The sequence below is a fragment of the Rutidosis leptorrhynchoides genome, chromosome 9, assembly GCF_046630445.1.
Source record: "Rutidosis leptorrhynchoides isolate AG116_Rl617_1_P2 chromosome 9, CSIRO_AGI_Rlap_v1, whole genome shotgun sequence".
NCBI lineage: Eukaryota > Viridiplantae > Streptophyta > Magnoliopsida > Asterales > Asteraceae > Rutidosis > Rutidosis leptorrhynchoides.
This window is the reverse complement of record NC_092341.1, coordinates 296,478,969-296,551,057: the sequence shown is the minus strand read 5'-3', so window position 1 is coordinate 296,551,057 and position 72,089 is coordinate 296,478,969.

Below are 72,089 nucleotides of genomic sequence, written 5' to 3'. Positions count from 1 at the left end.
TAAACCATATCGTTACTACCATTGTTTATACTGCCGTATAGATATCACTGATGTGCAAAGTGTGAAGAATAAAGAAGTGATTCTAGTATTTCAAGACGATATTGCTTGAGGACAAGCAACGCTTAAGTGTGGGAATATTTGATAATGCTAAAAACGAACATATATTTCATAGCATTATTCCTCAAGAAAGACAAGCTTTTAGTTGCAATTATTCTATTTACAAGTGATATTCGTTTAAATAATAAAAGGTGAAGACAAAAGACAGATTCAACGAATTGAAGACGCAAACGACCAAAAAGCTCAAAAGTACAAAAGACAATCAAAGAAGTTCCAATTATTGATAAGAAACGTCTCGAAATTACAAGAGTACAAGATTCAAAACGCAAAGTACAAGATATTAAATTGTACGCAAGGACATTCGAAAATCCGGAACCGGGACCAGACTCAACTCTCAACGCTCGACGCAACGGACTAAAAATTACAAGTTAACTATATATATAAATATAATATAATATATAATTAATTATATAAATTATATATATATTATATTTATATAATAAACCGTCGGTAAACAAAGAGCCAAAATGGAGTGAACTGTATTTACAAACTCCGCGACTCGCGGAGTTTGAAGGCAAAAAGGGCCGCGAGTCGCGGAGGCCCAAATTCTGAAACTCCCTATAAAAGCAAACGAATTCTGATCGCAAAAACCAACATATATATCCATCCTCTCTATATCTATACGTAAATATTTATATTTATATTTTAATTTTAATTTTAATTTTAATCCTAATAATAAGGGTATGTTAGCGAATATTGTAAGGGTGTAAGTCGAAATTCTGTCCGTGTAACGCTACGCTATTTTTAATCATTGTAAGTTATGTTCAACCTTTTTAATTTAATGTCTCGTAGCTAAGTTATTATTATGCTTATTTAAAACGAAGTAATCATGATGTTGGGCTAATTACTAAAATTGGGTAATTGGGCTTTGTACCATAATTGGGGTTTGGACAAAGGAACGACACTTGTGGAAATTAGACTATGGGCTATTAATGGGCTTTATATTTGTTTAACTAAATGATAGTTTGTTAATGTTAATATAAAGATTTACAATTGGGCGTCCCTATAAATTACCATATACACTCGATCGGACACGATGGGCGGGGTATTTATATGTACGAATAATCGTTCATTTAACCGGACACGGGAATGGATTAATAGCCACTAGAATAATTAAAACAGGGGTGAAATTATGTACAAGGACACTTGGTATAATTGATAACAAAATATTAAAACCTTGGGTTACACTCAGTCGACATCCTGGTGTAATTATTAAACAAAGTATTAAAATCTTGTTACAGTTTAAGTCCCCAATTAGTTGGAATATTTAACTTCGGGTATAAGGATAATTTGACGAGGACACTCGCACTTTATATTTATGACTGATGGACTGTTATGGAGAAAAACCAGACGGACATATTAAATAATCCAGGACAAAGGACAATTAACCCATGGGGCATAAAACTAAAATCAACACGTCAAACATCATGATTACGGAAGTTTAAATAAGCATAATTCTTTTATTTCATATTTAATTTCCTTTATTTTATATTTAATTGCACTTCTAATTATCGCATTTTTATTGTTATTGTATTTAATTGCACTTTTAATTATCGTACTTTTTAATTATCGCAAGTTTATTTTATCGCACTTTTATTATTCGTAATTTCATTATTGTTATTTACGTTACGCTTTAATTTAAGTCTTGTATTTATTTTTAATATTTTACATTTGGTTTTAACTGCGACTAAAGTTTTAAAATCGACAAACCGGTCATTAAACGGTAAAAACCCCCCTTTATAATAATAATATTACTTATATATATATATATATATATATATTTGTATTTTTATAAAAGTAAACTAATATAGCGTTAAGCTTTGTTTAAAGATTTTCCCTGTGGAACGAACCGGACTTACTAAAAACTACACTAATGTACGATTAAGTACACTGCCTATAAGTGTTGTAGCAAGGTTTAAGTATATCCATTCTCTAAATAAATAAATATCTTGTGTAAAATTGTATCGTATTTAATAGTATTTTCTGCTAAAATATAATAGCTATTTTATATACACCTCGCATAACTATCAGTTATGAACATCATTACTACCTCAAGTTCCTTGGATAAACCTACTGGAAATGAGAAAAATAGATCTAGCTTCAAAGGATCCTTGGATGGCTTGAAAGTTCTTGAAGCAGAATCATGACACGAAAACAATTTCAAGTAAGATTTCCACTCGAAATAAGATTGTTATAGTTATAGAAATTGAATTAAAGTTTGAATATGATTATTACCTTGTATTAGAAAGATAACCTACTGTAAGTAACAAAGATTTCTTGATCTTGGATGATTACTTGTAATGGATTTAGAAAACTTGGAAGTAAACTTGCAATCTTGGAAGTATTCTTGATTTTATGAAACTAGAACTTTTGGAATTTATGAAGAACACTTAGAACTTGAAGATAGAACTTGAGAGAGATCAATTAGATGAAGAAAATTGAAGAATGAAAGTGTTTGTAGGTGTTTTTGGTCGTTGGTGTATGGATTAGATATAAAGGATATGTAATTTTGTTTTCATGTAAATAAGTCATGAATGATTACTCATATTTTTGTAATTTTATGAGATATTTCATGCTAGTTTCCAAATGATGGTTCCCACATGTGTTAGGTGACTCACATGGGCTGCTAAGAGCTGATCATTGGAGTGTATATACCAATAGTACATACATCTAAAAGCTGTGTATTGTACGAGTACGAATACGGGTGCATACGAGTAGAATTGTTGATGAAACTGAACGAGGATGTAATTGTAAGCATTTTTGTTAAGTAGAAGTATTTTGATAAGTGTCTTGAAGTCTTTCAAAAGTGTATGAATACATATTAAAACACTACATGTATATACATTTTAACTGAGTCGTTAAGTCATCGTTAGTCGTTACATGTAAATGTTGTTTTGAAACCTTTAGGTTAACGATCTTGTTGAATGTTGTTAACCCATTTTTTATTATAACAAATGAGATATTAAATTGTTATATTATCATGATATTATGATATATAATATATCTTAGTATGATGTATATACAGTTAAATGTCGTTACAACGATAATCGTTACATATATGTCTCGTTTCGAAATCATTAAGTTAGTAGTCTTATTTTTACGTATGTATTTCATTGTTAATACACTTAATAATATATTTAATTATCATTTAACATAATTAACCAAGTGTATCAATATATTAATATGATTCATATGTACCTAGTAAGACGTTGTTATAACGATAATCGTTATATATATCGTTTTCGAGTTTCTTAAATTAATAGTCTCATTTTTATGTATATAACTCATTGTTAAAATACCTAATGAGATACATACTTATAATAAAATCATGTTAACTATATATATAACCATATATATGTCATCGTATAGTTTTTACAAGTTTTAACATTCGTGAATCACCGGTCAACTTGGGTGGTCAATTGTCTATATGAAACCTATTTCAATTAATCAAGTCTTAACAATTTTGATTGCTTACCATGTTGGAAACACTTAATCATGTAAATAACAATTTCATTTAATATATATATAAACATGGAAAAGTTCGGGTCACTACACGTAGACGGCGCCGTCAAACATGATTTGGTCGGGTCGCTACATTTGGATGTAATTACTCGCGATAAGTAATTTTGGGTTAAAGTGATATTTTAACATAAGTCAAATGTAGTCAAAAGCAATATGGGTCGATATTGCACGTGTTATGTTTTTGGTGTAAATGACGTTTGAAATGATTACTACCTAAGTAGTAATTTAGTGTTAAGACCTAGGTTGGTCTAATTGGTGTCAAGTGTAATTTTGGGTTAAATTGTACTTTGTTGAGTGGGTTTAAATTACCACCCGAAGTGGTAGTTGGTTTGTGTCCATTAGGTGTTAAATGGGCGGGTTTTGGCGAGCAAGGTGTAATCCCTCGGTTAAGGGATGTTTGTGTAGAATTCTCTTCTAGAGAATGGCTATTTATGTGTATATTGTGCCTATGTGTGATATAGGTGGTTACTTGCTCGGATTTGAGGACGAAGATCATGTTATACATGACTTATGCGGGCATTCTAAGGTGAGTGGAATAATTATATATGTATGTATATGATTTATTTGATTGTGGGGTATGGGTTAAAGTTCGATGTTGACGATACCATATCCTAGAGTATATTGTTTGTTCGTATTGATGAGGGTTTAAGTTCGATGTTGATGATACCTCATGTATGGATTTAAAGTTCGATGTTGACGAAGCCATACCACTATTGTAGTGACATTTTTTTGATGAGGGTTTAAGTTCGATGTTGACGATACCTCATATGTGGGTTTAAGTTCGATGTTGACGATACCACATTTATTAGGACGAATGGGGATTAAGTTCGATGTTGACGATACCATTCGTTGGGCTAGCCTTGGGACTTGAATACAAATGGATGTTGTGAACATCAATGTTTTATGTGTTGTAGTGTAGCATATTGTATTTCTCGTGTAATATGCTATTGTTGTGATAGCTTGTATTATCGAAGATTTAATACTTTGCAATGGTATACTAATTAAAATGCTAGCGTGTTGAGGATATTGTGTAAGTGTGTGTAAGTAAGTAGATTATATATGTATATATATAATTATTGCACTCACTAAGCATTAGCTTACCCCTCTCATTGTTTACCTTGTGGTTTGAAGCTAGTTAGTTTGTAAAACTAGATGCATAGTAGCGCTTGGGCTCGATGGGGTAGCTTTTGGATATTGAACGTGGATTGGGGATTTGGTAGTCCCCGGGATTGTGCTCTTGGTATCGGGTTGGGTTGTAGAGTCCTAATCCGTCTAAAGAGATAAATGGGTCGAAATCGCTACATTATTTGTAAAACGGGTCATTGTGGGCCCGGTGTTGTAAAACTTATTTTCATTGTGGAAACCTCTTATTTTACTTAATATGATGTGTTGTGAAAGTTGTTTCGTTTAAAAGTGTCGGGAAGCGAGTTTTCCACTCGTGTGAATTTGAAAAACTGATCAGGAATTTTTAGTTCATTTGGACGCCGTCCCAAGGGCTTGGACGCTGTCCATTCCTTCAGAGCTAGACGCCGTCCAGATAACTGGACGTCGTCCAGATGTACTGTCCCAGAAAAAAAAAATTAGAGGCGTGTTTTTGGTAAAACGAAGTTGGGTCATTACAAGTGGTATCACAGCATAGTCTAAGGGAATTAGGTGACCTTGGAATAGGTGCCTAGTCTTAGACTTATTGACAGTTACGTATTATTTGCGGGACTTGTAGAATACGGGTCGGATTGAGATTTGTTAGTGCCTTAGAGTAGGTGACTAACTAGGACTTCTGTTTGTCCAAAGTGTGATTTTGTGGGGCCTTATTTCGCGAGTAAATTAGTGCCTTAGATAGCTAGTGCCTAATGTAAGTAGGCGAACTTGGACGTTGTTTCAGTGATAGTCACCTAGGTTGTAGGTTGACTTGTTGTTGTGGTGTACTTGTGTACGTATATTACTATATTATATATTGGTGTATATATAAAGGTATCTTTTGTGCGGTATCCTAGGGATGAATCTATTGGGGAGATTCGTATGTATGGCGGTTTTGAGTGATCAAGTTCATGGTAAGGACTTTGGTCATTCGGGTACTAGAAGTTATCGCGTATTATTTTGTGTGAATGTTGCGTCAGTCCGGGTTAAGTACTTTGCGTGACCATGTGGAAATGGTAAGGTACGCATTTGTAATAGTGACCGATCACCATTATTATGAAAGTGTATCTTGACACTAAGCATGACATGACAAGTACCGAACGGAGGAAACGTGGCATGTTGGGGTAGAACGGGACAAATTAGGAATCTTTTATTGATTCCTAGGATATAGTAGTCTCGAGTGATGTGCTTGTTATCACATCAGGTTCTTGTGAGTCAGGAAGTGTACGATGGATTCGGTTAGTTAAGTGAGCGAGCCAACCCACGAGTTTGGTGCGTGCTTAGTCACCCTAAGTAGTGGGTGCACTGTTGAGATTGTTATTGGCTTTAGTTACCCATCATAACTAGAATGATCGATTTACAGTTACGTGTGTACGACGAGGACTTGAATTCCGTAATGGAATGCGACAAGCCTAATGATTGTAGTTTTGAGTTACACTCGGTAGAGTGTGTGGTTAGAGAATCGTGTTAGGATTCTAGTTGTGAGTCGCCTTGGAATTGGCGAATCGAGGAGTCTTCGGGTTGTTAAACTCATGGGAGTAGGACCCGTATAACGATGATTGTGTTAGTGTGTTGTGGCTTATGAGGTAACATTCATAATGGAATATCCCTTATAGTAGTGGTTTTATTGAAATGTAGAAGGGTGTAAGACTTGGTGTTCCCGAGCATCTCCTTAGTGTTAGATGAAGGGCCTCATTAGGCCATATCATTTGGCCTTGCGGATATTGCGGGTAGCGTGTGATCGCTTGGGACTTTCGATAAGACAATAAACCGTAAGGTTGTCGGGTAAGTATGACTTCGGGCCATTATTATAGAGAGATGGGTGTATGGAACCTAAAGATCAATTTTCTAAAATTCGATTGATTGTGGTGGGAGTCTGCATGACACTTCGTCAGGTGCCTTTTTATACCTACTAGTGTAATGTTCAACTCCAGTAGTGGTGTTATCACTTTGTGCTTAGGGTTCCCGTGAAATACCCTTAGAAGCATCGGAGATTATAATAGTGATCGACGGGTGATAGTAATTCGACGGTTGCGAAAGTCAAAGTTTAAGAGCATTGTGATGAATACTTCTTACGAAGTGACGGATGAGTGAATCTTGTTGCTCTTAAGTGATGGATGGGTAAAGATGACCGGTGAGCCGGTGATGTACCTAATCTTCGGTTAGGCCGAAGATTTAGATGAATTGTTGATATTGCGGTCGACGCAATTATCGTGTCGGATTGGTCACTCTTCATCATGAGAGTGAGCCATTGTTGATAAGGGTTCGTTGAGTGGAAGGTCGGGTGATCTCGACTGCGATGCACGACTGATTAAGCATAGTGGCATATGCCTAGGCTTAGAGGCGTATGTGGGACTTTGGTGGAGTTCGCTTTGCGAACGGTTAAGGCAGTTGACTGTGAATTGTAGTATGAAGGTGTGATGTCATCGCGTGTACGACATTCCAAGTGAATGTGGATGTCGGCTCTGAGAGCCTGAAGTGAATTTGGAGTAATGTGGAGTATGTGACCAACGATGAGAATGGTCATGTGTTCCATGGGACGACAATTTCGCGGGATGTTATCATCTTGGCGGTGAGAATATGGAGCTGAATCCTTAGCGGGGGAGTTTTTACTGTCGCCCGAGGAAGCTTCGGTGGTATTTGTATAGTGAAATGTCGGGGTGTACCGTGCTAGGCCTCAGCAGGAATTTGGATTTCCTAACGAGGAAGAGTGACGGGTTGGTGATGTCGACTCGAGATCGTGCATTTACGATTGTGAGTTACGATTCCGGAATGATATGTGTAGAGATTGTGATGATAGAATCGAGAGTGGTGTAAGATTTCTTATGTAAGGTGGTCGTGTGGTACCAAAGGGTGGTATGAGACCAAGTATGCAGTTGGAGACCACGGAAGTGAGAAAAGGAAGATGTCATTGCGGGTGCTCTCGTAGTGAAAAATCTGGGTTGTCATGAAACCCGGATAGGATTATTGGATGGGAACGAGTTCGATATCGTGGCGAATGCTGTATTTTCCCTGTCGGGAAAAGTGATCTTAGAAATTGTCAGTAGATCATTCCACTTTATGGACGATTGTGAGGCGGAGAGTGTCGGTTCTGACTGCCTCCCGTAGAGACACGCGGATGTAGTTTGTTTGCGAGAGTGCGTACCCTAGTGATGTGACCCGTAGGCTGCATTAAAATGTCGAGACCATCCTTAATGGACGATCTAGGTAGGAAGGTTCACCCGGCATTGGTAAATATTCTGTGAGTCGTGTGGCGAATTGCGGAAATTTTGTGATGATAATTCGCCATGGACAGGATTCTAGTATACGATTAGTCCCATACTAGTACTAGGAAGCCGTCTTGTGTGGTTGTGTGGTAGGGTTTAGAGGAGGAACCCTGCGTCGAGTGTTGATGTTTTGCTGAGCACATGGTGTATTATTGTTGTCCTGGATTAATCCAGTGACGGATGATCGTGTGCGGATCGATTGATTGAGTGATATGGTTACGGATGTAGCTTGTGGCAAGTTGTAGCCGAGAGAACTTGAAGGGATATGTAGTGTTTTTCGTATTTTCATAAATGGAAATTCTGGATGTGAGCGTATGAGATATCGCTTTTTGCGGTAGTGCACGCTAGTGACTATTAGCGTGTGGTGAGATCTTAGAATTCACGGAAGATGTTATGGATGTTGGGCTTGGTTGTGTTTTGCAGGATTGAAAGGAACGACGACGATGGTTGTCGGTGAATTGCTCTACTTTTAAGACGATTGTGAAGTGTATGGTACGAGTTTGGATACTCGGTGTAGGAGCAAACGGTTGCAGTTGTTTTGACTCGAGGGTTGATTGCCCGATATCGTTGTAATATGATGCATTAGAGCACGAAGTGAGAATTCGGAGGTGTGATTAATACGTGTGTGACTCCGCGTTGGAAGCGGAAATGTTCGAGGGAGAGGTGCTTACTACTTGTGTTGGTGCGGATCACGAGGACGTGATCCAATGTAAGTGGGGGAGAGTTGTAACACCAGTTTTTCAGTTACGCGTTATTTCGAACGTCATTCGAAATACGAGGCATGTAAGCGTATATTTGGATCCCAAATAAATTTGGAGTTGATGTTCTAAAGCCTTACCATTGGAGAGTAAATCTCATTACGTTTCCAATGATATTTGATTCGTCGAAAACGGAGTTACGGTTTGAAAGTTATGACCAAAACAAGTTTCAGTTTCAGACGCAGTTCATTGGAACGCCGTCCAACCTTTTTGGACGCCGTCCAAGAGGCCTAACGGGCCAGCAGCTGTATTTTTCTCAAATTAAAAGGGGTACTTTGGTCTTTTCACTTGGAGTCAGTTTGGGATCATCAAAACTGATCTAGAACTCATTTGGAGCTCATTCTCACCCACACAAAACACTCCCATTCATTTTAGAGAGAGAGATAGAGTGTTAGTGAGAGAAAGCTCACTTTAGGGAAGTAGAAGAAGGAATCTTGACCGAGCCCGAGTTTTAAAGTTGTTCATCTCGTTAACGGCTACATTTTGGTAGTGTTGGTAAGTTTTAACTCCGATTTTCATTATTTGATTTTGATATTCAAACTAGGGTTTGAGCTTGATTTTGTTAGAAACCCTTTAATGGTTGTGAAATGGGTTTGTTGTGGTTAGTAGATGGGTTTTGACCCGTTATTGGTGGGTTAGGGTTTGTTGACGATTTTGATCATGGTTTTGGGTGTAACTCACTAGTTTATAAATGTGTGAGTGTATAGATGTTCATAAGAACATGTTAGTTGGTCAAAAATGGGTGTTGACTTTGATTTAGTGTCAAACTAAGATTCGAGTTAAGTTTTGGTGAATCAAGTATGTAAATACTTGATTTAAGTGTTAATTGGTGTTTTGGAAGTAGAATCACTAGTTGTTAGTGATTTTGGGCGTTTTGAGACTTATGTCAAATGGATTGACTTTGATTTGGGTCAAAATTGATGATGACACTAATTTTGGATTAAATGAATGTTAAACGATTTTGTTAAATGATGTTTTTGGATGTAATTACTCGCGAGAAGTAATTTTGGGTTAAAGTGATAATTTAACATAAGTCAAAGGTAGTCAAAAGCAATATGGGTCGATATTGCACGTGTTATGTTTTTGGTGTAAATGACATTTGAAATCATTACTACCTAAGTAGTAATTTAGTGTTAAGACCTAGGTTGGTCTAATTGGTGTCAAGTGTAATTTTGGGTTAAATTGTACTTTGTTGAGTGGGTTTAAATTACCACCCGAAGTGGTAGTTGGTTTGTGTCCATTAGGTGTTAAATGGGCGGGTTTTGGCGAGCAAGGTGTAATCCCTCGGTTAAGGGATGTTTGTGTCGAATTCTCTTTTAGAGAATGGCTATTTATGTGTATATTGTGCCTATGTGTGATATAGGTGGTTACTTGCTCGGATTTGAGGACGGAGATCATGTTATACATGACTTATGCGGGCATTCCAAGGTGAGTGGAATAATTATATATGTATGTATATGATTTATTTGATTGTGGGGTATGGGTTAAAGTTCGATGTTGACGATACCATATCCTAGAGTATATTGTTTGTTCGTATTGGTGAGGGTTTAAGTTCGATGTTGACGATACCTCATGTATGGATTTAAAGTTCGATGTTGACGAAGCCATACCACTATTTTGGTGACGTTTGTATGATGAGGGTTTAAGTTCGATGTTGACGATACCTCATATGTGGGTTTAAGTTCGATGTTGATGATACCACATTTATTAGGACGAATGGGGATTAAGTTCGATGTTGATGATACCATTCATTGGGCTAGCCTTGGGACTTGAATACAAATGGATGTTGTGAACATCAATGTTTTATGTGTTGTAGTGTAGCATATTGTATTTCTCGTGTTATATGCTATTGTTGTGATAGCTTGTATTATCGGAGATTTAGCGTTATACTTTGCAATGGTATGCTAATTAAAATGCTAGCGTGTATGAGGATATTGTGTAAGTGTGTGCAAGTAAGTAGATTATATATGTATATATATAATTATTGCACTCACTAAGCGTTAGCTTACCCCTCTCGTTGTTTACCTTTTTTCAGGTATTGTGGTTTGAAGCTAGTAAGTTTGTTAAACTAGATGCATAGTAGCGCTTGGGCTCGATGGGGTAGCTTTTGGATATTGAACGTGGATTGGGGATTTGGTAGTCCCCGGGATTGTGCTCTTGGTATCGGTTTGGGTTGTAGAGTCCTAATTCGTCTAAAGAGATAAATTGGTCGAAATCGCTACATTATTTGTAAAACGGGTCATTGTGGGCCCGGTGTTGTAAAACTTATTTTCATTGTGGAAACCTCTTAGTTTTACTTAATATGATGTGTTGTGAAAGTTGTTTCGTTTAAAAGTGCCGGCAAGCGGGTTTTCCGCTCGCGTGAATTTGAAAAACTGATCAGGAATTTTTAGTTCATTTGGACGCCGTCCCAAGGGCTTGGACGCCATCCAGTCCTTCAGAGCTGGACGCCGTCCAGATAACTGGACGTCATCCAGATGTACTGTCCCAGAAAAAAAAATTAGAGGGTTATTTTTGGTAAAACGAAGTTGGGTCATTACAAGTGGTATCAGAGCATAGTCTAAGGGAATTAGGTGACCTTGGAATAGGTGAATAGTCTTAGACTTATTGACAGTTACGTATTATTTGCGGGACTTGTAGAATACGGGTCGGATTGAGATTTGTTAGTGCCTTAGAGTAGGTGACTAACTAGGACTTCTGTTTGTTCAAAGTGTGACTTTGTGGGGCCTTATTTAGCGAGTAAATTAGTGCCTTAGATAGCTAGTGCCTAATGTAAGTAGGCGAACTTGGACGTTGTTTCAGTGATAGTCACCTAGGTTGTAGGTTGACTTGTTGTTGTGGTGTACTTGTGTACGTATATTACTATATTGTATATTGGTGTATATATACAGGTATCTTTTGTGCGGTATCCTAGGGATGAATCTATTGGGGAGATTCGTATGTATGGCGGTTTTGAGTGATCAAGTTCATGGTAAGGACTTTGGTCATTCGGGTACTAGGAGTTATCGCGTGTTATTTTGTGTGAATGTTGCGTCAGTCCGGGTAAAGTACTTTGCGTGACCATTTGGAAATGGTAAGGTACGCATTTGTAATAGTGACCGATCACCATTATTATGAAAGTGTATCTTGACACTAAGCATGACATGACAAGTATCGAACGGAGGAAACGTGGCATGTTGGGGTAGAACGGGACAAATTAGGAATCTTTTATTGATTCCTAGGATATAGTAGTCTCGAGTGATGTGCTTGTTATCACATCAGGTTCTTGTGAGTCGGGAAGTGTACGATGGATTCGGTTAGTTAAGTGAGCGAGCCAACCCACGAGTTTGGTGCGTGTATAGTCACCCTAAGTAGTGAGTGCACTGTTAAGATTGTTATTGGCTTTAGTTACCCATCGTAACTAGGATGACCGATTTACGCTTATGTGTGTGCGACGAGGACTTAAATTCCGTAATGGAATGCGACAAGCCTAATGATTGTAGTTTTGAGTTACACTCGGTAGAGTGTGTGGTTAGAGAATCGTGTTAGGATTCTAGTTGTGAGTCGCCTTGGAATTGGCTAATCGAGGAGTCTTCGGGTCGTTAAACTCATGGGAGTGGGACGCGTATAACGATGATTGTGTTAGTGTGTTGTGGCTTATGAGGTAACATTCATAATGGAATATCCCTTGTAGTAGTGGTTTTATCGAGATGTAGAAGAGTGTAAGACTTGGTGTTCCCGAGCATCTCCTTAGTGTTAGATGAAGGGCCTCATTAGGCCATATCGTTTAGCCTTGTGGATATTGCGGGTAGCGTGTGATTGCTTGGGACTTTCGATAAGACAATAAACCGTAAGGTTGTCGGGTAAGTATGATTCGGGCCATTATTATAGAGAGATGGTTGTATGGAACCTAAAGATCAATTTTCTAAAATTCGATTGATTGTGGTGGGAGTCTGCATGACACTTCGTCAGGTGCCTTTTTATACCTGCTAGTGTAATGTTCAACTCCGGTAGTGGTGTTATCACTTTGTGCTTAGGGTTTCCGTGAAATACCCTTAGAAGCATCGGAGATTATAATAGTGATCGACGGGTGATAGTAATTCGACGGTTGCGAAAGTCGAAGTTTAAGAGCATTGTGATGAATACTTCTTACGAAGTGACGGATGAGTGAATCTTGTTGCTCTTAAGTGATGGATGGGTAAAGATGACCGGTGAGCCGGTGATGTACCTAATCTTCGGTTAGACCGAAGATTTAGATGAATTGTTGATATTGCGGTCGACGCAATTATCGTGTCGGATTGGTTACTCTTCATCATGAGAGTGAGCCATTGTTGATAAGGGTTCGTTGAGTGGAAGGTCGGGTGATCTCGACTGCGATGCACGACTAATTAAGCATAGTGGCATATGCCTAGGCTTAGAGGCTTATGTGGGACTTTGGTGGAGTTCGCTTTGCGAACGGTTAAGGCAGTTGACTGTGAATTGTAGTATGAAGGTGTGATGTCATCGCGTGTACGACATTCCAAGTGAATGTGGATGTCGGCTCTGAGAGCCTGAAGTGAATTTGGAGTAATGTGGAGTATGTGACCAACGATGAGAATGGTCATGTGTTCCGTGGGACGACAATTTCGCGGGATGTTATCATCTTGGCGGTGAGAATATGGAGCTGAATCCTTAGTGGGGGAGTTTTTACTACCGCCCGAGGAAGCTTCGGTGGTGTTTGTATAGTGAAATGTCGGGGTGTACCGTGCTAGGCCTCAGCAGGAATTCGGATTTCCTAACAAGGAAGAGTGACGGGTTGGTGATGTCGACTCGAGATCGTGCATTTACGATTGTGAGTTATGATTCCGGAATGATATGTGTAGAGATTGTGATGATAGAATCGAGCGTGGTGTAAGATTGCTTACGTAAGGTGGTCGTGTGGTACCAAAGGGCGGTATGAGACCAAGTATGCAGTTGGAGACCACGGAAGTGAGAAAAGGAAGATGTCATTGTGGGTGCTCTCGTAGTGAAAAATCTGGGTTGTCATGAAACACGGATAGGATTATTGGATGGGAACGAGTTCGATATCCTGACGAATGTTGTATTTTCCCTGTCGGGAAAAGTGATCTTAGAAATTGTCAGTGGATCATTCCACTTTATGGACGATTGTGAGTCGGAGAGTGTCGGTTCTTACTGTCTCCCATAGAGACACGCGGATGTTGTTTGTTTGCGAGAGTGCGTACCCTAGTGATGTGACCCGTAGGCTGCATTAAAATGTCAAGACCATCCTTAACGGACGGTCTAGGTAGGAAGGTTCACCCGGCGTTGGTAAATATTCTGTGAGTCGTGTGGCGAATTGCGGAAATTTCGTGATGATAATTCGCCATTGACGGGATTCTAGTATACGATTAGTCCCATGCTAGTACTAGGAAGCCGTCTTGTGTAGTTGTGTGGTAGGGTTTGGAGGAGGAACCCTGCGTCGAGTGTTGATGTTTTGCTCAGTACATGGTGTATTATTGTTGTCCTGGATTAATCTAGTGACGGATGATCGTGTGCGGATCGATTGATTGAGTGATATGGTTACGAATGTATGTTATGGCGAGTTGTAGTTGAGAGAACTTGAAGGGATATGTAGTGTTTTTCGTATTTTCATAAATGGAAATTCTGGATGTGAGCGTATGAGATATCGCTTTTTACGGTAGTACACGCTAGTGACTATTAGCGTGTGGTGAGATCTTAGAATTCACGGAAGATGTTATGGATGTTGGGCTTGGTTGTGTTTCGCAGGATTGAAAGGAACGATGACGATGGTTGTCGGTGAATTGCTCTACTTTTAAGACGATTGTGAAGTGTATGGTACGAGTTTGGATACTCGGCGTAGGAGCAAACGGTTACAGTTGTTTTGACTCGAGGGTTGATTGTCCGATATCGTTGTAATATGATGCATTAGAGCACGAAGTGAGAATTCAGAGGCATGATTAATACGTGTGTGACTCCACGTTGGAAGCGGAAATGTTCGAGGGAGAGGTGCTTACAACTAGTGTTGGTGCAGATCACGAGGACGTGATCCAATGTAAGTGGGGGAGAGTTGTAACACCCGTTTTTCAGTTACGCGTTATTTCGAACGTCATTCGAAATACGAGGCATGTAAACGTATATTTGGATCCCAAATAAATTTGGAGTTGATGTTCTAAAGCCTTACCATTGGATATTAAATCTCATTACGTTTCCAACAATATTTGATTCGTCGAAAACGGAGTTACGGTTTGAAAGTTATGACCAAAACAAGTTTCAGTTTCAGACGCAGTTCATTGGGACGCCGTCCAACCTTTTTGGACGCCGTCTAAGAGGCCTGACGGGCCAGCAGCTGTATTTTTCTCAAATTAAAAGGAGTACTTTGGTCTTTTCACTTGGGGTCGGTTTGGGATCATCAAAACTGATCTAGAACTCATTTGGAACTCATTCTCACCCACAAAAAACACTCCCATTCATTTTAGAGAGAGAGATAGAGTGTTAGTGAGAGAAAGCTCACTTTGGGGAAGTAGAAGAAGGAATCTTGATCGAGCTCGAGTTTTAAAGTTGTTCATCTCGTTAACGGCTACGTTTTGGTAGTGTTGGTAAGTTCTAACTCCGATTTTCATTATTTGATTTTGATATTCAAACTAGGGTTTGAGCTTGATTTTGTTAGAAACCCTTTAATGGTTGTGAAATGGGTTTGTTGTGGTTAGTAGATGGGTTTTGACCCGTTATTGGTGGGTTAGGGTTTGATGACGATTTTGGTCATGGTTTTAGGTGTAACTCACTAGTTTATAAATGTGTTAGTGTATAGATGTTCATAAGAACATGTTAGTTGGTCAAAAATGGGTGTTGACTTTGATTTAGTGACAAACTAAGATTCGAGTTAAGTTTTGGTGAATCAAGTATGTAAATACTTAATTTAAGTGTTAATTGGTGTTTTGGAAGTAGAATCACTAGTCGTTAGTGATTTTGGGCGTTTTGAGACTTATGTCAAATGGGTTGACTTTGATTTGGGTCAAAATTGATGATGACACTAATTTTGGATTAAATGAATGTTAAACGATTTTGTTAAATGATGTATTTGGATGTAATTACTCGCGAGAAGTAATTTTGGGTTAAAGTGATATTTTAACATAAGTCAAAGGTAGTCAAAAGCAATATGGGTCGATATTGCACGTGTTATGTTTTTGGTGTAAATGACGTTTGAAATGATTACCACCTAAGTAGTAATTTAGTGTTAAGACCTAGGTTGGTCTAATTGGTGTCAAGTGTAATTTTGGGTTAAATTGTACTTTGTTGAGTGGGTTTAAATTACCACCCGAAATGGTAGTTGGTTTGTGTCCATTAGGTGTTAAATGGGCGAGTTTTGGTGAGCAAGGTGTAATCCCTCGGTTAAGGGATGTTTGTGTCGAATTCTCTTTTAGAGAATCGCTATTTATGTGTATATTGTGCCTATGTGTGATATAGGTGGTTACTTGCTCGGATTTGAGGACGGAGATCATGTTATACATGACTTATGCGGGCATTCTAAGGTGAGTGGAATAATTATATATGTATGTATATGATTTATTTGATTGTGGGGTATGGGTTAAAGTTCGATGTTGACGATACCATATCCTAGAGTATATTGTTTGTTCGTATTGGTGAGGGTTTAAGTTCGATGTTGACGATACCTCATGTATGGATTTAAAGTTCGATGTTGACGAAGCCATACCACTATCGTAGTGACGTTTGTATGATGAGGGTTTAAGTTCGATGTTGACGATACCTCATATGTGAGTTTAAGTTCGATGTTGACGATACCACATTTATTAGGACGAATGGGGATTAAGTTCGATGTTGACGATACCATTCGTTGGGCAAGCCTTGGGACTTGAATACAAATGGATGTTGTGAACATCAATGTTTTATGTGTTGTAGTGTAGCATATTGTATTTCTCGTGTTATATGCTATTGTTGTGATAGCTTGTATTATCGGAGATTTAGCGTTATACTTTGTAATGGTATGCTAATTAAAATGCTAGCGTGTATGAGGATATTGTGTAAGTGTGTGCAAGTAAGTAGATTATATATGTATATATATAATTATTGCACTCACTAAGCGTTAGCTTACCCCTCTCGTTGTTTACCTTTTTTCAGGTATTGTGGTTTGAAGCTAGTTAGTTTGTTAAACTAGATGCGTAGTAGCGCTTGGGCTCGATGGGGTAGCTTTTGGATATTGAACGTGGATTGGGGATTTGGTAGTCCCCGGGATTGTGCTCTTGGTATCGGATTGGGTTGTAGAGTCCTAATCCGTCTAAAGAGATAAATGGGTCGAAATCGCTACATTATTTGTAAAACGGGTCATTGTGGGCCCGGTGTTGTAAAACTTATTTTCATTGTGGAAACCTCTTAGTTTTACTTAATATGATGTGTTGTGAAAGTTGTTTCGTTTAAAAGTGTCGGGAAGCGGGTTTTCCGCTCGTGAGAATTTGAAAAACTTATCAGGAATTTTTAGTTCATTTGGACGCCGTCCCAAGGGCTTGGACACCGTCCAGATAACTGGACGTTGTCCAGATGTACTGTCCCAGAAAAAAAAAAATTAGAGGCGTGTTTTTGGTAAAACGAAGTTAGGTCGTTACACACACATCTAGTACACGTCTTCATTGACTCCCTAAGTTCATTCTGCTGTTAATCTAAGCTAACACATTTATTGCAAACAGCAGTAGTTTCAGATGTTACCTTAGTTTTATTTGAAGAGTCCGCCATAAATGCATAAAGACGAGTGACCTTCTGCTCACCAGATTCTGATCCAGACTCCGATTCCGATTCTGAACTCGAGCTATCCGAACCTAACTCCAAGTTGAACAACTTTTCTTCATTCAATTCCTTCGTCTTAGCAGTTGTTGAATTGCACACAGTAGTCTGACCAACATACACACAAGATTTCTTTGAGTCGTCTTCTGAAGAGGAAGACTCACTGTCTGTCCATATGTCCCTATCACTATGAATAGCCCACTTAAACTTCTCTTGTACCCTTTTGTTCACATACCCTCTACGCAGGTAATTCGCCCAGTACCATGCTCGGTCAATCCTATCTTCCATTCTGCATCCAAGGTACTTGCACTGTTTATCTCGACCAACACAACCCATCTTCTCTCTCTCAGAATTTTCATTGTCAATCTCTTCCTCAGTATTATGAACCCTCACAACATTCGCATGACGATAGAAAGCATCAGTGATATCCAATGACCAGTCATAGGACTCATCATCATAGGTAACAGCTAAGGCCTTTGAAGACTCATCCACAATTGGAACGTTGACTGTATTCTTCGATTCTCACTTCTGATTATGGAATGGATTATGAAATCCTGGTTGCTTCGGCTTAGTACAGTTTCTCTTAAAGTGACCCAACTCGTGATAATTGTGACACCTAACTTTGTTCATGTCGAAGCCAAACTTGGTGTTCTTGTTCACACCCAAGTTCTTTTCACCAGTCTTCTGAATAAACCTCTTTACCCTAAGAATAACGCTTCCCATAGCCCAGAGGATATCCATTTTCTCCATCTCATTTTCATCTATCTGATCGTAATTCTCCTGTTCCAAGTGACTGTTCCCAATTCTACCATGCAACAGATCATTATAGGAATTTACAACCATAGCGACCAGTGTCATATCCTCCTCAACTCCTTTAATTGTATGCAAGCGTATATTCTCAGTTCTCAAGACCTCGGTGTTTGCATCCTTGCTTGAAGTTGTATGGTAAAGAACACTTTGTGAAGCAGGAGCGACATAGCTGGACGTTATCTTGTCAGTATTTGAAGTAAAAGCAGTCTGGGGTGGTGCGTGTTTCTTATCAGCTGAACCAATTTCTGGAGCTTTATACTTCACGGGATTCTGAACTGTCTCCAACCTTTTCAACCTCTCTTGAAACTCGAGCTCTTTTGCCTGTAGTTTAGTGACAAAAGCACTAAACGAATTATCTGTAGTGACCCGAAATTTTCCATGATTATATACTATATGAGATCTATATTTACATGATTAAAGGTTTCCAACATGTTAAGCAATCAAATTTGTTAAGACTTGATTAATTGAAATGAGTTTTATGTAGACAATTGACCACCCAAATTGATCGGCGATTCACGAACGTTAAAACTTGTAAAAACGACATGACGATATATATATATATATATATATATATATATATATATATATATATATATATATATATATATATATATATATATATATATATATATATAACATGATATCATGATAAGTAAGTATCTCACAAAGTATATTAACAAAGAGTTATATGCATAAAATGAAACTATTGAATTAAAGAAACTCGAAACGATATATATAACGATTATCGTTATAACAACATTTTAATTAAAATAAATGCATATGTATTGTATTAAGATATTAACACAATATGTTTAACATGATAAAATGATAATTAATTATCTCATTAAGTTTATTAACAATGAACTACACGAGTAAGATGAGGCTACTAACTTAAGGATTTCGAAACAATATATATATGTAACGATTATCGTTGTAATATATATATATATATATATATATTAAGATGTATTAATACACCATGTTATCATGTTAACATAAAAATTTAACATCTCATTAAGTATAATAACAATGGATTAACTACATTTAACAAGATCGCTAACTTAAAGGTTTCGAAAACAACACTTACATGTAACTACTAACGATGAGTTAACGACTTAAGTAAAATGTATATATATATATATATATATATATATATATATATATATATATATATATATATATATATATATATATATATATATATATATATACAGTGTATTAAGATGTATTAACACACATTTGAAGGACTTCAAGACATATATCAAGACATTCATACTTAACAAAAATGGTTACAATTACATTCCCATTCGTTTACATCAACAGTTCTACTCGTACTCATTCAGTATTCGTACTCGTATTATACCCAGCTTTTAGATGTACATACTATTATTATATACACTTCAATGATCAGCCCTTAGCAGCCTTAATGAGTCATCAAGACATGTGGGAACCATCATTTGGCAACTAGCATGAAATATCTAACAAAACAACAAACTAATGGAGCCTATAATTGACTCCATATTCACGTCCATATGCACACATACAAAAACATTTCCATTTCAACTATCATACATCAAATTGATCTCTCTCAAGTTCTCTCTTGATGTTCTAAGTGTTCTTCATCATCTTCATCAAAATCTAGCTCAATCTAGCTCAAAAATCCAAACATCAATCAACCTACATAACAATCTTTCAAGAACACTTCAAGATTCATATCAAATTTGCAAGACTACTTCCAAGCTTTCAAATCCATTCCAAATAATCATCTAAGATCAAGAAACCTTTGTTATTTACAGTAGGTTATCTTTCTTATTCAAGAACTTCTAAGCCATCAAAGATCCATTCAAGCTCATGATTATTTCTTGTCATTTCCAGTAGGTTTACCTACTATACTTGAGGTTCGTGAATCGACCCGTGGCCAAGTCTTATTCTCGACGAATTAAAAATCTGTGAAAGTGAGTTATAGTCCCATTTTTACTATCTAATATTTTTGAGATGAGAATACATGCAGTTTTATAAATGTTTTACAAAATAGACTCAAGTACTTGAAACTACATTATATGGTTGGATTACTATACCGAATATCGCCCTTTTAGCTTGGTAACCTAAGAATTAGGGAACAGTACCCCTAATTGACGCGAATCCTAAAGGTAGATCTACGGGAACTAACACCCCCCATTCTGGAATTTGGAATGCTTTAGTACTTCGATTTATTATTTTACAGACGAGAGGATTCTATTTTGGGGATATTCTATATGCATCTTGTTAATGCCGGTTACCAGGTGTTTGCCATATGAATGATTTTTATGCAGATTACATGTTATTGAAAAATGAAATCTTGTGGTCTATTATTACAATTTGATATATATATATACAGGTTAAACCTATAACTCACCAACATTTTTGTTGACGTTTAAAGCATGTTTATTCTCAGATGATTACTAAAAGCTTCCGCTGTTGCATGCTAATTTAAGGACAGGATTTGGAGTCAGCATGCTTGTAATATATTGTTTAAAAACTGCATTTGGGAACTTAAGTTGTTGTATAATATTATTGGAAACCATTATGTAATGGTTGGGTGTAAATGTTATATTTAAGATTATCATTACTTGATAATCTACGTTATGTTTTAAACCTTTATCGATAAAATAAAGGTTATGGTTTGTTTTAAAAATCGAATGCAGTCTTTGAAAAACGTCTCATATATAGGTCAAAACCTTGCAACAAAATCAATTAATATGAAACGTTTATAATCGATATGAATGGGACATTTCATTTTCCAGAATAGCAAAGGACTTCTCAATCTCAATAATCATGGGATCCCACTTTATCGGTAGGCCCTCACGAAAGCACTTTACCGACTTCTTATTAGGGAACACAGTATCAACACGTTTAAGCTCCGTCAATAAGTGGCCATACCTAGCAACAACATCTTTCAAAGATTCGTCAAGCTGAACGGCAAAATCCTTCCATTCTTTCTTCAGAACCTTACCCTTTGTTTTTCTGCAGCAGTCCCCTCATTTCCACTTTCAAGCGCATTCCACAATGCGTATGTGGTCAGATACGTCTCAAACTGATGGAAAATTTCCTTAGAAAGAGCCTGTGTAAGATGACTGTATGCTTTGCATTCAAGATTGTAATGTTCTCTTTCTCCTGCACTGAGTTCCATTGGAGTCTTGGACTCACCATGATCCTTAGTTGGAAAAGTATATTCAGCCTTTAAGAAATTATACAAACAAGAGTCTATTCCGTTTAGTGAGATCAAAAACCTAGGTTTCCACTCGGCAAAGTCATCCAATGATTCAAGCCTAGGTACATGGTAAGAGCTACCAATCTCATTCTCTGTCTTAAGTAAGTCATGAAGACCCGACGAAGAAGCACCGACAAGAGATGACTCCATTTCTGAAGTTTCAAAAACATCTGACATTGTAACCGTACGGTTGCAGTGCACGGTTGCAGAAAATAACACGGTCGCACAACCAGGGTGCACAATTTGACACAGATGTAGCTCACACGATTGCAGTTTGCAACCGGATGAGTTTATACGGTTGTAGTGTCTAATTGGACGGGTACAAAGTGTATCCGTACAGTTTTAGTGTTACACGGTTATAGTTTAAGCGGATGTAAGTTACATGGATGCATAGATGTATCCATGCGGTTGCATTAACTGGGTGATTTATCCGTACGGTTGCAGTGTGTAACCGTACGGTTGTATGCTTGGTCGAATCTGGGCAGAAAACTGCTCAGAAACTAGGGTTTAAGGTTTTGGATGATCTAGCACTCAATCTGGAGCAAAATAACTGAATGTGTTACGTCCAAAATACAGTTTTTGACCAGATTAACACGTTTACTTAGCAAAAACACGAATCAACACGTAAAAATTATGATTTTAATTAGGTTTTCCACAAAAACTCTAAAAACACAATTTTTGACAAAAACCGATCGATTAATCAATCACACAAGCTCTGATACCACTTGTAGGATCGTGTAAACAGGATTAAACGATCTTAGATTCAATAACGAGTGCGGAAAATCTCGTTATTGGGTTTTATACTCAAAAACACTAAATACCTTTGATCTTATTAAAGAAAATGACTTTGATATGTTAAAGATCGACTTAGATGAATGCTAGAACACCAGGGTATCAGATTGTACGTCTAAGATAGGTTAGGATTCGTAACCCTAACAATGAACCCGTAATATCTATTATATACACACAGCGTGTGCAACCGTGCGGTTGCACGTTGCAACCGTGCAGTTGCCTAGTCTACCCGTACGATTGCATACATGCAACCGTGCGGTTGCATTCCAATAGTGAAAGTTAAACGTTAAATTATTTCTACGTGATCGTAATGAACTCGGGGACTATAATGCACCAACAAGAACTACGCTTGTTGGGTCACTTTAGCTTCGTGTATAAAATTAAGGTGTTTTAATGGCTTGTTAATGCTAAGGAGTGTTCGAGTTATCAATTTCATATATGATCTACCCAACCTTGGTTACTACTATAGAGAAAATTGGCATGAAGGAGCTACTGTGAATTTCTTTTTTAATGTGCTGCAGGTTATTTTGGTCTCAAAATGTAATGTTTGTAATGCTTTATAAGTGTAGTTTTAATGGGGAAATTCGCCAATATACAATTGTTTTTAAAGTTTTCGTCCAAAATACACTTTTTTTTAAAATTGTCTTTTTACACCATTAGGTCGACCAGCCTTGCGGTCGACCTCCCCTTTAACTGGTCAACCTAGAGAATGTTCAAGGTGGTCGACCAACATTTTGGCGAATTGTTGGTCGACTACATTGATAAGGTGGTCGACCCTTTGGTCTACCGACTACTGTGGCAAAACTCGGTCGACTAGCATGTTAAACCTGGTCGAATCATTATTCGACCATATGTGCATTGTAGTCGATCATTAAGTGGGTCGACTAAGAATAAAAACACAATTTTATTAGATAAGATATATCAGATAAGATTTTATTGATATTGGATAAGATTTTTTAGATTTTAGATAAGGTTTTTTGATATTGTTTCAAGCCTATAAATACTCCCCCATTTTATTTAATTCCTACACAACTTTTCTTCTAATCTTACATTGTCTACTCACAAAATGTCTAATTTATCTGTTTCTATTGTAAGTGATGATCCACTATTATGTTGTTGTTGGATTAACTTTTCTAAACATCCAAAGAGGTCCAATCGTGTTGAGTTTTGGTCGTTGATTACGACTAGTTATAACCAAAGAGGTCCAAGCGTAAATCAAAGATTGACCAAATAATGTCAAAATGGTCCTCATTTATGCAACCTTGTCGTAAGTGGAATGCAATATGGCAAAGATTAAGTCGTAGGATTAACAGACTCGAAGGTGCACATGAATTTAGGGGTCGAGTTGAACGACAGTATCAACTTTAATATGGGGAAATGATTGAATCTTTCTATGTTTGGGATTTTATTAGACAACATAATCCTACTTTTGAGTAGTTTTTTATTTATGATTACTGTGTTACCATTATGTGTTGTATTTTTTGACGAGTTATGTAATTCCAATGTACTCTGTCATCTAATTTAGTGAAATAAAATTTAATTTGAACAATAAGTATTAGATATTATCTCATACTACAATTATTACACAACAAATAATACAAATTACAAACATATAACGTACCTAACTTATTAATAAACCACAAAGGCTTAAACACGTGACAGTTAAACAGACAACATACAAACAGACATAACTAACATCCATGATAGTTAAATACATTTAAAACACAGAGAAGAAGCTAATCATCACTCAAATTGTAAGTTGATTCAAATTGTATTGAGCATGACTCTTCACGTTTTCCCTCCCCCTTCCCATTCCCCTTTCCCATCCCCTTCGGCTTTGCCTTCGTTTTTGACTTAGACTTTGACTTTTGTGTACCTTCTAATAGATCATAATGTGCGGTGCAAGTTGATCTAGTGTGTCCATATTCCAAGCAACGACTGTATTTTCTTTTAGATTTGAAATTGTCTTTGTCTTCTCCTTGAGACGGTATACGAGCAGTACTCTTCGGTCTACCTGATTGTCATTTTGTAACCAATGGCGGTCAGACAGTTTGTAGATTTCCTGGATCTATCCATTCAGAAATATGATCTAGCGGGTTAATATTTTCATGTATGCATACTTGTAAGTTTCAGTGGTGAAACACTTATGAACGTGGTTAGTAACGTCACGTAGGAAAAAATACCTTGCTACTGCCATTACGTGCCCACAAGGTAGATCGTAAAACTGCCACTGTTTGCATGTACAAGTTTTATCTTGTAGATTGACCTTACCACCTTTTTTCATATCCATTACCTCAAACTTAACTTTTGATATCGGTTTCACAGTCCAAGTAAGAGACTTACGATGTATTTTTCCAAGTTTATGCTCTTCATATGGTGTGACATGTGTTGTTAAACCTTCAACAGTGTTTCGATGTTCCTAAAACCATTGTTGAACTGAAGCTCTAATGAATTCGAGAAGCATTGTAACAGGGAGTTTCCTCGCATGAACTGACAGTGCGTTCATGGACTTTTCACTATTAGTAGTCAATTAAGCATAGCGAACACGATCTGCATGATGTCTGGACCATCTGTTGAGTCTAATAGTATTGAGTGTATTTGTACAGTCTGGAATACGTCAAGATAGTATACCATAGTGGTAATCAAAATCATATTTCCTATAAGCTTTGCACATTTTCCAGTAGTGTCATTCGTAACTTTTAACCTTTTTAGAGACACTTTTTAGGTTCCACAACAAATGTCTAGCACAAAGTGCATGAAATTCTTCTAGAAATACAATTGATATGCCAGCAGCTATTGCCGGTGCCCTGTCAGATATAATGGTAAGATTCTCAATACAACACCCCGAAGACTGCAGAGAGTCTCTTAGATTACCAAAAAACCATATCCAATGATCGGTTGTCTCTCTTACCCCAATACCGTAGGTAATGGAAGGATTCCATTATTAACATACATAGCGACATCAATCAAGTTAGTCCCAAAATAATGACTTTTTAAATAAGCTCCATCGACTATGATTACCGGGCGTGCATAGTGAAGAAATGAACGTGTGTACATATAAAAATATTGGAACATTGTTAATGAATACAAGTTATATTAATAAGTAAATGAAGAGAGCATTAAACATACCGCTGCACCAATGGACATGTAACTCATAACAAATCTGCCTTCTTCGTCCGTTCGAATGTTGTTTACGCTACCTGGGTTTGACAGTCTAAGATTATATAGATAATTAGGTAGTATTTGAAAGGATTCTTCAAGACAACCCCTCAACATCTCAATTGCGTAACATTTGGCATTCCAGACTTGGAGGTATGATAGACTAATTTTAAATCGAGTCGACATCTCATTCCTGATATCATCCGGTTGATAAACACGACTTTCTTATTTCATCACCTCTTTCAATATATTCCCTAGTACCTTCTTGTTGGCATGCTTATTGTTTGGCAAAATTTGGGTATTTGAGCACGTGTGTAGATCATTCATATTCCGTACTTGAAAGTTGTTGCTATCTTGTATACACCTAGCAGTAATTTTCCATGAACAATTTGGTGATATGCATGTAGCTGTATACCTTAACTTGTCTGAGTACTTTGGTATAATCTGGAACCCTTTAGTAACACACTTTGTACGTAATTGCATAAGAAAATCTTCATAGTTTTCGAAAGTCTGATTCAATTTAACTAGATCTGAGGTTTCATATATTGTCATTGATCTAGGTTTCATTTCGGGTTGGGTGTTAGATAGTAACGATGGCATGTTCCAAAATATATCATCTGGTTGGGGATTATACTTAATTAGCTGGTCATAATGTAACGACCCAACTTTTTCGACTTGCTTTTGTGCTTTGTGCCTTCACAAAAATGCGTATTTGTGCGTACTGAGCTATATTATACTCTGAGATCTTACTATATGTGGATTACTTTCGTTTATATGTTAAAATGTGTCATTAAGTACGTAGGTTACTTAACTTGGTCCCCGGAAGCCTTTACGACTGTTAGTGTCACTTAACGTTTAGAACGAGCTATGTTTGTCGGTACACGTTTAACTTTGGTCATAATCGGAATATTATGACTACGAAATACTAATTGTTATTTTATAATAACAATTACTTGGGCTTTTTTTGGATGCTTAATTACGCTTAGTAATTTACTAGAACCAGTGTTGTAAAAGTCGGCCGACTTGTGAAAGGACCCGTTCATATACATTATAAACGATTCACAATAGTTGATTACATTGCGAGGTATTTGACCTATATATGATATATTTTACAAACATTGCATTCGTTTTTAAAAGACAATCTTTCTTTACATCAAAAATTGACAGGCATGCATACCATTTCATAATATCCACTATCCAACTATAAATTGATTTAATAATAATCTTTAATGAACTCAATCACTCGAATGCAACGTTCTTCGAAATATGCTATGAAAGACTCCAAGTAATATCTTTAAAATGAGCAAATGCACAGCGGAAGATTTCTTTAACACTTGAGAATAAACATGCTTTAAAGTGTCAACCAAAAGGTTGGTGAGTTCATAGGTTTATCATAACAATCATTTCAATATATTAATAGACCACAAGATTTCCGTTTATAAATATATGTACACTCGCAAGTGTATAAAAGTATTCTATAAGTTGTAGGCACCCGGTAACAAGCTTTAACGTTCATGTTTTACCCTCTGAAGTACACCAGATCAGGTGTGCTTAAAATAACCTCGAAGTACTAAAGCATCCCATAGTCAGGATGGGGTTTGTCAGGCCCAATAGATCTATCTTTAGGATTCGCGCCTATCGTACATAGACAAGTAGTTTAATGTTACCAAGCTAAGGGTATATTTCTGGTTTAAACCCACATAGAATTAGTTTTAGTACTTGTGCCTATTTCGTAAAACATTTATAAAAACAGCACATGTATTCTCAGTCCCAAAAATATAAATAAAAGGGAGCAAATGAAACTCACAATACTGTATTTTGTAGTAAAAATACATATGACGTCATTGAACAAGTGCAATGTTGGCCTTGGATTCACGAACGTATCAATATTGAGATTCAATATTGCAGAAAAAGTACGTAGACGCAACGGAGATGATAAACACTAGTTTGACTCACGAGCAATACTCCCGAACCATACCCATAACCTCCATAGCTTTAACCCATAATTTCCTTAGCTCTATCCAGCTCGAAAAACAATTTCGAAATCACTCGGACAGCACTCCATCGTAATATTTTATGTATACTGATAATTTCTTGAAATAATACGGAGTAAATATATATATGTAAATCGATTGAGAGAGTTTAGAGAAAATATTTTCAAGTTTCTATCAAATAATGAAACCTATTGAATTCTATTTATAATAGATTTTTGAATTATTAAAGTGAATTATTAAAGTATGAATTATTAAAGTGAATTATTAAAGTATGAATTATTAAAGTGAATTATTAAAGTATGAATTATTAAAGTGAATTATTAAAGTATGAATTATTAAAGTGAATTATTAAAGTATGAATTATTAAAGTGAATTATTAAAGTATGAATTATTAAAGTGAATTATTAAAGTATGAATTATTAAAGTTAAGGTAAAGTAAAAATAAAGTAAAGGTAAAGTTAAAGTATAGTAAAAGTATAAAAACTATGTATGTATAATACGCGTATATATATATATAATATTAATTTAAATCGTTATATATATTTAATGAAATAAAATATAAATATCGTTATATTTATTATACTGGTTAAGTAATGAGTTGTCAAAAGTGATTCTAGATATTTATAAAAGTTATATACGTTTTAATAATAAAGTTCTTTTTAAACTGAAAACGTTTTTGTACGTTTGAAAATAGATTAATAGAATATTATGGAAACCAATTCTCCACTAGCTTTTGTCTAACTTTTGTAAATAACACTTTTTATTTTTATTTATAAATAGCTTTACAAATTATTCCGAATATCGTTAAGATGAATAGATTTTCTCAAATCATAGTGGACCTCTCAACAGAGACTTGTAATCATAATTCAATGTTTCTGATAATTCAATCATTTAATATATTTTTTTAATTTCGTCGATAATCATATTGGAACAAATACGTTCATATAAAGCATTATATGTTTAAATACTTTGTTGACATTTTCAATTTATAACATATACACATATACATACATATTCATATATGTTCATTTAATGGTTCGTGAATCATTGGAATTTGGTCGAGGTTTAAATGAATGTATAAACATAGTTTAAAATCCTTGAGATTTAACTTAACAAACATTGCTTATCGTGTCAGAATAATATAAAGATAAAGTTTAAATTTAGTCGGAAATTTCCGGGTCGTCACAGTACCTACCCGTTAAAGAAATTTCGTCCCCGAAATTTGATAGAGGTCGTTATGGCTAACAATGAGAATGTTATTATGACGATTATGAAGTTTTATCATGTCTAAGAAGTATGGATAAAATAATTCGATTACTCAAAGCGTATGAGGGAAGTTATCGTAAATGAAGGAAATAAGATTATAGTAATTCGTCATATCTTTTGACGTCATCACAATTGATCTCCGAATTTAAAGAAAATCTTTGTAATCTATGTTGGATTTGATTCTTCGGTGATTAAGGAGATTATGATTCTCTTCGAATTAATACGATAATCCATCTTAATTTCTCTGTCGGGTATTTCACTATAAATCCACCTCCTTCGTTTCCTTACAACTCACACCTTCTATTCTTTCTCCCTCAACTCATATTTTAAAGTATTTGTCAATATGCTTCATCCAGTACTGATTCTCGATATACTCCTCACTTTCACATCTGTCGTTCTTCTTTTTCATCTGCCTCGGAAAAATCTATTTACTTCTACTATACTCTCGGTTTTATAGTGTTTTTAGTTCTTCTGTGTCTTTATATTGCTATATGCATCGATATATACGGTTTATAATTTTTGGGTGGTTGTTGGGTTTTGTATCTTCCCTTATATTTCAAAGCCCCTGCTTTTGTCTTCTATAATCATTGACATCCACAGTTAATGCTCCCTTCTATTTGCTGCGATTTATACTCCAATTTCTATTTTGGAGTTTTGTCCTTTCGTTTCTTCTTCTTGCGATTAAGCAACGTTTGTAATGGTCCAGTATTCGCAGATATGAATTTAAGAATGAACATAGTTAATGTTCTAAGAAGGAAATGGTAATGGCACGATCTTGATTTGTTAATTTACCAGAATACCCTGAAAAGACCGAATCATCAAGAAAATATATTCTTGATATTTTTAGAGATTAAATAGAATACAAGATTCGTGTAACATGGAACATGATGACGGCATGGTCTGTGAATCGTCATGTCCCATTAGAAACTCAGCATGACTTACTGTAATATAATCACGTTGATCAAGTGTCATTATATTATACTAACTCATGCTTCAGTTTCCAACACTACTTCAAAACATTCATAATTTAAACTCGAAAGTTTATAGAATATAGAAACTAATAGTTTCTTATATGCTGTAACACTGATAGCGCAAAGAGATAAATGACTTTAGATAAGATTAGTTGTGAAAATATCTTCAGAAATATCGCGGATATTTATAATGAAAGATATGATAATATCTTAGAATTTCTAATATTGATGGATGATGATGAAGATTTGTCTGTAAAGGTTTAGAATAAAGAGTAAGGTATTCGTTAATGACTTTAGCAGGCACTGAATCATTTGGATTCTTTGAAGGCAGATTTAGTCTTTGTGATTTGTCTACAGCCTCCTTCATAGTCTGTTCAATCCGTTTTCCAGTTCCAAACCTTCTCTTTTTCTCAGCTTTACCACCTTACTATTCTTTGTCATCAAACTTTTTACTGTTAAGATCGTTTACAGTTTTTGATGCTTCGTCAGCATTTTAAGAACTAGTTTGCAGTTCAAAATATTTTTCATAACTTCACATTTAAAGTATGTAAGTCCAGGAGATAGACGTTTTACGTACACATATAACTGTTGGCGTAGACATGCTGCGAGATTTCAAAATACTGGTTACTGTTTTTCAATGATTCGTATGACAATTCTCGCTACAAGATGCGAATGAGTAAATGATGTGATTTCAATAAATATAATGATTTTTCGAAAAGTCAAAGATAATTGAAGTTGTTGGTAAGTTTACTGCTAAGGTGGCGAGATATGAAAGGTCCCCAGTAACGATGACAAAAGGGCAACGTATCTATCGAGGTTATAATAAAACTAGTCCGACTGAAAAGTCGAAGTTGACTTGCTGGAGCTGTGACAAAACTGTCTACTTTGAAAAGGAATTGAAAAGTCATTTTAGCTAATAAATGCCAAAGGGTCTGACACGGATACGCGTCGAACTATGACTTTGGCTTCGAGAGCTTTTTAGGTACATAAATGTGGGTAATATGTGGTTGGATCATCATCTCAATTGTTCATTATTTGAAGTGTCTTCAAAAACTTCGGAGAGATTGAACACAGTTTGTAATCGTTAATATACATATGATGTTCTAACACAGTTTTGAAGTCAAAGTATAGCTTTGAAAGATGTAGGAATCTAAGAGTGATGTCTTCTGTTAAATCATGACTTGGATTTTGATTTGTCAAAATCAGAATGCGTAATCAAATTTGGGTGAGAATGGTTGTTTTGATTTCTATACAAGAATGTATATTGTTGTGAGATTTTGGGAGTATAGTTGATGATTTGCTTAATCAGATTCGAAAAATGTAACATATTAATTGTGAATTTATATATCTCTCGGGTATTACCTACCCGTTAAAAAAAAATATTTCACAATTAATATTTTGTACAACAGAATTTTATTACAGTCTTTATGAAAATATATATGTGCATATTTTCTTCAAATGTAACATAGATTTTTTGAGTTAATATTAAATTAAACTCATTTGATTTACGGTTGAAACTAGAACTGAATAATCCCTAAAGACTTTAGAAATTACATAACTTTTACGGAGTATTTATTCAATAAAATTGAAATTATGAATTAATACTTCGTTATTTGTTGGTGTTTGTGGAATTCTTGTGAATTTCGCAAGGTACGAATAATGTTATTTGAAAAGTTTCGAGTACATCGACGATGAAAGTGAAAAATCAAACTTATATTTGAATAATTCATTTGATTTATTATGAATTGGGATTTATTGAATTGAGGCAGAGATTGTAGTTAATGATGGTTAAGTTGTGGACGAAGGACGTACATTATTGCATATTAGTAACATGAATTAACCGAGTAGTTAAGATTCACACATAATAGCTTAGTACGGGAAGATTTATTATGGTTTAAAAATTTATACATATAAAATATACATATAAATCTTTCGATTGGAAATGAGTTAATACTTCATAACTCGTTGATACAATATATTTGTTGTTGATTCGTAATGATGTCCACAACGATTCTTGAACTGGCAGAGTTTGTGATGTTACAGGTGTTGTTGATTCTGACGATACTGACGGCACTGACTGTGTTGATGATGCTACGGTCCTGTTGATGCTGTTGGTAAAAAAATTCTAGCTTGTAAATCGTACACCATTTTCGATCAAAGTTTCTACTCTACCATCTCCGTTCACTCATCCGATTTACGGTCAGAATTAAATAATCTCTAAGATTTTGGAGATTACATAACTGCCGCAGAGATATCTCTTCAATGAAGTTTATGAATTAATACTTCATCGTTTGTTGTTGTTGATATTCCTGGATATTTACAGGGCGTATGACGTTGATGTTTGAGATACAGATTGTGATGTTGCGGTGTGGGATGTGGATGTTGTTGTTGGTGGTGGTGATGGTACTGTTGGTGTTGCTGATGGTGGTACTGTTTATGCTGCTGGTGCTGCTGCTGGTGTTTGTAACCTTTGCACCATATTCTCCAAAACCACTACCCGAGCGCGAAGCTCGTTGACTTCTTCTATTACACCGGGGTGATTGTCGGTTCGGACGAGCGGATAAATAAAATCTAGAATTTGGTGTAGTATGTAATCGTGACGAGATACTCTAGAAATAAGAGAGAAAATAGTGTTTCGGATAGGTTCGCCGGTAAGTGCTTCAGGTTCTTCGCCAAGAGGGCAATGTGGTGGATGGAAGGGATCACCTTCTTCTTGTCTCCAATGATCAAGGAGGCTACGAACCCATCCCCAATTCATCCAGAATAGATGATGACTAATTGGTTGATCCATTCCGGTCACACTGCTTTCGGAACTTGAGTGGGATTCCATTTCGGAATTCGAGGGACTTGAACTAATGACGAATTCCATTTCGTTCGATTGAATAAAGGATTTTTCGATATGAAATAATTTTTCGGCTATCGGGTGGTATTCTAATTTACATAGAATATCTATATATATAGCGCAAAAGATTTTGTAGATTACGGAGGAATTTACGGGATATGTCAGGCAAAGTTTACAGTAAAAGATACGCTAAGATATGGATTAGCAGATACGCTAAGATATGAATTTTGTCTATACACTATTCATGCAATCAATGCAGTAAGACGTGTCTAGACTAAGAAGATAAGCAGGCAATTTTCGACAAAAATGATAAGCAAAACTTTTGACATGCAGACACGGTCGAAGTCCAGGCTCACTAATGCATCCTAACGACTATCAGTTAGACACACTAATACAGACCTGGTTCGCTAAGACCACCGCTCTGATACCAACTGAAAGGAACCGTTCATATACATTATAAACGATTCACAATAGTTGATTACATTGCGAGGTATTTGACCTATATATGATATATTTTACAAACATTGCATTCGTTTTTAAAAGACAATCTTTCTTTACATCAAAAATTGACAGGCATGCATACCATTTCATAATATCCACTATCCAACTATAAATTGATTTAATAATAATCTTTGATGAACTCAATGACTCGAATGCAACGTTCTTCGAAATATGCTATGAAAGACTCCAAGTAATATCTTTAAAATGAGCAAATGCACAGCGGAAGATTTCTTTAACACCTGAGAATAAACATGCTTTAAAGTGTCAACCAAAAGGTTGGTGAGTTCATAGGTTTATCATAACAATCATTTCAATATATTAATAGACCACAAGATTTCCGTTTATAAATATATGTACACTCACAAGTGTATAAAAGTATTCTATAAGTTGTAGGCACCCGGTAACAAGCTTTAACGTTCATGTTTTACCCTCTGAAGTACACCAGATCAGGTGTGCTTAAAATAACCTCGAAGTACTAAAGCATCCCATAGTCAGGATGGGGTTTGTCAGGCCTAATAGATCTATCTTTAGGATTCGCGCCTACCGTACATAGACAAGTAGTTTAATGTTACCAAGCTAAGGGTATATTTCTGGTTTAAACCCACATAGAATTAGTTTTAGTACTTGTGCCTATTTAGTAAAACATTTATAAAAACAGCGCATGTATTCTCAGTCCCAAAAATATATATAAAAGGGAGCAAATGAAACTCACAATACTGTATTTTGTAGTAAAAATACATATGACGTCATTGAACAAGTGCAATGTTGGCCTTGGATTCACGAACGTATCAATATTGAGATTCAATATTGCAGAAAAAGTACGTAGACGCAACGGAGATGATAAACACTAGTTTGACTCACGAGCAATACTCCCGAACCATACCCATAACCTCCATAGCTTTAACCCATAATTTCCTTAGCTCTATCCAGCTCGAAAAACAATTTCGAAATCACTCGGACAGCACTCCGTCGTAATATTTTATGTATACTGATAATTTCTTGAAATAATACGGAGTAAATATATATATCGATTAAGAGAGTTTAGAGAAAATATTTTCAAGTTTCTATCAAATAATGAAACCTATTGAATTCTATTTATAATAGATTTTTGAATTATTAAAGTGAATTATTAAAGTATGAATTATTAAAGTGAATTATTAAAGTATGAATTATTAAAGTGAATTATTAAAGTATGAATTATTAAAGTGAATTATTAAAGTATGAATTATTAAAGTGAATTATTAAAGTATGAATTATTAAAGTGAATTATTAAAGTATGAATTATTAAAGTGAATTATTAAAGTATGAATTATTAAAGTTAAGGTAAAGTAAAAATAAAGTAAAGGTAAAGTTAAAGTATAGTAAAAGTATAAAAACTATGTATGTATAATACGCGTATATATATATATATAATATTAATTTAAATCGTTATATATATTTAATGAAATAAAATATAAATATCGTTATATTTATTATACTGGTTAAGTAATGAGTTGTCAAAAGTGATTCTAGATATTTATAAAAGTTATATACGTTTTAATAATAAAGTTCTTTTTAAACTGAAAACGTTTTTGTACGTTTGAAAATAGATTAATAGAATATTATGGAAACCAATTCTCCACTAGCTTTTGTCTAACTTTTGTAAATAACACTTTTTATTTTTATTTATAAATAGCTTTACAAATTATTCCGAATATCGTTAAGATGAATAGATTTTCTCAAATCATAGTGGACCTCTCAACAGAGACTTGTAATCATAATTCAATGTTTCTGATAATTCAATCATTTAATATATTTTTTTAATTTCGTCGATAATCATATTGGAACAAATACATTCATATAAAGCATTATATGTTTAAATACTTTGTTGACATTTTCAATTTATAACATATACACATATACATACATATTCATATATGTTCATTTAATGGTTCGTGAATCATTGGAATTTGGTCGAGGTTTAAATGAATGTATAAACATAGTTTAAAATCCTTGAGATTTAACTTAACAAACATTGCTTATCGTGTCAGAATAATATAAAGATAAAGTTTAAATTTAGTCGGAAATTTCCGGGTCGTCACAACTTGGCCGACGCGTCGGCCGATGCGTCGTTTTTTTGGGTTCTCCGTCCTGTTTTTTCTGAAAACGACTCAAAAGATGGTTAAAGCTAAAAGTTCGGTCAAAGTTTGTCAAAGACGGTCAAAGTTGGTCAAAAACGGTCAAAATCAGTCAAATTTTTGTCAAGATGTGATATGTTTTAAAATTAGGGTTTGTTTTCATTTTTTGGGCTTCACTTTTCTCTATGTCCTTACTGATTATGTACTCGGTAACATTAATTGAGTTTGAAGTTTGATTGTATTTAAATTCAAGGTATTATTTAAGAAATTTATGGTACAGAATCAACTATTATATACATATATAAATATATATCTAAGAAATTATTAATAAAGTCAACGTTGGTCAACGACCGATGCGTCCCCGACGCGTCCCCGACTCGGCCGATGCGTCCTTTTTAGGTCCTGACCGATGCGTCCCCGACTCGTGACTTTTACAACCTTGACTAGAACATACTAGTTAGTCTTGTTGGACTTTCTACCTTGTTGGACTTTAGCCCACCTTACTCTAGCTAGTGGACTATTTACTTAGCCCAATTATTAGTGGATTATGACCCAATTATATGTAAGACAAATGCCCATTTATAAGAGCCAACAAACTAGCATTTTTGCTTACCATTATCCTTAATGTTGCATGGGATCCTAACAATAATCACCACCTTTAGACCACCACTAACCAAAAGCAACTTGACCCCCCCCCCTTTTGTCCCCCCAAATTTGACAGCCAAAGGGCCTCCCCACCCCTATAAATATCAAGCCATTTCCTCACATTTAACACTTGATTTCATTCTCATTTTTTCACACACTTGTTCTCTTATTTTCTCTCTAGTCTTTCTCACTCTAAAACTTGTAAGTTTCTTAATTTTCTTCTTCTTCTTCCTTTCTTGGTCATGACATCATCATCATTGGAAGATCAAGCTCTTTAGCTTTTAGATCTTGTTATATCTTGTAGATTCAAATTTGGATTTGAATCCTTCAAGAACATGGAAGATTCAAGCTTCCTAGCTTTGAATCTTCACTTATTTTGTTAGATCTAAATCTTTTAGCTTATAATCTTTGTATTTTGTTGTAAAGATCCAAACTTGTGTTTGTGGTCTTCATGTAACTTGAAGATCTAGCTTCATGCTTCAAGGATCTCCAAGAACAACCAAGATTCAAGCTTTCTAAATTTGAATCTTCATTTCTTTTGTTGGATCTAAGTTTTCTAACTTATGATCTCATTATTTTGTTATAAAGATCAAAACTTGTATTTATGATCTTCATGTAACTTGAATATCTAAGCTTTATGTTTCAAGATCTTCAAGAAGACCAAAGATTCAAGCTTTCTAGCTTTGTAATCTCATAACTTGTGTGAAAAGGATCCAAGCTCTCTAGCTTAGGGTTCCATTACTTTATTTGATCAAGTTTGTGTTCATACTTGTTTGATTGAAGGAAAGTTTGTAGCTTTAGTTGTAAATAGAACTTGTATTTGTGTTAAGACTAAGAATATGATGTAACATTGGATCATCATCCTTCTAAAACTCTTAAGTGAGTTGTATTCTTACTTGATCTTAACATATTGTGTGTTGATGGTTGAATTTTGGTTAAAGTGATGCTAACACATCAATGAGTTGTACACTTGAAGCTACAAGCATCAAGGATGAGAACCATGATGAGCATCAAACACCAAGAATCCCACCGGAGCATTTGTCTACTGTTTTTCGGGGTCTGATCAGACTCTCTGGGCTTCTGGAAAGTTGATTTTCAGATAGTTCATTTCGAGAAGATGACTTTTCGTTTAAGACTCACCTAAATCTGATATACGGTCTAGGATTTATAGCCTTTTTAAAACCACTACGCCTTTGTAACATTGTGCTAAAATTTCTAACCTACTCGCACTTAAACCGTCGCCACGGTTAAATGAAGATGAGTTAGGTTCTAAAAATTGGTTAGTTGTTAGAGGACTCCCATACGGAGCCATGGACACTGATTACGCGTCTTTTCGATTTGTATGGAGGTCGTAACAGCTGTCCAAAATCAGCCTTTTGTTTCGATCTCTATTCTTGTTAAACTTACTTTAGCTTTGATGATGATGATGATGATGATGATGATGACACTTAAACTTAATTTATGCACTTTTAAACTTATGGGGACAACATACTGACCTAGTGACCTTTGACTTAGGTTGACGACCTTTCGGACCGACTTACTACCTGCATACGTTTCATATCAACTTTTACTGCTTATTCACTGTGAGTTATAGTATCCCTTTTTACTTTAACTATTTTTGGGACTGAGAATACATGCGCTTTTTACGTTTTACATACTAGACACGAGTACTTACACTTTATATATGTGTGGGTAACATAATGGCACAAAGATTCCCCTTAGCTCGGTAACGTTTAATCATTCGTTTCCTATCCGTGAACACGAATCTTAGATATGGATCCATTCTAACGACCCATCCTAATCCATTTGGACGAATACATTACATTTGGTTACATCGCGAGGTACTTGACCTCTATATGATACATTTTACAAACATTGCATTCGTTTTTAAAAGACAAACTTTCATTTACATCGAAAGTTGATAGGCATGCATATCATTTCATAATATATCCAAACTATCAATAACTTAATAATAATCTTGTTGAACTCAACGACTCGAATGCAACGTCTTTTGAAATATGTCATGAATGATTCCAAGTAATATCTCTAAAATGAGCAAATGCACAGCGGAAGATTTCTTTCATACCTGAGAATAAACATGCTTTCAAGTGTTAACCAAAAGGTTGGTGAGTTCATTAGTTTATCATAACAATCATTTCCATTAATTTAATAGACCACAAGATTTTCATTTCATTTTTCCTAAACATCATCTCATATCAGGAATTTCGCAAACTGCATAGAGATAAAAATCATTCATATGGTGAACGCTTGATAACCGAACTAACAGGATGCATATAGAATATCCCCATCATTCCGGGACTCTCATCGTACATGATAATCGAAGTACTAAAGCATTCGTAACCAGAATGGGACGTGTCAAGGTCCATAGATCTATCTTTAGGATTCGCGTCAATTAAGGGCCATTTCCTTAATTCTTAGGCTACCAAGCTAAAAAGGGGCATATTCGATTCGATAATCCAACCATAGAATGTAGTTTCGATTACTTGTGTCTATTTCGTAAAACAGTTATAAAAGTAGCGCATGTATTCTCAGTCCCAAAAATATATATTGCAAAAGCATTTAAAAAGGGAGCAAATGAAACTCACTATACTGTATTTTGTAGTAAAAATACATATGACTAAATTGAACAATGCAGGGTTGGCCTCGGATTCACGAACCTAATTATTCATATATGTATTAAAACATATTCTTATAATCGAATAAATCTATGTATTTTTATTAGTGATGTAATTGTTATATTTAATAATTTATAAGTTTTATTATTTATTTATATATTTTTTTTGTACACAATAATATTAATATAGTTAAGTTAAGTATATTAAATATATCTTTATATGTAATCATCAATTTTTATAATTATTATCTTAACCAAATCTTTTAAATCTTTTAAACTTCTATTTTTATAATTATAATTATTTTAATAATAATAATATAGATATTACGGATAATAATAATGATTGTTTTTAAGAATTACAAAAAGATTGTTTTTGGTAAAAATAACATTTATGATAATAACTTTCAATAATAATAATAATAATAATAATAATAATAATAATAATAATAATAATAATAATAATAATAATAATAATAATTCTAATAATTGAAAATTCATATTAATGGTAATATTTATAATAATAATGTTAATACTTATTTTAGTAAGAAAACGATAAAGATTATAATTTAAATGATGATAATATTAATTATAAGTAAATTAATAATACTTATGTTTATGAATGATACTAATACTAATATTAATGAAATAAAATAATAAGTTCTATTATTTCATAATAATAATATTAATCATAATAATAATAATAATAATAATAATAATAATAATAATAATAACAATAATAATAATAATAATAATAATAATAATAATAATAATAATAATAATAATGATAACAATACTTAAATGGTTATAATACTTATAATTATGATAATAATAATAATTACAATACTAATTATAATTATAATACTTAGTAATAATAGCAATAACTAACAACAAAAATAATAATAATAACAATAACAATAATAATAATAATAATAATAATAATAATAATAATAATAATAATAATAATAATAATAATAATAATAATAATAATAATAATAATAATAATAATAATTATTATTATTATTATTATTATTATTATGATTATTATTATTATTATTATTATTATTATTATTATTATTATTATTATTATTATTTTGGTATTGAAAACTACCTCAAAATGCTTTTAAAAAAATAGCTGCTACCCACGGGGCTCGAACCCTAGACTCCTCGAATACTCGAACAACCCCTTAACCATTCTTCCGTTTCCTCTTTTCTGTTATATACCCAACTTATATATCTATAACCCGATATACTATTGGTTCTTCTTCTCCACTGATTCCATCAGGAATCCATGAATCATAACAACAAATAATTCATGTGGTTTTAGGACTCTCAAACGAAACAAAAATGACTAAGATTTAATTGAATTGATTTCTATAACGGAAAGAAAATAAAAGCTGCTTCAGTCACGTAGAACACGGTTTTGAACTCAAAATCGATTTCAAAATTATACGCTATTACAGACAACGATTCCTTCATGAAACTTGATCCCAATCCATCTAGTAATACTCGACAATCGTGCTCTATACCTATCGCAACACAGAGTTCTCGAATTTAATCAATGAACTTCTGTTGACTTTTTGATTTTTGAACTTTGACTCGCAAATTCATGATCGATAGAAAGAATTGGAATGTGAAATTTTACAGATAGTTTCACTATAGGATTCCTAACAAAACTGTAATTTTAGTTTTTGAGATTTGGTTCGAATTCGAGTTTTTGAGTGAAAAGGTTTCGCGTACAGAGTACCTGCTTGTTTCTCTTCGACTTTTCTGGTTTTTCTCATTTGCAACAGATAGTAATTGAATTATATAACGCAATTGGATGATTGATTACAGCCTTCAGGAAAATATCAATTGTTATATAGAATTGAAGTGTCAACATTCAATCAGAAACAGTAAGATTAAATAAAGAATTCGATAATTGGTGTAGATTGTCAAATGGGTTTTGTTTGTATTGAATCTATATTCGATACCATTTCAATCAGAGCAGAAGACGAAAGAAAAAAATTTGGATCCAGGATAGTGACAAGAAACCGAATACACATTTAATCAAGTTTATATATTTTATGAGTATATAGCATTATATATATATATATATATATATATATATATATATATATATATATATATATATATATATATATATATATATATATATATAAAAGTAATTCTTGAATTTTGATAAATAATAAGTATAAATATTAATACTATTAATAATACTAATAATAATATCATTAATATTTTTGATAAAGAGACTAATAATAATAATTGATAAATAATAATATGATATTATTAATACTAACACTAATGATAATTTTAATAAAGTTAATTATTAATAATGATAATAATAATCTAATAATAATATTAATTATAATAATATTAATATTATTAATGATAATAATAATATTAATAATAATAATAATATAACAATTTATACATATCAAATTTTATGTTTATATCATAATATTATTAATATTGATATTTATTTTAATGAAAGTAATATAGCAATTATATTTTAACTTGTAAGTCAGTTTAATATGTGAATATTATATACTATTAATTATGTAGTATTTAATAATTATTTATTATATATAATATCATATATTTAATTAAGATATTATATTATTTTATAATAGAAATACATATTGTAAATATTAAACACATAATATTTATACCTTTTATATATCTAACAATATATATAAATATAATAATAATTATGCATAGAAATCATACACATATATATATTCATTCAAACTACTATATATATAATATTATGTTTTAAATATCAAATTTCATTACTTAGATATATATATATATATATATATATATATATATATATATATATATATATATATATATATATATATATATATATATATATATATATATATATATATATATATATATATATATATATATATATATATATATATATATATATATTTATAACAAAAAACTCAAAGTATAACATTTCATAATTAATACTTTGTTAACGTTGACAAATTATGTTAGAAATCATTTATATCCAATATACTCATATATTCAAAATAACAAGTTTTAGTTATTTAAAGTCATCTTTCATAATAATTAAATTACTTAATAGTTCATTAATATATTTAATATAATTATTTACATATATACTTATTTATATTTACATTTCTAGTTACAATTAAAGGTTCGTGAATCGTAGGAAATAGTCAAAGGGTAAATGAACACAATTCAAAGTTTTTGAGACTTCAACATTACAGACTTTGCTTATCGTGTCGAAAACATATAAAGATCAAGTTTAAATTTGGTCAAAAATTCCCGGGTCATCACATCCATAGGGTTTGATATCCCCACTCGGGCTAGTCGCGCTAGCATTCAACGAGTGTTTAATACTTCTAAGATAAACGCACTCGCCAAGTGCACTTTTAGGGGGTGATATACATACGTTAAGTCTAGTTATAGGGTACCCACAGTTAAGCATATACTTTTCATACTGATTTAAACTGCTGATTGAAGCACTGAAATCTCGTGGTCTACATTACTTTACTGATTACAAAGTATAGCTCATCAACATTCGTGTTGACTTTTAAGCGTGTATTTCTCAGGTGCTTAGACAATGTTGCTTCAGCTGTTAGACTTGATGTCTTGGTGTTATAGACTTGCTGTTATGGACCTGCTGTGTTAGATTTCCGCTTCATTACTTAGAGATGTCTCAATCATGAAACTTTTATTTTGCATTCGTAACTTATGTTATTTTCAAACAATGGCTTTGTAACGACCTTTGGGTCACATACTTATGTTAACGCTTTTATTCATAGGAAGCGCTTATCTTTTGTAAAACACTATTTTTTTATGAATGCAAAACTGGTTTTCAAACAGCATATAGTGTTTTACCTTGTAATGATCCTGTTGTTGATGAACAGTACACGATGGTTTTGTACGGGGCGTCACATTTGGTATCAGAGCATTGGTTGTAGGGAATTAGGTTACATTAGTGAGTCTAGACCAGACCGAGTAGGATTCACTAATAGGACTAATCTACAACTTACTTGTTTACCTGTTTCTGCGAAACTGTTGCATGCTACTATATTGCATTACTACATGTCACTGTTACTATCACTGCATGCTACTGCTTACTCTTACTGCTATGTGAACTTACTGTATGCTGCTACTTATTCTTGTTACTGCATGCTACTACCTGCTTTTGCATGTTACTTCTGTTTAGAACTGTTTTCATTACCATGTCTTGTACTGCTGTAGACGACCTAGGCTGTTGTAGTTATTATGCCTGATTTCTTGCTGCTATATGTCTTACTGACATGGAAAAAGTTATTTTTCCTTGTTCAGATGTCGGACATGCCGCCCATGACCTTTGACTTCGAGAGTGACTCAGAGACGACTGCTGCCTCGCCTACTATTGTTTCTGACACACCGCTACCCTCCGGTGACTCCGGCGATTCTTCATCCGGAGATAGCAGATACGCGCTTGACCTGATGGACATCTTGGACGGAGACGAGGATCCCGAGGAGATTCCAGCACCACCCAGCCCTAGACTCCCGGGGCCACAGCACCATTCTGGTAGTACTGTGATACCAGGGGGAAACGGAGACGGTCCCTTCCATAACGAGCATGGACATTGGGCTAGACGCACCACTGACGGATGTGTCGTACCGATTACACCTGGCAGATATTGACTTATGACTACCGGCCAGACGCTTTCTCCCGCCCATGACTTACCTGCACTACCTTCCGACGATTCAGACGGATTATCATCCGAGGACTCCAGCGAGGAGGATCCCAAGGAGGATTCTGAGGAGGACCCTGAGGAGGAGCCCGTGCAGCCGCCCTCTACCCCGGCGAAAAAGCGGTACCGTTTCAATGGTACTGTTATTCCTGGGGTTAACGGAGGTAGACCGTTCGTGGACGCACATGGACAGTTGGTTAGGGCCACAGCCCGTAAGCGGGTCGTACCGTATCCTGCCGATCCATTCGTGCGTAAGACCGCCCGCACTGTGCCGTCTACATCTGCATCATCTGGACCATCTGCACCACCGGTGCCACCTGCACCATCTGCACCATCTACACCACCTGCCCCACCAGCATCCCCCATCGTCGAGGAACTGACGAGGGAAGTGCATGCCCTCCGTGCTCGGTTAACTAAGCTCGAGGACCAGATGTCCCACCTGATGGACATCATTTACCCACCTTCGCCCTAGGACTATTGTATTGGATTTCCTTATGTATTCCGTTTGTAGTTTCCTGTTTTCCATTAATGTAATGTACGAATCTCATGCCATTGTACGTAACTTTCTTATTATGAATGGAATTACTGTTGCTTAATTGTTGTACGACATTTTATTACATTTTGGCTTTTGTGCTACCTGCTACTTGTTGCCATGCTTAGTTATCGTGTATTGTGTTGTTTTCGTACTGTTTACCTTATGCTATGACGTTACCGATTATTGAATTTTGAATTAAGTCAAAATTTTTGTTTGGAAGATCGATGGCTAACGGAAGAGGTCCGAGAGAAATCCCCACTGCAGCACATCTTGAGGAGATGATAGCTGCTCGAGTAGCCGCAGCTATGGCGAATGCCAACCCCCAAGCACCACCGGCTAACTCGAACTTCCAGAATGGGTGTACTTTCAAGGAATTCCAGATCTGCAAGCCCTACAATTTCAGTGGAACAGAAGGGCCAGTTGGATTAACAAGATGGTTTGAAAAGTTGGAATCTGTGTTCCGTGTAAGTAACTGCTCCGAAGCAAACAGGACTAAGTTCTCATCCTGCACACTGTCAGATGGCGCTTTGACTTGGTGGAATACGTTCGCCCAGGCTCAGGGAATTGACGAAGCTTATGCTACACCATAGGAAGAGTTTAAGAGGGCTATGATCGAGGAGTACTGCCCCAGAACAGAAATTCAGAAGATGGAAGCGGAGTTTTGGGAACTGAAAGTTGTAGGAACTGACCTTGATGGCTATAACCGAATGTACTTAGAGTTAGCCCTGATGTGCCCCACCATGGTTACTCCTGAGTTCAAACACATGGAACGGTATCTGTGGGGACTCCCCAAGGAAATTCAGGGAAATGTCACTTCATCGAAACCAGCGAATGTCCCGGAAGCTATGCGCATGGCGCACACCCTGATGAATCAAATTACCCGCCAAGAGCCAGAGAAGGCGAAATCGGAATCGGGAGCTAGTAATGGGAAACATAAGTGGGACGAAAACAAGGGAAAAGGTTTTGACCATAACCCAGCTAAGAGGTATGAGAATTTCATTAGAGGAACCCGAACCCGAATCCTAGCTCAAACCCTAACTACAAGGGCACCCTTCCTCAGTGTAAGAGATGCTACAAGCATCATACTGGATAATGCAACGTAGTGTGTGAGAAGTGCAAAAGGATTGGACACATCAGCAGAGACTATAAGAGCACCACCCCAACTGTGAGGACAAACCCAAATGGACCAAGGAAGTGCTATGAGTACGGACAGTAGGGCCACTTCAGGAATGAATGTCCCAACAAGAAGAAGGATGGCAGGCCAGCACATGGAAGAGCCTTCAACATGAACGCAAGAGATGCCCGCGAGAATCCTGACTTGGTTACAGGTACATTCACTATCAATAACCTATTAGCTTTTGTTCTGTCTGATACTGGTGCCGATAGAAGTTATGTATGTAGACACTTTTGCTCTAAGATAGATTGGTCATTAGTTCCTTTGGAGGAGAGTATGCTTGTTGAGGTAGCTAATGGAAAACATGAGAAATTTGACCAAATTGGCCGAGGAGGTATTATCAACCTAGCTGGAGTGGATTTTGAGATTGATCTAATACCCATCAAGTTGGGAAGCTTTGATGTGATTGTTGGTATGGACTAGTTGTCCAAGGTAAGAGCCGAAGTTATATGCGAAGATAAGATTCTTCGTATACCACGCGAAGATGGTGAGCCTCTGATCATTTACGAGGAGAGATGTAGTCCAAAGTTGAACCTTATTAGTTGCTTGAAGGCACAAAAGGTTATGAAGAAGGGGCGTTTTGCTATTCTGGCACATGTGAAGAAGCGAGAAGTTGAAGAGAAGAGCATGGATGATGTACGAATTGTGAACGAATTTCCCGACGTCTTTCCAGAAGAGTTGCCTGGATTACTGCCATCGAGATCAGTGGAGTTTCAGATCGACCTAGTGCCAGGAGCTGCACCCGTAGCTCGTGCACCTTATCGACTTGCACCTTCCGAACTACAAGAGTTGCAGAGTCAACTGCAGGAATTGCTAGACCGAGGGTTTATCCAACCGAGTTCATTGCCTAGGGGGCACCTGTTTTGTTCGTGAAGAAGAAGGACGGATCTTTCCACATGTGTATCGACTATCGAGAGCTGAAAAAATTGACGATCAAGAATCGATATCCTCTTCCTAGAATTGACGATCTTTTCGATCAGCTGCAAGGATCCAGTGTTTACTCCAAGATCGATCTACGGTCAGGTTATCACCAGTTGAGGGTGAAGGAGAGCGATGTACTTAAGACGGCGTTCCGAACACGTTATGGCCACTACGAGTTTCTGGTGATGTCATTTGGCTTAACTAACGCACCTGCTGTATTTATGGATCTCATGAATCGTGTATGCAAGCCATATCTGGACAAGTTCATTATCGTCTTCATAGATGATATCCTCATCTATTTCCAAAGTGAAACAGAACATGAGCAACATCTTCGACTCGTGTTAGAACTCTTGAGACAAGAGCAACTTTATGCCAAATTCTCTAAGTGCGAATTTTGGTTGAAGGAAGTTCAATTTCTCGGTCATATCGTGAACAATTAGGGTATCAAAGTCGATCCCGCAAAGATCAAAGCCATCAGCAAGTGGGAAACTCCCACTACTCCTACTCATATCTGCCAATTCTTAGGCCTCGCCGGTTATTACCGAAGGTTCATTAAAGGTTTCTCTCTGATTGCGCGTCCTTTGACTGCATTAACTCATAAGGGGAAGAAGTTCGTTTGGGAAACCGAGCAACAATAGGCATTCCAAACCCTGAAGCAGAAGTTAACCACCGCACCTATTCTGTCCCTTCCTGAAGGCAGTGATGACTTGGTTGTGTATTGCGATGCCTCCCGACAAGGCTTTGGGTGTGTATTGATGCAATGGAAGAAGGTTATTGCTTACGTCTCCCGACAACTAAAGATTCACGAGCGAAACTACACAACTCACGATCTCGAGCTTGGAGTTGTTGTCTTCGCACTAAAACTATGGAGACACTATCTTTATGGGACTAAGAGCACTATCTTCACCGACCACAAAAGCCTCCAACACATCTTTGATAAGAAGCAACTGAATAAGAGACAACGTCGATGGATCGAGTCGTTGAACGACTATGATTGTGAACTCCGTTACCATCCTGGCAAGGCAAATGTTGTAGCTGATGCCTTAAGCCGAAAGGAGAGAATGGTACCTCTTCGTGTCCGTGCCTTGAACATCACCATTCAGACGAATCTTAACAGCCAGATCCGCGTAGCTCAAGATGAGGCTCTCAAGGAGGAGAATATTGCTCAAGAGCACTTGAACATTCTCGTTTCTCGATTTGAGGTCAAGGAAACTGGACTCCGATAATTTGGCAGAAGAATCTGGGTGCCTAGTTATGGGGATTTACGGAGCCTTATTCTAGACGAAGCCCACAAGTCAAGGAATTCAATTCATCCAGGAGCTGGTAAGATGTACCACGACCTCAAGGTTCAATATTGGTGGCTAAACCTCAAAAGGGATGTTGCAGCATATGTTGGAAAGTGTTTAACTTGTTCCAAGATCAAAGCCGAACATCAGAAGCCGTCTAAGTTACTTCAACAACCCGAAATACCGCAATGGAAGTGGGAAGGAATAACAATGGACTTCATCACGAAGCTACCGAAGACGGTAGGCGGTTATGATACCATCTGGGTTATCGTTGACCGTCTTACCAAATATGCACACTTCCTGGCCATGAAGGAAACTGATACGATGGAGAAACTCGCACAACTATACATAAAGGAAGTTGTACCTCGAAACAGTGTACCCTTATCGATGATCTCAGATTGCGATACCCGCTTCTCTTACAGATTTTGGCGTTCTTTACAAGAAGCCTTGGGAACACGTCTAGATATGAGTACAGTGTATCACCCGCAAACCGACGGATAGAGCGAGCGCACGATCCAAACCCTGGAGGACATGTTACGTGCTTGTGTTATTGATTTCGGGAAAGCTTGGGAGATACATTTGCCGTTAGCCGAATTCTCTTACAACAACAGTTATCACGCAAGCATTAAGGTCGCACCTTTTGAAGCATTGTATGGCCGTAAATTTCGTTCTCCTATCTGTTGGGCCGAAGTAGGTGAAAAACAACTCACCGGTCCCGAACTCATCCATGAAAAAACAGAGAAGATTGTCCAAATTCAAGCGAGGCTCAAGACGGCCCGTGATCGTCAAAAGAGCTATGCCGACCTTAAATGTGGAGATCGCGAATTTCAAATCGGCGACCGCATTATGTTGAAAGTCGCACCTTGGAAAGGTGTAATCCTTTCGGAAAGCGTGGGAAGTTGAATCCCGATATATTGGTCCTTTTGAAGTTTTGGAGCGTGTTGGGGCCGTTGCTTACCGTTTGGATCTTCTGACTCAATTGAGCGCAGTTCACCCCACTTTCCAAGTGTCGAATCTGAAGAAATGTCTTGCTGAACCAGAACTTGTCATACCTCTCGAGGAGCTTACGATTGACGACAAACTCCACTTCGTGGAAGAACCTGTCAAAATTATGGACCGTGAGGTCAAGACCTTGAAACACAACAAGATTTCAATCGTTCGAGTCCGATGGAATGCAAAACGAGGACCTGAGTTTACTTGGGAGCGAGAGGATCAGATGATCTAGATATATCCTCACCTCTTCACAACTCTACCATCTACCTCAGCTTAAAATTTCGGGATGAAATTTTCATTAACAGGTGGATAATGTAATGACCCGACTTTTTCGACTTGCTTTTGTGTTATATGCCTTCACGAAACTGCGTATTTGTGCGTACTAAGCTATATTATACTCTGGGATCTTACTACAGGTGGATTACTTTCGTTTATATGTTAAAACATGTCATTAAGTACGTAGGTTACTTAACTTGATCCCCAAAAGCCTTTACGGGCGTTAGTGTCACTTAACGTTTAGAACGAGCTAGGTTTGTCGGTACACGTTTAACTTTGGTCATAATCGGAATATTATGACTACGAAATACTAATTGTTATTTTATAATAACAATTACTTGGGCTTTTTTTGGATGCTTAATTACGCTTAGTAATTTACTAGAACATACTAGGTAGTCTTGTTGGACTTTCTACCTTGTTGGACTTTAGCCCACCCTACTCTAGCTAGTGGACTATTTAATTAGCCCAATTATTAGTGGATTATGACCCAATTATATGTAAGACAAATGCCCATTTATAAGAGCCAACATACTAGCATTTTTGCTTACCATTATCCTTAATGTTGCATGGGATCCTAATAATAATCACCACATTTAGACCACCACTAATCAAAAAGCAAATTGTCCCCCCAAATTAGACGGCCAAAGGGCCTCCCCATCCCTATAAATATCAAGCCATTTCCTCACATTTCACACTGGATTTCATTCTCATTTTTTCACACACTTGTTCTCTTATTTTCTCTCTAGTCTTTCTCACTCTAAAACTTGTAAGTTTCTTGATTTTCTTCTTCTTCTTCCATTCTTGGTCACGACATCATCATCATTGAAAGATCAAGCTCTTTAGCTTTTAGATCTTGTTATATCTTGTAGATTCAAATTTGGATTTGAATCCTTCAATAACATGGAAGATACAAGCTTCCTAGCTTTGAATCTTCACTTATTTTGTTAGATCTAAATCTTTTAGCTTATAATCTTTGTATTTTGTTGTAAAGATCTAAACTTATGTTTGTGGTTTTCATGTAACTTGAAGATCTAGCTTCATGCTTCAAGGATCTCCAAGAACAACCAAGATTCAAGCTTTCTAGCTTTGAATCTTCATTTCTTTTGTTGGATCTAAGTTTTCTAACTTATGATCTCATTATTTTGTTATAAAGATCAAAACTTGTGTTTATGATCTTCATGTAACTTGAAGATCTAAGCTTTATGTTTCAAGATCTTCAAGAACACCAAAGATTCAAGCTTTCTAGCTTTGTAATCTCATAACTTGTGTGAAAAGGATCCAAGCTCTCTAGCTTAGGGTTCCCTTACTTTATTTGATTAAGTTTATGTTCATACTTGTTTGATTGAAGGAAAGTTTGTAGATTTAGTTGTAAATAGAACTTGTATTTGTGTTAAGACTAAGAATATGATGTAACTTTGGTTCATCATCCTTCTAAAACTCTCAAGTGAGTTGTATTCTTACTTGGTCTTAACATATTGTGTGTTGATGGTTGAATCTTGGTCAAAGTGATGCTAACACATCAATGAGTTGTACACTTGAAGCTACAAGCATCAAGGATGAGAACCGTGATGAGCATCAAGCACCAAGAATCCTACCGGAGCACTTGTCTACTATTTTTTGGAGTCTGATCAGACTCTCTGGCTTCTGGAAAGTTGATTTTTAGATAGTTCATTTCGAGTAGATGACTTTTCATTTTAAGACTCACCTAAATCCGATATACGGTCTAGGATTTATAGCCTTTTTAAAACACTACGCCTTTGTAACGCTGTGCTAAAATTTTTGACCTACTCGCACTTAAATCGTCGCCACGGTCAAACGAAGACGTGTTAGGTTCTGAAAACTAGTCAGTGGTTAGAGGACTCACATACGGAGCCATGGCCACTGACTAAGCCTCTTTTCAATTTGTATAGAGGTCGTAACAGCTGTCCAAAGTCAGTCTTTTGTTTCGATCTCTATTCTTGTTAAACTTACTTTAGCTTTAATGATGATGGTGACACTTAAACTTAATTTACGCACATTTAAACTTATGGGGACAACATATTGACCTAGTGACCTTTGACTTAGGTTGACGACCTTTCGGACCGACTTACTACCTAAATACGTTTCATATCAACTTTTACTGCTTATTCACTGTGAGTTATAGCATCCCTTTTTACTTTAACTATTTTTGGGACTGAGAATACATGCGCTTTTTACGTTTTACATACTAGACACGAGTACTTAAACTTTATATATGTGTGGGTAACATAACGACACAAAGATTCCCCTTAGCTCGGTAACGTTTAATCATTGGTTTCCTAACCGTGAACGCGAATCTTAGTTATGGATCCATAGGGTTTGACATCCCCACTCGGGCTAGTCGCGCTAGCATTCAACGAGTGTTTAATACTTCGAGGACAAACGCACTCGCCAAGTGCACTTTTAGGGGGTGATATACATACGTTAAGTCTAGTTACTGGGTGCCTATGGTTAAGCATATACTTTTTATACTGATTTAAACTGCTGATTGAAGCACTAAAATCTCGTGGTCTACATTACTTTACTGATTACAAACTATAGCTCACCAACATTCGTGTTGACTTTTAAGCGTGTATTTCTCAGGTGCTTAGATAATGTTGATTCCGCTGTTAGACTTGTTGTCTTGGTGTTATAGACTTGCTGTTATGGACCTGCTGTGTTAGATTTTTGCTGCATTACTTAGAGATGTCTCAATCATGAAACTTTTATATTGCATTCGTAACTTATGTTATTTTCAAACAATGGCTTTGTAACGACCTTTGGGTCACATACTTATGTTAAAGCTTCTATTCATAGGAAGCACGTTATCTTTTGTAAAACGCTATCTTTTTATGAATGCAAAACTGATTTTCAAACAGCATATAGTGTTCAACCTTGTAATGATCATGTTGTTGATGAACCGTACATGATGGTTTTGTACGGGGCGTCACACATAAGTTAATTTTGGATTGATGTATTCATCTTCGTAATCATCATAACTATCAGATACATCATCCTCGTCAACTAAGTAGTTAGCAAAAGGGTGTTTTGATGGTTTGATTGGATTCACATTTTTCATATCATCATGCTCGGATTCGCTTTGATCAGAATTTGGTAGGTTAACATTGTAAGGATCTTCCTTTTCTTCAACTTGTGGTTCTTTTGGGTTCAACATATTGGTGTATTGTATTTGTTTGTTGATTTCATTTGTAGTTTTAGTTTGTATGTTGAACTGATTTATAGATTGATGTTGTAGATTGAACTGATTGGTGTATGGATGTTGATGGTTGAAATTATTGGTGTATGGATCTTGTTGGTTGTACTGATCAGTATATGGATGGTGTAGGTTGAATTGATTGTTAGTTTGGTGTTGTCGGTTGAATTGATTGTTAGGTTGGTGTTGTAAGTTGAACTGATTGTTAAATGGATGTTGTAGGTTGAACTGATTGATGGATGATTGCTGTAGGTTGAACTGATTATTGTATGGATATTGTAGGTTAAAATGATTGTTAGTTTGGTGTTGTAGGTTGAAATGATCAGTGGATGGATGTTGTAGATTGAACTGACTACTGTATTGTTGTTGTAGCTTAAACTGATCAGTAGGATTAGTAAGGTTTTAACCTACAACATGCATACAATAATCAGTTCAATCTACAACAGTCATCCATTAATTAATTCAGCCTACAACATCCATTTAATAATTAGTTCAACCTACAACACCCGTTCGGGTTGATTTGAAATGGAGAAAGTCAAAAAATCATGAAAATCATCTTCATCATCATTGATATCCAAGACACAGTTATCGACAACATATTTCATAAATATAACTAAATCTTGTGCAACATCAATCTTATTTAACACATATTTTAACAAAATCCTACGATTCAAGGGTTTGTTTGGTGCGATTGGAAGTTTCAAAGGTACGCGAGGACAATTCAGTGGCATATAAACTATATGATTACTGACATGTTCAAAATGACTGAAATGTCCCGTTCATATTGATTATAAACGTTCCATATTAATTGATTTCGTTGCGAGGTTTTGACCTCTATATGAGACGTTTTTGAAAGACTGCATTCGTTTTTTAAAAACAAATCATAACCTTTATTTTATCGACAAGGTTAAAAGGACACCACTGATAAGGCTAAAAAGGAACATATATTTCATAGCAAAATCCCCCAAGAAAGACAAGATTTTAGTTGCAATTGTTCCATTTTCAAGTGATATTCGTTTATATTAAATAAGTGCGAAGACAAAAGGCGAAAACGACGAATTAAAGACACAAAGGTCCAAAAAGCTCAAATATACAAGATACAAATAAAAAGGTTCAAATTATTGATGAATAACGTCTAAAAATGACAAGAGTACAAGTTGCGGAACGCAAAGTACACGATATAAAATAGTACGAAAGGACGTCCGAAAATCTGGAACCGGGACCCGAGCCAAGAAGAAACGCCCGACGCAATGGACCAAAAATATCTAGTCTACTATGCACATAAATATAATATAATATATAAATAATTATTAAAATTATTTATATTTTATATATATTTAATAAATATGTCGACGAACAAATGCGAGTCGCATGGCAAATAGGCATAAACCCATGCGAGTCGCATGGCAGTAAAAATCTGGCCAAATGCCTATAAAAAGGCAGTTTATGCACGAACTCAAACACATCTTTTTCTTTTCCTTCTCTGTAAACATATAACATAAATAAATAATTATAATTTTAATTATAATTTTAATAATTATGATTTAGTTTAGTATTGTAACAAATGATTTACGGGTTTTAAGTCAAGACTCTGCCCGTGTAATACTACGATATTAATACCCACTGTAAGTTATGTCTTTCCTTTTTAATTTAATGTCTCGTAGCTAAGTTATTATTATGCTTATTTAAAACGAAGTAATCATGATGTTGGGCTAATTACTAAAATTGGGTAATTGGGCTTTGTACCATAATTAAGGTTTGGGCAAAAGACCGACACTTGTGGAAATTGGACTATTGACTATTAATAGATGGGGGGTATTGTCTAATTGAGTGACAACTCATTGGAGTCTGTCGAACCTATCTTCAAATTAATTATCCTAATAATTAATAATGATTATGGTTGTCCTATTTAGTGACGTTCATATGGAATCTATTATAATCATTTAATTAATTATTCGGGTTGGGTAATTGATTATTCAAACTGATCAAGTGGGTAAATTAATATTCATATCTAATCAAAACAGGGGTAGATTACATACAGTGATAACTGGTGTAATTGTTGACAGAAGTGATAACTGCGTCACAGTTTAAATCCTTAATTAATTGGAATATTTGACTTCGGGTATAAGGGTAATTTGACGAGGACACTCGCACTTTATATTTATGACCGATGGACTATTATGGACAAAAACCAGATAGACGTATCAAATAAACCAGGACAAAGGACAATTAACCCATGGTAATAAATTAAAATCAACACGTCAAACATCATGATTACGGAAGTTTAAATAAGCATAATTCTTTTATTATATTTCTCATCGTATCTTTATTTACTGTCATTTTATTCTATCGCAATTTTATTTATTGTTATTTTATTTATCGTCATTTATTTATTTTACGCACTTTAATTATTGTCATTTATCTTTACGCTTAAAAATATAAAATCGACAAACCGGTCATTAAACGATAAAAACCCCCCTTTTATAATAATATTACTACTTATATAATTATATATATTTTGTATAAATATAGTTGTTAAAAATATAGTAAGTATCACCAGCTCCCTGTGGAACGAACCGGACTTACTAAAAACTACACTACTCTACGATTAGGTACACTGCCTATAGTGTTGTAGCAAGGTTTAGGTATATCCCATCCGTAAATTAATAAAACTTGTGTCATATTTTGTAGTATTTTGTATTAAAAATAATACTATTTCGTACCCTCACGCTACATCATCAAGTTTTTGGCGCCGCTGCCGGGGAGCACTAAAACGCTATATTTTTAATTTATATTTGCAAAAAAAAAAAAAAAAAAAATATATATATATATATATAATTTTTAAGATTTTGTCTATAAAAAAAAAAATTTTTTTTTTTAGTTTTATTACCTTTAGATTTTTAGACTATATTCGCAACTTTTAGTATTAAGTTTAGTTTTGCCATAGTTATTTTTACTTCTAGAATTTTTAGTTTTGCCGTAAAATCCCTTAAGTGCTTTTTCTTTAGACTAAGATTTAGGTGCCTTAAAATTTTGCGACGCCATTTTTCGTGCTACTTTCTTATTTTTATTTATCTTTCGACGCCGTTTACCTATGTATCAATTACAATTCCAATTAGTGATCTCTATTTGTAGTTTTAATTTTAAGATAGTGATAGTTATAAGGTTGGATTAACCGCGTGTTTACAAACCACTCTTTGTCTTTTTCATTTTTCGACACTTTTCGACGCGCAATCTTTTTCTCTCTTATTTCTCGCCATTCTAGTTTTTAGGACTTAGAATTTTTTCTACTTCTTCTCTAAATTTCTTAAAATTACGAAAATTTATTTTAAGTGGTTAAATTGATAGACATCAAAATTTTCTGGTTCGTAGTAATAGTTGGATTTGTACGTGGACCGGGTTATTGGAGCCAAACAGTACTCAATTATATTGAGACCAAACGAATCCTGCCCCTCTGCTGCATCTTTTGGCTATTCGAAACGTGGGCAAAATCAGAAAAGTCTATTAATTGGATAACTTATTATAATTTTTCTTTCCTTTTTAAAAACTAATAGGATATTCAGTGAATGCACCGAGCAAGACGTTCGCCGCCGGTCATACGTTCACCACCTGTAACTCGATCAAGACATCTAGCAAATATTGTCGCCGTTGATTTTTCTTTAAAATCGTCATCTAGTCGAACAAGAACTCCAACTCAAATTTCCGATAATCCATCTTTTGAACCCGACTTCACAATTAAGAACCCGGAGCATATTCAAGGACAATTCCAAGATCCTGAACCACTAATTATTCCTCCTGAACCACAAACCGTTAAATCAGAGTCCTCTAGTGATTCGTATTCAACAAATTCAATTATGGAAGTAACAGAACCTCTAAGTATGGAAGATCGAATGAGAGCCACACGCACGGGCCAAGGTCACGCCATTATTAAGCCAGAAGTTAATGCGCCAGATTATGAAATCAAAGGACAAATTCTACACATGGTAACTAACCAATGCCAATTCAGTGGTGCACCGAATGAAGATCCTAACGAACACCTTCGTACGTTTAAAAGAATTTGTACACTATTCAAAATCCGAGAAGTGGAAGATGAGCAGATCTATCTCATGTTGTTTCCCTGGACTTTAAAGGGAGAAGCCAAAGATTGGTTAGAATCGTTACCTGAAGGGGCGATTGACACATGGGATGTTTTAGTTGAAAAATTTCTTAAACAATTCTTTCCGGCATCTAAAGCCGTGAGACTTCAAGGAGAAATTGTTACGTTCGCGCAAAAGCCAAATGAAACATTATATGAGGCGTGGACAAGATTCGGAAGGATGTTGAGAGGATGTCCTCAACACGGTTTAGACACTTACCAAATAGTACAAATATTCTACCAAGGTGTCAACGTTGCTACACGAAAAGACATCGACATAACAGCTGGTGGTTCCATTATGAAGAAAACCGCAACTAAAGCTTACAAAATTATTGATAACACAGCCTCCCACTCGCATGAGTGGCACCAAGAAAAAGATATTTTTCGTTCATCTAAAGTGGCTAGAGCCGATTCTAGCCATGACTTTGATTCCGTTTCAGCAAAAATAGATGCTTTCGAAAGACGAATGGAAAAGATGAATAAAGATATTCACGCAATACGAATCAGTTGTGAGCTATGCGGTGGACCACACTTATTGAAAGATTGTCACATTGAACCAACATTGGAACAACGAGAGAATGTTTCCTATATGAACCAAAGGCCTGGAAATAATTATCAAAATAATTATCAACCGCCAAAGCTAAACTTCAATCGAAATCAAAACATTCTTTACAATCCAAAAGGACCCGAAAATAACTGGTATAACCAACAAGGTCCGAATAACCAACCAACTCAAAACAACACTTTCAATCAACAAAGACCTGGCTTATATAAACCACAACAACAAACCGAAGAGAAAAAGTCAAATATGGAAGACGTGGTATTCAAGCTAGTTGAATCTCAAACACAATTTATTGAAACTCAAACCCAAATGAACGAGAGATTTGATCAGTCATTAAGAACTCAACAAGCTTCCATTTTGAATCTAGAAAAACACGTAGGTACTCTTGCTAGCATGATGAGTGAGAGGGAACAAGGAAAGCTACCGAGTAATACTGAAGTAAATCCTCGGAATGAGAATGTTAATATGGTTTCAACGAATTCTGAAAAACCAGCACCAGAAGATGGGAAGGTTTTAGATGAGAGTAACAATGAAGAAGTTACACCACCACTACCCGAGTATGTAAAGCCAATGGTGGCACCATACAAACCACCCATCCCGTTTCCAAGAAAAGGAGTTGAGTATGAGCAAGTGATAGGTAATAAAGATTGTGATACCTCTGGAAAGAAGAAGAAGAAAAAGAATAAGAAAGTACAAGAAACAAAAGCCGTAGAAGTAAACCCGGTGAATACAGTTCCACCAAAACCTCCACCTAGGGTAGGTGATCCGGGTGAATTTATTGTTCCTTGTCTACTTAGTGATTGTGTCATGTATGATGCACTAGCAGATTTAGGTGCAAGTGTGAGTGTTATGCCTCTTTCCTTATATAAGAGATTAGGTGTAGGTAAGTTAAGTCCAACGGATATGAGTGTTCGACTCTTTGATCAAACCATTAAGCACCCAGTTGGAATTGCTGACAACCTACCCATTCAAGTAGGTAATTTAACCTTTCTAGTCGAATTCATTGTCATTGACATAGAAGAGGACCCAAACATTCCTCTAATTTTAGGTCGACCATTCTTTGCGTCCACCGGGGCGTTATTTGATGTAGGAAATGGAAGAATGACACTTAGTAGTGGTAACAAATCGATCACCTTTATGATTCGAAAGTCTAAATCTCCACCAACCAAAACCATTGAACCAGCAAAAACGATTGGTAACAACCATGTTGTTTTACCAACTCCAACGGTAGTGCTTAATAATAATGAAACGCCTAAGTGTGGGGAAAATGAAGTAACACCTAATGATGACATGATAACAAAGAACCCCGTTGTTGATATGAAATTAAATGATCTCGTTATTAATAGTTCAATGAAGAAACTTATTAAACGGATTCGCGATGCTAGAACCAAGGGGAACTTTAAGTTATGTAACCGGTTAGTATCCAATCTATCACCTAAAGAAAAGGAGAAACTAGTTGAAATTGTGGATATTACACAGGAATCCGACCAATGGCTTAAAGAAAAAGTCACGGATATGCAAGTTGATTATGGACCAAGAGAAATTAACGATGAAGTTAATCACAATTTTGACACCACGGCTACCTAAGTGTGGGGAGATTCAAATGTTCTAAAAAGAAAATGCTATCTAGAGTTAGTTGTTCTGTTCTCGTGTAGTTCCGAGAATGGAACCCGATTGGTCTTTTCTGCTAGCAGACACTAAAGAACTAGTTTTCTCCCTCCATTCTGAATTTTTGTTTTGTAGGTTTTTTTTTTATGAAATTAATATGCATTTTAATTTAAGTTTTTAAAAACAAAATTTACTTTAATTCATTAAGTTGAAAAAATGATTTCTAAAATTCGTCGTGAGTTGAAGACTAGGTCATTAAGCCGAAATTACTTTACCCGAGGGCGGGGCGACAAATTTTGTTATCATTATTTTTAATTTTATTGATTTAAAATATGCCAAAAATATTATACTTTATAAATTTTTGAAAAGTGGGGTTATAAACCAAACTTCAAAAAAATATATATATATATATATATATGTTTGTATTTTATCTTATGTACAAAACAGGGTAAAACAATGCACTTTCAAAGACTGTCATTAAAGTTCAGCAAAAGGTACTAATTTTGACGACAAGACGCAAAATAACAAATGTTATATAACAAATGGAGGAATGAACGATGAGGCGCCATCAATCATTCGACGAGCTTTGTAATTACAAACTCGGTATTTTTAATCACTTTTCTACACTAATCACCCTCATGAATTTATAATTATAGTCTGATTTCATGCAAATGAGGGCATTGCATGATCTCAAGTGTGGGGAAGGGTTATAAATTCTCTCGGGTTTATACTTAGTTTAATTGCCAAATTTCATGAAAATTTGAAAAATTTTCAACTAAAATACTAGTAACGCAGTAGTTGTATTAGAATCTAGTGCTCTCTGATAACAAGGAACAGCCCTAGTCTTATATACTGACTACCCACTTCTAGTAAAAATTTTCAAAATTTTCAATTAAATGAAGTCAAAATCATGTTTATACATATTTATGAACGATGAAAACTAGGTGTTAATACCGAAATTATCGTTACCTCGAGGACATAAATTGAGAAACAACCCAAAACGCTTGAATTCATTTAAAAAGGAATAAAGAAGAATAAAAAGGCAAAGAAAGAAACTAAGTGTGGGGAGAATGTACCAAGTTATTCAATTAAAAACTATCTATCACATGTTCCTGTAAAGTTATTGCAGGTGCTTTTGTTTTGGACTTAATTAACAGTTTTACCCGGTTTATTGTAATATATTTGAAAGAAAAGATGGATCTACACGATGAATCAATTCCATCATTAAAAGGAAGTAAAGTCTTCCGAAAAAGACACGCGCTTCTTGATTTAGGTCATGAAGTTGTCGTCCAGACCAGCTGTAGGTTGACGAAAAATCTAGAAAAGTCATCTCTAAAATCAGCAGGAAATCCACGGACCTCAGCATCAAACAGGGTCGCCAAGTGGTCAGATTTATCCTAACCATGAGAAGGATTTATCTCGTACAATGGGGGGGCGCCATGCAAATTAGCTTGATAAGACTAATGAATCAGATCCCCAGAAAGGATAATCTCCTTAAAGATTAAAAATCAGCTTTTAAGCCTGATATTACTCAATCCTTGAGATTGACCTTAAAGATTGAGAATTCAAACTCATGGAATTCGATGATATCTAAACTCGAGCTTGAACGAGAAAATATTTTGATCAAAATTAAAACCGATTTGTTTTCTGAAAATCCATTTTCAATGCGTTCATTACCATTGAACGTAAAATCCTGGGAATTCAACAGAATTCATTAGGTCACCTGAACCAAATCGGGTGTCAACCGTAAGAACGGTAGTTGCATAGCATGGTCGGAGACAGGACCTTGTGCCAGACCGAAAAATCATAGGATGATCTTTACTATTGCTCCTACCAAGGATAGTACTAGCATCCGACACGTAATTAGACCATGAACAAATGCATGTCATTAGACATTGCCTTAACAGTTTCTTGTTCATCGCTTTCCTTTACAACCGGACGGTAGTTTACCGAAAGGTAATATACGGAACAAGTAAACTGGATGTGTGCTTTCCGATACCGGGATAGCAGTGGATTACACGAACCTAAATGTTTTTAGCCAAAATATTGATCCACAAATATATTTTGCAACACCGATGGTGGGTCAAATCAGAAAACTTGTCTAGGGTAAAATCTAGCTTGAATTTTTAAAAGATCAAATGTTTTCATAAAGATCCAATTTCCTAAAGGATCTACATTTTTATAGTCATGTGGGACTGTAAACCGCCTTTTAAATGTGCACTTTGCTTTGGAAACCAAAAGTAAATCGGCTATTTGATTGCAAGTGTCGTTGACCTAAACCCAAGGCAACTGTGGATGACACACCCACCTTTAACCATGGTTCTATTGTTAATATCATTGTTTATACCGCTCTATCAAAATCACTGATGTACAAAGTGTGAAGAATAAAGAAGTGATTCGTGTGATGTATTATATTATTTCAAGACTGTATTGCTTGAGGACAAGCAACGCTCAAGTGTGGGGATATTGATAAGGCTAAAAAGGAACATATATTTCATAGCAAAATCCCCCAAGAAAGACAAGATTTTAGTTGCAATTGTTCCATTTTCAAGTGATATTCGTTTATATTAAATAAGTGCGAAGACAAAAGGCGAAAACGACGAATTAAAGACACAAAGGTCCAAAAAGCTCAAATATACAAGATACAAATAAAAAGGTTCAAATTATTGATGAATAACGTCTAAAAATGACAAGAGTACAAGTTGCGGAACGCAAAGTACACGATATAAAATAGTACGAAAGGACGTCCGAAAATCCGGAACCGGGACCCGAGCCAAGAAGAAACGCCCGACGCAATGGACCAAAAATATCTAGTCTACTATGCACATAAATATAATATAATATATAAATAATTATTAAAATTATTTATATTTTATATATATTTAATAAATATGTCGACGAACAAGAAGACAAAAGATATGTGAGCTGTCCAGCGTGGCCATGCGAGTCGCATGGCAAATAGGCATAAACCCATGCGAGTCGCATGGCAGTAAAAATCTGGCCAAATGCCTATAAAAAGGCAGTTTATGCACGAACTCAAACACATCTTTTTCTTTTCCTTCTCTGTAAACATATAACATAAATAAATAATTATAATTTTAATTATAATTTTAATAATTATGATTTAGTTTAGTATTGTAACAAATGATTTACGGGTTTTAAGTCAAGACTCTGCCCGTGTAATACTACGATATTAATACCCACTGTAAGTTATGTCTTTCCTTTTTAATTTAATGTCTCGTAGCTAAGTTATTATTATGCTTATTTAAAACGAAGTAATCATGATGTTGGGCTAATTACTAAAATTGGGTAATTGGGCTTTGTACCATAATTAAGGTTTGGGCAAAAGACCGACACTTGTGGAAATTGGACTATTGACTATTAATAGATGGGGGGTATTGTCTAATTGAGTAACAACTCATTGGAGTCTGTCGAACCTATCTTCAAATTAATTATCCTAATAATTAATAATGATTATGGTTGTCCTATTTAGTGACGTTCATATGGAATCTATTATAATCATTTAATTAATTATTCGGGTTGGGTAATTGATTATTCAAACTGATCAAGTGGGTAAATTAATATTCATATCTAATCAAAACAGGGGTAGATTACATACAGTGATAACTGGTGTAATTGTTGACAGAAGTGATAACTGCGTCACAGTTTAAATCCTTAATTAGTTGAAATATTTGACTTCGGGTATAAGGGTAATTTGACGAGGACACTCGCACTTTATATTTATGACCGATGGACTATTATGGACAAAAACCAGATAGACGTATCAAATAAACCAGGACAAAGGACAATTAACCCATGGTAATAAATTAAAATCAACACGTCAAACATCATGATTACGGAAGTTTAAATAAGCATAATTCTTTTATTATATTTCTCATCGTATCTTTATTTACTGTCATTTTATTCTATCGCAATTTTATTTATTGTTATTTTATTTATCGTCATTTATTTATTTTACGCACTTTAATTATTGTCATTTATCTTTACGCTTAAAAATATAAAATCGACAAACCGGTCATTAAACGGTAAAAACCCCCCTTTTATAATAATATTACTACTTATATAATTATATATATTTTGTATAAATATAGTTGTTAAAAATATAGTAAGTATCACCAGCTCCCTGTGGAACGAACCGGACTTACTAAAAACTACACTACTCTACGATTAGGTACACTGCCTATAGTGTTGTAGCAAGGTTTAGGTATATCCCATCCGTAAATTAATAAAACTTATGTCATATTTTGTAGTATTTTGTATTAAAAATAATACTATTTCGTACCCTCACGCTACATCATCAACCACCTAGATTATCCAGAAATGATAATCTAAAAATATCACACTTACACACTACCAATACATATTGGTTTACAATATTAATATGTTACAACAAAATAAATCTCGAATGCAGTTTTAAACAATATTATACAAACATGATGACACCAAATCTTGTCCATATTTTAGCATGCAACAGCGAAAGCTCTTAATAATCACCTGAGAATAAACATGCTTTAAACGTCAACAAAAATATTGGTGAGTTATAGGTTTAACCTATATATTTATCAAATCGTAATAATAGACCACAAGATTTCATATTTCAATATACATCCTATACATAGAGATAAAAATCATTCATATGGTGAACACCTGGTAACCGACATTAACAAGATGCATATAGAATATCCCCATCATTCCGGGACACCCATCGGACATGATAATTTCGAAGTACTAAAGCATTCCTAATTCCAGAATGGGGCTTGTTGGGCCCGATAGATCTATCTTTAGGATTCGCGTCAATTTGGGGGCCTGTTCCCAAATTCTTAGGCTACCAAGCTAAAAAGGGGCATATTCGGCTTCGATCATTCATCCATGTAATGTAGTTTCATTTACTTGTGTCTATTTCGTAAAACATTTATAAAATTGCATGTATTCTCATCCCAAAATATTAGATTTTAAAAGTGGGACTATAACTCACTTTCACAGATTTTTACTTCGTCGGGAAGTAAGACTTGGCCACTGGTTGATTCACGAACCTATAACAAATATGTACATATATATCAAAGTATGTTCAAAATATATTTACAACATTTTTAATACGTTTTGCTGTTTTAAGTTTATTAAGTCAGCTGTCCTCGTTAGTAACCTACAACTAGTTGTCCACGGTTAGATGTACAGAAATAAAGCAATATATATTATCTTGAATCAATCCACGACCTCGTGTATACAAGCCTCAGGCTAGATCACAACTCAAAGTATATATAATATTTTGGAATCAACCTCAACCCTGTATAGCTAACTCCAACATTACTGCATATAGAGTGTCCATGGTTGTTCCGATATATATATATATATATATATATATATATATATATATATATATATATATATATATATATATATATATATATATATATATATATATATATATATATATATATATATATAGATTTGTTACCAATTTTCACGTAGCTACAACAAGCAAAATTATCCAATCTTGTTTTACCCATAACTTCTTCGTTTAAAATCCGTTTTGAGTGATTCAAGTTGCTATGGTTTCATATTGAACTTAAGTTTATGAATCTAAACAGAAAAGGTATAATTTTATAGTCGAAAATACAGGTTACAAGTCATTTTTGTAAAGGTAGTCATTTCAGTCGAAAGAACGACGTCTAGATGACCATTTTGGAAAACATGCTTTCACTTTGAGTTTAACCATGATTTTTGGATAGAGTTTCATGTTCATAAGAAAAATCATTTTTCCAAAAGAACAACTTTTAAATCAAAGTTTATCATAGTTTTTAATTAACTAACCCAAAATAGCCCGCGGTGTTACTACGACGGCGTATATCCGGTTTTACGGTATTTTTCGTGTTTTCAGGTTTTAAATCATTAAGTTAGCATATCATATAGATATAGAACATGTGTTTAGTTGATTTTAAAAGTCAAGTTATAAGGATTAACTTTTGTTTGCGAACAAGTTTAGAATTTACTAAACTATGTTCTAGTGATTACAAGTTTAAACCTTCGAATAAGGTAGTTTTATATATATGAATCGAATAATGTTATGAATATCATTAGTACCTCAAGTTTTGTGGATAAACCTTCTGGAAATGATAAAAATAGATCTATCTTCAAAGGATCCTTGGATGGCTTGAAATTTCTTGAAGTAAAATCATGACACGAAAACAAGTTCAAGTAAGATTTCCACTCGAAATAAGATTGTTAAAGTTATAGAAATTGAATCAAAGTTTGAATATGAGTATTACCTTGTATTACAAAGATATCTTACTATAAATAAGAAAGATTTCTTGAGGTTGGATGATCACTCAAAGTGAATTTGCAAGATTGGAAGTAAGCTAGCAAACTTGGAAGTGTAGTTGGTGTGTTCTTGAGTAGTTGTTTTATAACTTGGTTTATGTATGGATTTATGAACTAGATTGAGCTAGATTTTGATGAAGATGATGAAGAACACTTAGAACAATGGAAGAACACTTGAGAGAGAATATTTTGATGCTTGTAAGTTCCAAAATGAAACTGTTTGTGTGTGTGTTCATTCACGTGAAGTATGGTGTCACCATATAGGCTCCATTAGTTTGTAATTTTGTGTAATCGTTCATGCTAGTTTCCAAATTATGGTTCCCACATGGTTAGGTAACTCATATGGGCAGCTAAGAGCTGATCATTGGAGTGTATATACTAATAGTACATACATATAGAAGCTGTGTATTGTACGAGTACGAATACGGGTGTATACGAGTAAAATTGTTGATGAAAATGAATGAGAATGTAATTGTAAGCATTTTTGTTAAGTAGAAGTAATTTTATAAGTGTCTTGAAGTCTTTCAAAAGTGTATGAATACATATTAAAACACTACATGTACATACATTTTAACTGAGTCGTTAAGTCATCGTTAGTCGTTACATGTAAGTGTTGTTTTGAAACCTTTAGGTTAACGATCTTGTTAAATGTTGTTAACCCATTCTTTATTATATCTAAAGAGATGTTAAATTCTTACATTATCATGATATTATGATGTATTAATATATCTTAATACGATATATATACATTTAAATGTCGTTACAACGATAATCGTTACATATATGCCTCGTTTCGAAACCCTTAAGTTAGTAGTCTTGTTTTTACATATGTAGTTCATTGTTAATATACTTAATGATATGTTTACTTATCATAATATCATATTAACTATATATATATCCATATATATGACATCATATAGTTTTTACAAGTTTTAACGTTCGTGAATCACCGGTCAACTTGGGTGGTCAATTGTCTATATGAAACCTATTTCAATTAATCAAGTCTTAACAAGTTTGATTGCTTAACATGTTGGAAACACTTAATCATGTAAATATCAATTTCATTTAATATATATAAACATGGAAAAGTTCGGGTCACTAAAATGACCTCCTGAACAAATATATATATTTAACTTACTCATCACTTTAAATGTAAAGTTATAGAAGAGTAGGACTCAACAGTAAAGTAAACCTTGAAACATTGTAGTTCTATAGAACATCAACTGCTAATTTGTTTTGAATATGGATTTGGTGTTTTGAATATAGATGGGTTGAACATGCAATGCCAGTTCCTTACTACTTATAGAGTACAAAAATCTAACGTTATCCAAAAAATCCTGAAAGTTGGATTTCTTATCCGTAGCCAATAAGGATAAGAAATGCTATCTACATATGGGCCCAAGGTTGGTTCTTTAATGCATTAAATCACATGTGGTCGACCACTGACCTTATAGTGGTCGACCACATCCTATTTGTTAAAGGGTTGACCACAAGTTTGGTCGACTGTAGTTGAAATCACATGTGGTCAACCATAGAATATAACTAGTGGTCGACCATACCAAAATACATGTTCAAAATACCCTCTGTTCAGCATGTTAACCTAACATACAACTACACAACAAGTTACATATACATACAACCTGTTCAAAAAATACACAACCATTTCAAACATGGGACCTTCAAACATATCACCTTTTACGTACTTCGAATCGGGATCTAAAAAATTACCTCCCCATCCTGTGTCTATATTCTATTGCAACCTTTGTCGAATCTTTCTTAAATGGATATGTTAGCTCACAAGCTAAACGCTCCATGTGTATGTAAACCCATACACCACAGTCACCATACAATCTACTCTGTTGAGGTGCATCGATATAAGTGAATGTAGATGGCATCAAAACCTGTGGTGGAGGAGTGTAGCTAATGGCCCTTAAGAACTCTGGCTGACACTGACCCAACTCAGAAACATAAAAAGCGTGGTCTTGAATTGTTTTATACTTGCTAAAACTAATAAATGACGACGGTGAAGTCCTTTAGATCAAGAACAATAAGCACCCAGTGATTGGCATCTTCCAACAGTGTTGGTAATAAGACCTACCATTTACAGTTAAAAATATATGTGTAAAATATATATGTATATATAAAGTATATGTATATATGTATGTGTATGTATATGTAAACTGTATATTTATATAAAGTAAAGTATACTAACCTTCTGACACTTCGACCAATGTGGAAAAGGGAGTTTCGTACCGTCAGCATAACATGTGATATCGGGATTGGTGTAATCTGGGTCAAGTATTATACCTGACTTAAAAACCCGCATCCATTTTATCATGTCCACCGGCATGATCGCACATCTTTGACGATTCTTTAGCGGATGAAAATCCATTTGATCATGTTAGCTCTACCACAGCAACATAGATGCCCAACCATTAATATTCTGCAATTAACAAACAGTTAGTCAATATTATTATACACATTTAAATTTACAATAATAAGAATAAGTTTATAAAAACATCCATAGTTATCTAGCCACCCGCCTTCAAATTTACCATAGATCCGCTCCCAAAACTCGTCAGTGATGAATATAAATCCGTTGGATAGGCCCCGAACAAATACTGAAAGGCACTCGACATTTGGATCCATCATATGTTCCGGTGTCGTAGGGCCTTCCAGATTCCTTTCATCCGCATATATGGTGGGCCCGGGATAAATAAATCCAGATTCATGAATCAAATCATCAACGATTTCTAGAATAAAAGTATCAGCAACTACCGGAACCTTCAGTCTCCTATTCTTTTATTGTTTTACCGGCATTAATTTCTTGGGTATGTCAACCTTTTTACCAGCCATTTTCATCATCTGTGAGGTGTAACGTAAGGATACATCCTAGCCCTTGCAACCCGACGGTCCCTTTTACTTTTCCTCTGAATTACCGGTGAATCAACCTTCACACTAGCGTATGGAGACACACTAACCTTCCTCTGAATCACCGGTGATTGCAAATATTTCTTAATTGTTTGAACTTCTATATCTGACACCCATCCACCAATGAAATCACCATCATCCTGTCAAACAAAAATTAAAAAAAAATTAAATACATTTTAACAGATTAGCCTGCATATAGTCGACCTTCATTCTGGTCGAATATAGTGTAATTATACTATAGTCGACCCCAAAAGTGGTCGACTATAGTGCATTAGTGTGACAGTCGGCCTATTGTATGTTCGACTACCCCACTATCATTCTGCACTGCTTAATTTAACCATCACCATACATTTTATACTTTTAAATTATACACTATAGGAATTAAAAATAAGAAATTATATGTGATTGTTGTTGTTGTTGTAACATGGATGCCAGCCTCACGTGTAACATGGATGCCAGCCTCAACCCGATCACTCATCACCTTAATCTCCTGGGCATATTTCTTTTCCTGATCGTCTAATCTCTTTGACAGTTTCTCTATCATATCTGTCAACTCCTTCTTCGACTCATCATCAATTGTCTTTGGACCATCACTTTTATTCATCGAGACTTTAGTATCAGGGTTCTTGAAAAAATTTACACTAGCCACCCACCACTCACACTTACACATATACATATACATACACATATGCATATACAGTTTACATATACATATACTTACACTTATACATATACATAAAGATAAAAATATAATCATACTCACCGGGAGTTGCATCAACTCAACGTACTCATTCCAGCCCATGATTTTCTTCTTCCATTTCCAGTGGATTCCACGAGGGATGCCATCCCTAACTGGCTTGAAAGTGTATGCTTCTATTTGGTGTTTGTATGCCTCCCATACCCACATCTTCAAACAAATGACAATTTTGGTTAAACGTGAAACATGTTATTCGATTAACATTTATAAGTACAGATTAATACCTTAAATGCCCAAGTGAAGCCGCTCAAATAGTATGTCATCACCCCCTTCCAGTTTTTCTCTGCTGCCCTGTCTTTATAAGGTATCAACACGTGATGCAAGTTGTCAGGTCCGATAGATCTATCAACAGGATTCGCGTTTACAATACTCATGTAAATAGTAGTTACCAAGCTACAGGGAAGTATGTCAGTGGTACAACTCAACGTAGAATATATTTTTAAGTACTTGTGTCTATTTTGTAAACATTTATAAAAGTAGCGCATGTATTCTCAGCCCAAAAATATATATTGCAAAAGCAATTAAAAAGGGAGCAAATGAAACTCACCTAATGTATTTTGTAGTAAAAATACATAGAACAACATTGAACAGGTATAGGGTTGGCCTCGGATTCACGAACCTATATCATTTGTATATTTATTAATATACATAGTTGTAATCGAACAATACATATATATATATATATATATATATATATATATATATATATATATATATATATATATATATATATATATATATATATATATATAATTTATTAGTTATATAATTTTTATATTAATAATATATATATATATATGTTTCATATATTTATTTTGTTATATAATATATTACTTTTCGTTATGTTATATGTATTAAATATATTTTTATATATGTATATATTATTTGTTTGTTAAAAATAGTAATATTAGTAGTATTATCATAATCTTAGAAATGGCAAAATTTATAACAGTGTTAATACTTAATATTATTAGTAAAGGTAGTAATGTTAATAATAACTCTATTAATGATAATAATAGTGATATTAACAATAATATTTGTGAAAAGTATTAATTCCACTATTAATGATAGTTATATTATTGATTTTAGTAATTACATAATAATAATTCATATAATAATACAATATTGGTACTTATGTTAATATTCACGTTCCTATTATTTACAGAAAGATACTACTATTAATATTTACGAGGATGTTATTAATTTGTAATATTTTTGTAATGATAATAATAATAAACCCTTTTATCATAAAGATATTAACATTAAAATTATAAAAATCAATAATAATTTTATGAGTAATACTATCGATAATAATGATTTGTATTATAATATTAATAATAATACTAATAATACTTAGTGATAGTAATAAGGATAACAATATTGATCATATTAATAATCATGTTACAATGGTTAATAATAATAATAATAATTAACCTAATAATAACAATAATAATAATAATAATAATAATAATAATAATAATAATAATAATAATAATAATAATAATAATAATAATAATAATAATAATAATAATAATAATAATAATAATAATAATAATAATAATAATAATAATAATAATAATAATAATAATAATAATAATAATAATAATAATAATAGAAATCCTAAGAATATAAAGTTATACCTTTGTAACCTTAAAAAGAGTTCACGTTTAGACACAACACACCCAACCAGTCCCTCCGCCTTGCTCTTTCTGATTTTAAGCCAACTTAAATATATTTAACCCCTTCGTGAGTCTGTTCTACTTCTCCTTCTTCATCAAAGTTTTTTTTTTTTTTAAATTGACCAAGTAATAATCAAACATCAAAACAGAGATTCAATACTTCATCATAAAAATATTCGATCAATGTTAAAGGTTATATTAATTGGAAACACAAAAAAATAAAATAAAAAAAATGCCATAAATGGCTGCTGCTGTCGCAGCTTTGAACACAAAAAAAAAAAAAAAAAAAATGTTTTCATTTTTGAGCATGTTTTGGACAAAGTGTATAAAACGAAATGTATTTCAATTTACCTCTATAATCTATTGAAATCATCAATTGCTCCAGAAAATTTAACATGAACTCGAATTTTCCCAAAATTGATTTATTTGACTTTTTAATTTGAACCTTGACTCTTCAAATTCGGGTTTGATTTAACGAATTAAAACTTGATAATTTGAAGAAATAATCACGATGCAATTTAAAACACTTCAGCATTTATAGATTTCGAAAACTTATCCAATTTCGATTCCTTGTTCATCCTCTTCACGAAACAGAACAGGAAGTTTTGTGGTTTTATAATTAAAACAAATTTTTTTTTAAAGGTAATTACAGTTAAGATAGGTAAGGAAAAGAGATGAAAAGATCTGTTTTTATAATGGTATAAGTCGATCGAATAGGTGCAGCTGGAGAGACAGATACCCACGAGTTCAACAGAAGGCAGAAGAAAATAACAAAAAGAAAAAAAACTGATAGTGATATAAAAAAAATTACGCACGATTTGTTCTAAATATTACATTTATATTTATTATTAGATATAACTAAATATCTTAATAATAATAATTCTATTAACATTACTAATAACAAAAAAAAAATATACAGATTTAATAATCATAATGATTTTTATTAGGGATGATGATAATTAGATATATTGAAATAAAATAATATTATTTTTTTTTAAAAAGGTAATAATACTTGTAATCACAAAAAAAAATTTAATTTTTATTCTAATTATAACAATACTATTAGTTATAATAGTATAAGAAATTTAATATATCCTATTTCTTATATCATTGATTGTTTCCATTTTAAAAATTTAACTAGATATAATTCATTAATGTACCAGTGTTTACTTTAACTTCTTAAACGTTCTAGTTAACTTATTAGGATCAGTAAACAAAAGTTAATATCATTTACTTAATTAATTTAAAATCATAGTATATATATATATATATATATATATATATATATATATATATATATATATATATATATATATATATATAATATTCATAACCATATTTATATGCACGTTGCGTGTTATATATATACGATTTATGTCTTTAATATTAATTAGATAACTAACAATTAAAAATATCATTACACCTTTAATATTTATTTTTAATATACTTTATTTATTTTAAATATATTTTATTTATGTATGGAGATTTATTTTAAATAGTAATTATCATAATATCTTATTTTTTTATTTTATTACATTTTAATATCAACAACATATAATACTTCAAATTATTATTTATATATTCATACACACATATCTATTTACAATTAATGGTTCGTGAATCGTCGAGAGCAGTCGAATGTCAATTGAATATATGAAACAGTTCAAACTTTTTAAGACTCAACCTTACAGACTTTGCTTATCGTGTCAAAAATATTAAAGTGTATCGAGAGTTTAGTTTAAAATTAGTCGAAATTTTCCGGGTCGTGACACACTAATGCAAGAGTATAGTAAACGATTAATAACCCCAACCGGACTGGACGACCAGTATTCAACGGTTGCACAGTACTTCATTTCGGTGACTACACTTGGTACGGTGTAGTGAGATTTCATAATAAAGGGAACATGTGACGTGATTAAATGTTAAGTATGGTTACCAAGTGCTCAACCACTTAGAATGCTTTACATACACTTGCGAGTGTATTGTGTTTATGATTATGAAATCTTGTGGTCTATTAATATATTGAAATGATTGTTATGATAAACCTATGAACTCACCAACCTTTTGGTTGACACTTTTAAGCATGTTTATTCTCAGGTACGAATTAATTCTTCCGCTGTGCATTTGCTCAATTTAAGGACATTACTTGGAGTCGATCATCGCAATGGGACCAAATGTTGATGACTTCGTCCAGGTGGGTAAGGACGGGTCATTTCACAAGTGATTATAAAGTTTGGTCCATATGAAAGAACCCCATGGATACTTGTTCATCAACTCAAAGTCCTCTAATAAAAGAAGCATATCATCATTTACACCATCCCGCAACTGCTTGCCAAAGAAGCATAAGTTAATTATCAATGCAATAGCGACTATGACCTTATCCTTGTCATTTCCTTTC